Source organism: Narcine bancroftii, chromosome 10, assembly GCF_036971445.1.
Source record: "Narcine bancroftii isolate sNarBan1 chromosome 10, sNarBan1.hap1, whole genome shotgun sequence".
Classification (NCBI taxonomy): domain Eukaryota; kingdom Metazoa; phylum Chordata; class Chondrichthyes; order Torpediniformes; family Narcinidae; genus Narcine; species Narcine bancroftii.
This window is the reverse complement of record NC_091478.1, coordinates 77,363,507-77,429,602: the sequence shown is the minus strand read 5'-3', so window position 1 is coordinate 77,429,602 and position 66,096 is coordinate 77,363,507. Positions and strand designations below refer to the sequence as shown.

General features: G+C 39.2%; 2 protein-coding genes across 9 annotated transcripts; one reads left to right on the top strand and one right to left on the bottom strand.

Moving 5' to 3' along the window:
- Nucleotides 1–11,296: 11,296 nt before the first annotated feature.
- On the top strand, nt 11,297–31,448 carry LOC138744802 (uncharacterized protein C16orf86-like). 5 transcript variants are annotated; one of them, XM_069901492.1, is made up of 5 exons: nt 11,297–11,730; nt 21,577–21,734; nt 26,785–27,002; nt 28,530–28,700; nt 31,080–31,448. In XM_069901492.1, exons 1-5 carry the CDS (start codon nt 11,635–11,637, stop codon nt 31,250–31,252), a joined length of 816 nt encoding a protein of 271 aa, XP_069757593.1. In that variant the 5' UTR covers nt 11,297–11,634; the 3' UTR covers nt 31,253–31,448. The 5 variants fall into 5 exon arrangements, with proteins under 5 accessions (XP_069757593.1, XP_069757591.1, XP_069757590.1 ...); XM_069901490.1 differs by having other exon boundaries at nt 11,297–11,745; XM_069901489.1 differs by having other exon boundaries at nt 11,297–11,817.
- Nucleotides 31,449–35,288: 3,840 nt separating this feature from the next.
- LOC138744801 (glucose-fructose oxidoreductase domain-containing protein 2-like) lies at nt 35,289–63,687 on the bottom strand. Of its 4 annotated transcripts, XM_069901487.1 has the most exons (5): nt 63,499–63,687; nt 62,668–62,836; nt 51,469–51,550; nt 50,774–51,115; nt 35,289–38,002 (listed from the first exon to the last, which is right to left on the bottom strand). In XM_069901487.1, the coding sequence occupies exons 4-5, from the start codon at nt 51,024–51,026 to the stop codon at nt 37,101–37,103; spliced, it is 1,155 nt and encodes a 384-aa protein (XP_069757588.1). In that variant the 5' UTR covers nt 51,027–51,115; nt 51,469–51,550; nt 62,668–62,836; nt 63,499–63,687; the 3' UTR covers nt 35,289–37,100. The 4 variants fall into 4 exon arrangements, with proteins under 4 accessions (XP_069757588.1, XP_069757589.1, XP_069757587.1 ...); XM_069901488.1 differs by lacking the exon at nt 51,469–51,550; XM_069901486.1 differs by lacking the exon at nt 62,668–62,836.
- Between the last annotated feature and the right edge of the window lie 2,409 nt (nt 63,688–66,096).

The window sequence follows — 66,096 nt, the reverse complement described above, 5'->3', positions numbered from 1 at the left end:
GTCTCCTCTCATCCTTCTATGCACAAAGAGAAAAAGTTCCAATTCTATTAACCTTACTTCATAAGACTTATTTTCCAATCCAGGCAACATCCTGGTAAATCTTGTCTGCACCATCTCCATAGCTTCCACATCCTTCCTATAATGAGGAGACCAAAAATGAACACAATATTCTAAGTGTGGTCTCATCAGAGATTTGTAGAGTTGCAACATGACCTCTCTACTCTTGAACTCAATCCCCCTATTAATGAAGCCCTGCATCCCATGGGCCTTCTTAACTATCCGATCAACAAATTACATATGTTTGTGAAAAAATGTAACGGTGATTTAACTAATAGCAACTGATCTATAATTTTACCTTCACAACTAGTGTGCTCCTCCCCCTCCCCTCATCTTTAATTCAGGTATTTGCCTTTCTTTTTCCTTATTCCTGTCAAAAGGCTCAGGCCTGAAACATTGGTTACTCTTTTCTTCCTCAGGATGCTGCATGTCCTGCTGAGTTTCTCCAGTGCATTTGTAACACTTGTAGGTGCGGCATGGTTAGCGTAGCGGTTAACTCAATGCCGTGACAGCACCAGTGATCGGGATGGAGGTTCGAATCTGGTGCTGTCTGTAAGGAGTTTGTAATGTTCTCCCTGTGTCTGCATGGGTTTTCCTGGGGGCTCCGGTTTCCTCCCACCTTTCAAAACGTACCAGGCATGTTTAACAATTGGTTATAATTACGTGGTACGGGCTTGTGGGCCATAAGGGCCTGTTACCAATCTGTATTTCTAAATTTAAATTTTAAAGCAAGACCTGAACACAGATTATCTGAAGTAGTGGGGCATGCTAGAGAAAAAGACGAGATAAATTAACTCAGCTTTGATGAGGCTTTGGCTTTTATCTGCCGCGGACATGTGCATTTGTTTACTTTATTCACCGACCAAGCTAAAGAGTTTCCAGGCTGCAGTTTATTTTGCAGCTCTTTGTTTAAATCCTCTATATATGAAGTGTCACTGACTCCCGGGACCAGCTGCTTCTTTCTCTGCTGGGATCGCAGGTGTACATTTCAAGGCCCTAACAGACTTGCATGGACCGTGACAGATTTAATTTGCCCCATGTTGATACTGTAATCCAAACCCTGCAAAAAAAAAAAAATTTTTTTAAATTCTGCCAAAAATGGAGCAAAAAAATGGAAAAACCTGACGTACCAGCTACAAACATTTTTCCCAAACAAGTAAGGCAATGAATTCGTGCTCACCCAAAATTCTGCACATCCAACACATTCTATTCCAATCACCACCTTTTAAAAAGGGTCAAGTTCCTGAAGTTATATTTTAGGAAACTGGGAGCAAGGGCTGCATGGTTAGCGCATCACCATTACAGCGTCAGCGATTGGGATCAGGGTTGGAATCCTGCACTGTCTGTAAGGAGTTTGTACATTCTCTCCGTGTCTACATGGGTTTTCCCCAGGGGCTCTGGTTTCCTTCCACCCTTCAAAACATACCAGGGTTGTAGATCAATTGGGTGCAACTGGGCAGCACAGGCTCATGGGCCGAAATGGCCGGTTACCGTGCTGCTTGTCTAAATTTAAATTTAAAATTAAAAACCAGGATATAATTAATAGTAGAATCCAACTTACTCATGCAAGTAAAAACAAAAAGCTCAGTTTAGAGGAGTAGGTCAGAAAGTAACAGTGGCGGGGTGGGGGCTTTCAAATCCTCTGATTTTAGGGCCAAAGACATGAATCAGTTGCATCTCAACCATTTCAATATCAATGTGGTTGTGAAAAGGTTTTCCAATGATATTGGGAAAGGCAGAGGAATGGGAACCTGAACATTGAATCAAGTTGGAAATGGAAGTATGGGAATTAATTGATGGGGAGACCAACTCAAAACCTATATAACATGCCTGGCATTTTAATGCTTGTACAGGTACTTCAGTGAGGAAAACATTCTTGCATAAATGAGCTGAAGGTGTTCATGTGGAAAGATGATAACATTTGACAATTAATGAATTATGCCTTTAGGAGTAGGAATGACATCCTACAATCTACCTTATAATCTTTTCCCTACTGCATAGAAATGAGTATAATAAAAGGAAGTGTCGTTGTAATAAAAACAGAAAATACAATACCCATCAAGTCAGGCAGCATCTGTGCAAGTAGAACAAGGCTGAATGATACATGCTGTTAACCAATCATCAGCACTGTAAAACATGAGATAAAATCCAAGACATAGAACCATAGAATACCACTGCACAGAAACAGGCCCTTCAGCCCTTCTAATCTGTGCTGAACCATTTTTCTGCCTAGTCTAATGGTTTTCAACCTTTTTCTTTCCATTCACATACACTTTAAGTATTCCATGCCATAGATATTCTGTGATTAGTAAGGGATTGCTTAAGGTGGTATGTGGGTGGAAGAAAAAGTTTGAAAAGCTACTGTTTTAATCGTACCTAATTGACTCATTATGTGCACAGTTTCATAACTCCACAGGAAATGGGCCAATGACAATTTTTCTCAAGTAAATATTTCAGTAACATTTGGGTCTAGAGCAGTGATTCTCAACCTTCTCTTCCCACTCACATACCACTTTAATCAATCCTTTACTAACCACATGCACCTATGGGATAGGGGTTACTTAAAGTGGTATGTGAGTGGAAAGAAAAAGGTTGAGAACCACTGGCCTAGTCCCACTGACAGGCATACAGTTCATAGCCCTCCATACATCTCCCGTGCATATACCTGTCCAAATTTTTCTTAAATGTTAAAATTGAGCCCACATTCACCACTTCAGCTGGCAGCTCGTTCTGCATTCCCACCACTCTCTGTGCGAAGCAGTTCCCCCTAAACTTTTCCCCTTTCACTCTTAGCCCAAGTCTGGTTTGTATCTCACCTACCATCAGTGGAAAAAGCCTATCTACCTTTACTCTGTCTATCCCCTTCATAATTTTAAATACCTCTATTAAATCTCCCTTCATTCTTGATAGACTTTAACTCCATCAAATAAAACATTCTGATGAAAGGCAATTAATTTGACATTTTAACTTTGTTTCTCTCTCCACAGCTGGCTGAGTACTTCCACCATTCTTTGCTTTTATTTCAGATTTCCAGCATCTGCAACGTTTGGGCTCTGGGCAAAAGGAACAAGTGTGAGGAAAGATGAAATGCAAGAGGAGGCTCAAAAGAAATGATGCCATGTGTGTCACGCAACAACAAAATCAATAAAAACCTGAAGGTGTTCACAAATACAGAAGATCACTGGGGAAGGAATAGAAGGACCACTGAAACCTAAAAAAAATGTAGTTTCTCAAAATACTGCCAGCTTATGTTAAAACCCTGCTATTCACTTTATCTGCTTTTTCATTGCAGTTTGAAGGTGTAGAATCTGTGGCTGTCCTGGTGCAAAACTGTCACCGTGTCAATAATAACAGAGAAGGAAGCGACTTCTCTCAGCCTGTACATGCACAGGAAATCTGGAAAATTATGTCAGTGAAATCCTCCTCCTCCTCAGGATGTGCTGTTATAGTTTTTTGCAGGTGCAACTAGCCAGAGTCTGCCTAATTTAGCGACTTCCATTTTAAAAAAATGCTTTGTTCTTATTTAAATACCAATTTAAAAACTGTAAATCTTGTTGAATTAGATACAACCATTTTATAGCTTACAATGTCTCAAGTTCTGCATCTCTGACCTTGAAAATCTAATTTTTCAAGCAGACTGTTTTTATTCCTTCACATTATTTAAAAACTCCATGGCTTTTGTGATGTTCAATGTACACCCAACATATGAATAATCATTATTCTACTTTCTGAACAATGAATCACAATGCCCTTTTATAATTTCTTTTACTGGTTTTATGGGAACTTTTCAGTCTGATCAGCGACTTGATGGACACTGGAGATCACCTACAATTATGTCAAAAATACAGTGGTGTCAGAATCAAGGAAACGGGACTACGACAGACAGTAAATCTGAGATCTAATCCTTTGCCACACAGGAAAGTCTGGGTCGCTGAGACTACACAAAGAAAGGAAGTGGTTCTGAAAAAAGAGCAGACCATATTGTATTCCCTTAAATATGTGCTGCCCTCCAAAGGTTTAATTTCTCACAGCAGGATTCCTGTTTCTGAGATAGCAACTTCAGTCTAAATTTGAGACCTGTCACTCCCTCATACGAGCATGGTGATACAAGCATGGTGATACAAGCATGGTGATACAAGCATGGTGATACAAGCATGGTGATACAAGCATGGTGATACAAGCATGGTGATACAAGCATGGTGATACAAGCATGGTGATACAAGCATGGTGATACAAGCATGGTGATACAAGCATGGTGATACAAGCATGGTGATACAAGCATGGTGATAGAACAACATTCTATAGAACAAAATTCTATAGAACAAAATTTCAGTAGTTAAAAGAAGATATTCAAAGGATTTTAAGACTGTTCTAGGTAGTTACAATTGATATTCTATTTAGAAACAGAGTCATGCATGCAGCACAGAAACAGGTTACTTGACCTTCCATGTTCACACCAACCGTGTTATCAGCTCTCAAATGCTGAGGCAATTCAAGTGCTCATCTAGACATTGGTCAGCAACTCTCTCTCAGCAATGTATTCCTGGTTTTCACCACTCTCTCTGAGTGCAAAAGTTTACATGCAGCAATCAATGAACACAAAGACTAAATCAACAGCAGAAGTTCAAGTAGATATCATCATTCCTGCTACTTTCATAAATACCCTTGCAGTGGAAAGTTACAGTTCTTTCAATATATTTGATTCCTTTTCAAAGTTTAAGGCCAAGTTTGCAAAATATTGCCAGTACAGAAACAAATCACCCTGCTCATTAGATACGTGGTTGGTGGTTTTGGTTTACATACCTGACTTCAGCCCATTATGGTATTCTTCCATTTCTTATTCCAGTATGTATTTTTCTCTAACTACCATCTTTTATAATCATTTCAGTGTGGGAGTGAGTTCTAAATAGATGTCCCTAGATTCCCTATTGGATGATTCCTTAGTTGCTTTATCATATACACAGAAACAGATTCTTTATGTCTAACTTATGAAACCCTATCAAAATCCTAAATACTTTTATTGGATCACTCCTCTGTGTTATCTTTTCTGGAGAAAAAAACCCCAGATTAATTTTATTTTTCTTAGTAGATATAACTTCTGGTATCATTCCAGTACTTGTTTCCTGCTCGAATGTCTCTATATACTGTATAAAGAATGACAATCAGAACTAATCTCTGTATTCCAAAGTGTGATTCAAGTGTGATGCACAGAGTTAACTTAACCACTTTTTTCTCCCATTTATTTTCCTGCTAGAAAAAAACTCCAGAGCTGTGTTTGCTATTTTTATGGGCATTATTTTAATTCCAATTTGTATTCATATGTGTGCCTAACATACCAGATCCTTTGTTTGCTGTAGCCCATTTAAACAAATTATTTTCCTTGGTCTATTTAGCCTCCTTATTCTTCTTTGCAAAGTATACCACCTTATTTGTATCTATATTGAAAAATATTTTATAAATTATAGACAAAGAAAGAGACACAAGAAAGAATAGTGTGTTCATATCCATCCACTGATTCAAAGCATGCTCTTTGGAAAAATACAAGAGCACAAATCCCTTAACGTTCAGGAACTTTGCAATTATTTTAACCTCGTCCCAGAGTCAAGAGGTTACATCTGTTCAGGAAAGTCAACATCTAAAAGCTGACATCTTACGAGTAGATCCAACCTACCCTCCCATTTCTCAAAGTGACCTTACTAATGGTAAGTGTTTCCAACAGGCCGTAACTATAGTTATCTTGGTGAGATTTCAAAAAGTAGAGAGACTCAGGGAAAGGTTGATTGATTCACCGAATGCAAGATTTATCGTAGAACAGAATTCCTGTGGGATTTTTAAAAAAATACTATAGTGAATGTTGCCAGGTCCTGAATTTTCATGGTGACAAGTTTTTACAGCATTCTGGATTGACATCAATCAAAATAATGAAATAACACTGACAGATTCATCTCCAGGTACAGTCAGAAATATAAGCGAGGAACAAAATAAATTAAATGCAGAAATATCTGCGGCTAAATGTTCCACTGCAACAATACTTCAACAGAAATATTGAAACCTTGATGAAGGGCTTAGACCCAAAATGTTGGTGATATACCTTTACCTCCTATGGATGCTGCAAGACCTGCTGAGTTCCTTCAGCACTTTTGTGTACACATTTCAAAAGAAGGTGTTTCCTTCTACACACTTAGTAAAAATGTTGAAAAATAATTAAAGGTTGACCTAAAATATTAAGCAAGTTAAAATGTAAGGTTTTTATATGAGAGATTGAAACAATATGGACAAATATCAGGTTATAAAATTAATTGGGATAAAAATGAGATTTTGCCATTAACTGTTGGTGATTATACTCAATGTAAGAAAATTTCTCAATTTAAATGGTCAAACCAAACTAAATATTTAGGTGTTAAAATTGATAAATAATTTAGATCATTTATATAAATTAAATTATTTACCTTTATTATATAAAATTAAAGATGACTTAAATATATGGAAAGATTTACCTATAACATTAATAGATGGGGTTAATTGTATTAAGATTAATGTTTTTCCAAGAATTCAGTATTTTTTTCCAATCTATTCCTTGTAAAGTTCCTCAATTTTTAGAAAAGATTTGAATTTTATCATTAGGAAGATTTTGTGGAAAGGTAAAAATGGTTAACTTGGAAATGTGAATTAGGAGGTTTACAACTCCCAAATTTTCAAAATTATTATAAAGCAGCGCAATTGAGGTTTATTAATAGAATGTTTGATCTGGATAATCCATCAATATGGGGTAATATTGAGTTAATTAATATTGATGAGAAGAATATGGCACAATTTATTTTTAAATGAAATACTGTTATTAATTATTAATAATAATCCACCTATTTTGAGACATCTAATTGAATTAGGGAATGATGAGATAGGTACGCAGGGGAAAATTTCAAGTAAGACACCTTTATATCAGAATAAACTTTTTCCTTTTACTCCAAAAATGGAATCAAAAAGCAATTAAAACAATGCAAGATTGTTATGAAGCTGGTTATTTTATTTTTTTTTCAAAGCATAAAAGTATGAAATTCCAAATAATACCTTTTTTGGTTATTATCAAGTGAAAACTTTATTACTGGATAATTTTGGACATACTTCAAAATTACCAAGGCAATCAAATTTTAAAATTTTGCTTACGGAAGGTGGTTAAAAAAATTCATTTCTGAAATGTATAAGTCAAGATGCCTAAATTAGATATTCATAAATAGAGATTAAAATGGGGAAAAGATTTGGGAATAAAAATTGATCAAGATGATTGGAGATCTACATGTAAGGATAGTATGACTAAGATTATTAATGTTTGATATAGGTGAGTTCATAACAATTTTTTTTACATCAATTGTATTTAACTCCCCAGAAATTAAATAAATATAATTTAATTTTTTCATATTTAGATTTTTAAAAAGTAGGTTCTTTTTTACATTTGACCTGGCTATGTGATAAGGTTTAATTTATTTGGACACCACTTAAGGAATTTTTAGAGAGAGTTTTAAAAATTCAAATACCAATGGATCCAACATTATTTTTATTAGGTAATGTTAAAATATTGAGTTTGACTTTGAGGTTGACTAGGTATCAAATTGCATTTTTAAGGTTGGCAATGGCTGTAGCAAGAAAATATATAGCTATTACTTGGAAAAATGAGATTGATTTGGGATTGCAGAGATGGCATTCAGAATTAAGATCATGTATTCAATTGGAAAAAATAACATAACGTTTACGTGTTGATTATCTTTTTTGGAAAGTGTGGAGCCCTTAATTGGACAATTAAAATGTTAAAATGTTAAAAGTACTGGTTAAAATGTGCTCATTGTGGTGGTGTTGCTCTGATCCATGATCATCTCTTTTTTGGAAAGTGTGGAGCCCTTATTTGGAAATATGGGGTTAAAATGTGCTCATTGTGGTGGTGTTGCTCTAACCCATGATCATCTCTTTTTTGGAAAGTGTGGAGCCCTTATTTGGAAATATGGGGTTAAAATGTGCTCATTGTGGTGGTGTTGCTCTAACCCATGATCATCTCTTTTTTGGAAAGTGTGGAGCCCTTATTTGGAAATATGGGGTTAAAATGTGCTCATTGTGGTGGTGTTGCTCTAACCCATGATCATCTCTTTTTTGGAAAGTGTGGAGCCCTTATTTGGAAATATGGGGTTAAAATGTGCTCATTGTGGTGGTGTTGCTCTGATCCATGATCATCTCTTTTTTGGAAAGTGTGGAGCCCTTATTTGGAAATATGGGGTTAAAATGTGCTCATTGTGGTGGTGTTGCTCTAACCCATGATCATCTCTTTTTTGGAAAGTGTGGAGCCCTTATTTGGAAATATGGGGTTAAAATGTGCTCATTGTGGTGGTGTTGCTCTGATCCATGATCATCTCTTTTTTGGAAAGTGTGGAGCCCTTATTTGGAAATATGGGGTTAAAATGTGCTCATTGTGGTGGTGTTGCTCTGATCCATGGCAGTTTATTGTGTTTTTGATGGTTTAAATCTCCTATTTCTTCGGTCTTTCTTTGGGTGTTTTTTTGGAGGTGGGAGGAGGGTGGGTCATGGGGCTTTGGGGGAAGGAGGTTTCATTTGTATATTCAAAAAAAGGAACTCGAAAAAGCAAGCTAAAATGATTTAGATTAAGCCAAGTGTGATCTTGAAAACCATTGAGAATATATGGAACAATTTGATTTCTGCAAGCTCACTGAGATTTGGATAACTGTCTTTTTGTATTTGTTATTTAAGTATATGCTCCATCTCTCATTTATTCAGATACAAGAGCTGGGATTAATTTCATGCACCACCTGGTCTCCAAAGTATTCTTGGTTAATTCTCCAAAAGCAGCAGATTTTAATGTTATACATCAATCTATATTATCATGATTGGATATTCACTACTATTGTAAATATAATTATATTTTTGAACTTGATTGGGAGTCTGGTAAAGATCCACCGCCACTGATGATTAGCCCAAAGATTGGATGAAAGGTCATGCTGATTTCAGGGATTTTTTTGCCTATAAAACATTTAAATTATACTTTATTTTAAAATATCTGTATTGAGTTCAATATAATAATCTCATATACATGTTGCATTGACATCACTGAAGAAGGAAATATCAAAATATATCCATAATATAACTGGTAAAAAAATTATCTAACAGTTTCCTATTTCTGTTATTAATTGTTAATTAATATTATTAAGATTAAAAATGAAAATCACATGAATTACTTGATAAGCAGTCTGCTCATAACTTGGTAAAATATTTATATTATAGTCTAAGACCATCTTATATTTACTCCAGTTAATCAACTTATATTATGAAACAAAGAAAACAATATTTTTAAAAAAAACTAAATAAATCTAATCTAACCCATCCCTCTAATCAAGGTTACTTATACAAAAACAAACAAAGAAAAAAAGAGGACGACGAAACTGGATCAGATCGCCACCTCCAGAAGCCAGATGTGAGCATCACTGAAACATCCCAACAGATTGCCAACCGTGATAATATTCTATGAATGGCCCCCGTATCTTTTCAAACTGGAACTTTTTGTCTTTTGATATTATATCTTTTTTTTTACAAACTTAAATATGTCATCACATCATGTAGCCACTGCCCACGAGTCAGTGGAAGTTCATCTTTCTACCATTAAAACCCCTCATCTGGCTATCAGCCCATTAAAAGCAAAAACCTTCGAGATGCAAACAGAGATACAGTCAGATCATGAATAAAGCCAAACAAGGCAATTAAAGGGCATGGATCTATTTTAGTCTTAAAAATCATTGATAAAGATTGAAAAATGTTTCCCAAAAATCTTCCATATTTAGGACATTCCCAGAACATGTAATTAGTGAGGCCTCTAAAATTTTATACCTTTCACACAATGGATTAAAATTAGATCATTTAAGTTTAGACATTTAAGTCTAAACATTTAAATTGTACAAACACATCACTACCTGTCTATAGATTAGATTTTTTTTGCAGTTGCTGATAATAATATTCAAAATATATTGAGCATGTATATAGATTTAACATATATCACCACCCAGGCCACACCCTCTTTACTCTGCTACCATCAGGGAAAAAAATGCTACAAGAGCCTAATAATTAACTCAATGACACAAGGACAGCTTCTTCCCGGCTGCCATCAGATTCCTGAATAATCAATGAACCAAAGACACTGCCTTACTTTTTTGTGTAGTATTTTTTTTATATAATGTTGTAAGATGGTAATAATGTAAATGTTTGCACTTTGATGCTGCCCCAACTCAGTGTATTTTATGACAATAAATTCTGAATCTGATGTCTAAATATCCTTTGGATATGCAACATGTACCATTTCTGCCTCACAAAGGTAATCTCCAAATACTAATACATTTTTCTTTCGCATGCAGCCACCAAAATCCAAACATTGGGGTTCACCATTCGACAAAAAAAAACTAAACCAGTCACACAATTTAAAAAAAGGTTTGGCATACTGTAATGAGTAACTCACTTTCCAATGTAGTTTTAAATTTACTACTCTCTACCTGCCTGGGAATGTACAAATTCAGTAACATGCGAGAAGATTGACCATCCAAAAGATAATAATGAACTTCAATTGCAGCCTGTCAACCACCTGAAATGTTCTAAAATCCACCATCAATGCACCAAGGCTTCAATGTTTACTCACTACAGACTGCACTGCAATAATTGCAAGGAATTAAACAACAAGAATGTCTGCAGATGCTGGGGTCGAAATGCAACATGCAAATGTGCCAAAAAATCTGCGAATTCTGCCAGCTTCGTTAGAAAGTCCAAGGCAGGTGGTACTCTACTTCACCACTGTTTGGTTCAAACCCTAAAACTTTTAGTAGCATTAAAGTCATACCATGGCCGTCAGTCAAGAGTGGATCCAATCAATACTTCACAAGGGCTACAGGGAGAGGCGAGTAGAATATGCCGTTGTATCCGATGACTCCGGAATTTCCATCTAATACGTTGGTTTGAGCCACACCCTTTGTGTAAGAGAACCCTAAATCCAGCACTTACCGCTGTTAAAAAAAAACAAATCACAGTATTTTATTAACAAATCATCATGTAAAGGTTTCAATTTTATTCGGATATTTTTAAACCACCGTCGGTTCCTGTAACAGGCCGTTTCAACCACGTACGAAGCAATTTACCCGTGACCGGCCTGCTGGACCCTGCGGAAGTGCGGTGAGACTTCGCAAATCCCTAGCGCGCATGCGCAATAGGAATCGGAGCCGGCAGGGAGGTGACATCGCCAGCGTGGAGAATTGTAGGTCCGGGGTATAGGACGAACCCAATCTTAAGGGGAGAGTTTCGTCGCTCGTCCTATACAACGGCCATTGCTGGCCCTGTATCCTTGAAGCAAGGGCAGCCTTGCACATTAGAAAATGAGGTGCACGCCCATGAGCGGTGAAAACAAGCGTGGAAAGGCAAGTGAAAAGGGAGCAGGCTTTGCAAAGGAGAATTGAGCGGCAACTTCCGGCCCTGGCCCGGCTGCTCGCACCCCAACACGGAGCCGGCCAGTCCTGCCGCCGCGTGGTGAACGAAAATAAAGCCATGTCGTCCATCGAAAGCCAATGCGCTTCCAGCCCGTGCAAGGCGCCCGTGCCGAGATTCTGGGCCAACCTGGCGGCGACGATGGAGAAGCCGGAGGTGCGAGGTCTCTGTGTGAGTGAGCGGCGCTGCGTTGCCATGGCGACCGGGCCTACTCCGTTAAAACGGGGGATTGCAGGCGCTGTGGTAACTACTCGGACAGAATATATAGAGGTGTTTGGGAGATCAATTGGGAAGGTTTTGTTGGAGCAGGTCACACACAAACACTTTAAAACACAATTTTTGCAGGAGAGCTCAGACTCATGATGGAGTGTCATTTGCAAAAGGGCAACAAATGTAACAACAGGCAGTAGCAGCTTTGTCTGGAAAAGAGCATTTACTGTCTGGAGGGTCATGTGATCTTTGCAGGGAGAGAGCAGACTCTGCTCTCAGAGAGGAGGAAGGAGAGACACAGACATCGGTTCCAGAGGGACAAGTTCTGGAAGACGACCTGGTCAAAGGAGAGGACTGCCTGTCCAGTGTTTCCCTTGGAATAGGAGAAACAGAAAGGGACTCTGTGGTGCCCTGAAACAAGAAAAACTCTCTCTGAAAACCAACAAGAACCCTTCTGAGTGGTAACCATTTACCTGTTAAGCACCAAAGCCTGGTGAACTTCATTCATGCTAACTTCTGTGCACAGTCCAAGAATTGCCTGCAACCAGTGAGATTGGACCGTGAACCAAAGAACTTTGCTGAACTTGCACACACGTCTGTATTTCCATTCCCTGATCTCTTGGATCCACACCACCAGCAGCAGCACAGCCATTACAGCATAGTCTACGTCTGATTCCACCTGCATTGAATTCGCCCATCGTTATTGAATGAAGATCTACTGGGACCAATGCCTGAAGAGGGTGCACAAAATCAGTGAACCAGTGCGGACTCGAAAGGCCAACATGGCCTGTTTCTGCTCCGTAAATGGTTATATGTGCGCTTAGCATTAGAAGTGGGGGGGGGGGGTTAAGTGAGTCAATAGAGATGTTTTATTCTATTTTCATGTTCAAAGATAATTAAAAGCAACTTTTGTTCAAGTAACCCTTCGTCGTGGTGCATATCTATTGCTGCTGGGTTTTGGGGTCCTCTGGACTCTTAACAGTACAGAGATGCTGGAAGAACTCAGCAGGCCTTTCAGTGTCCATTGCCAATGTTTCAGGCCTGAGCCCTTGTTCAGGGAATATGCAAAATTAGCATAAAGCAGGATATGATAAGGGGAGAGGTGAGAATTCATTATGTCTGCACCGGGAAGAGAGAGACAGAGCTGGGGGAAGGCGGGGTTAATGAAAGCCAGAAAAGTTTATATTAATGCCTTCTGGTTGAAAGGTACCCAGTCGGAAGGTGAGGTGTTGTTCCTCCAATTTGCAATGCCTGCCCTGAGGACTTGGTCATAGTTTTATTTATATATATATATATCTTTCTTTGGCTTGGCTTCGCAGACGAAGATTTATGGAGAGGTATGTCCACGTCTGCTGCAGGCTCGTTGGTGACTGACAAGTCCGATGCGGGACAGGCAGGCACGGTTGCAAGGGAAAATTGGTGGGTTGGGGTTGGGTTTTTCCTCCTTTGTCTTTTGTCAGTAAAGTGGGCTCTGCGGTCTTCTTCAAAGGAGGTTGCTGCCCGCCGAACTGTGAGGCGCCAAGATGCATGGTTGGAGGCGATATCAGCCCACTGGTGGTGGTCAATGTGGCAGGCACCAAGAGATTTATATATACATACACATGCATAAATACTCAACAGTGTGTTTCAAAAAATATATTTTAATAAAATTTAAACTATATTGCAAAAACATGCAAACATATAATCAACTTATTAAATAAAAATTCTAATATGAAACTTTTTTTTGCCTATATAAATCCCGCAAAATCCTAGCTATTTCAACATAAATCAGTGATTTTCTGCTAGAGCCCTATTTTCTATTTAATGATTTATCATTTGGCATATTACATACAATACCTGCATTCATACAGTATAAATAAAGAACTGAAAGAAGTGATTAAGGAGCCTCACTCACCCTCCTTCAAAGCCGCCACTACTCCACTCTATATTGAAATGCTGCCAATCAGGCCAGAACTACTCATTCCACCGTCCGCGGGCCCACCGCGCATGCGCCAATCGACCCCAGTAAATCAACCCACCATGCATGCGCCGGGTGGCCCCAGTACTCCAATCCATTGCGCATGCACCAGCCGGCACTCATGCATGCATGCAAGAAGAAACATGGCGACGCACTGCCTACGAACCCTAGGACACCATATTTAGCAAGGTAAGTGTAATGATAGTGATCATGGTTGCAACTAGCAATGCCTTACTGTTTGATTAGATTTGGCTGCCAGCAGGGGGCTGACTCATAGAATGTACATCTGTAATAGAGACTTGCAGTCTCATGGCATGCCTCGTGTTGTTTACAACGACTTTAAAGAATCTTTTCCTTCATCCATGTATTGTCTAAGAACTTACACATGAAACATGGTGTCAGAAGTAGGATGAAGAAAATTAAAAGGAAATATTTTCAAAGGTAAAATCTAAAGTCAGCAACTGATCAGTGAAGAGAAGCTAACAAAGTGAAAAATGGAAGGATTACATCGACCAGCGAAACTTCAGCTGACAGGTAATGTAGCTGAAAATCGAAACAGATTTAAACAACATTTTGGATTGTATTTTGTGGCAGTCGGAGCAGATGAGAAAAGTGATAAAGTGAAAGCGTCAGTTTTCTTACATGTCGTTGGTGATGAAGCCTGGGTGTATATAATAAATTCACATTTGCTGCTGAAGGAGACAAAATGAAACTCAGAAAAATAATGGAACAGTTTAAGGCATACTGCATACCTAAAAGTAATGTGATGTTTGAAAGGGACAGATTTTTCATGTCTATACTGAAAACAGAAGAAAGTATTGATCAGTATGTGACTGAATTGAGAAACAGAAGCAAAATATGTCCGTTTGGTGGACTGACTAACTTGCTGATAAAAGACAGACATTTATCCAGATAATAGTCTAAGGGATTTCTTACAGGTCTTTTAGTTGGATATGGAAAGAGATGTCCTGAGTTTCCTAATGTGGTAACGACCACCTTTAATTTCTTCACAAAGGGAATTTTCACAATGACCTCCTAGTCACTATCACTAGGTCTGGACCCTCCATTTTTAGGGTTACCAAGTGACCTTCTGTCATACGAGTCTTCTCTAAAACCCTGTCTTGGGTTGTCAAGTGACTTCTGCCACACAAAATCCTCCTCTTGAAAGGGGACTGGAGAAGCACAGGTCAGACACACACATTCTGGGAGTCAGAGTGTCACAAACTGCTGTCAGGACAACAGTGTTGGCACCACGGACAAAGCAGCTCAGTCTCTTCCTCTAACTGAAGCTGCTGGGTGAACACACTGACAGATAGTTCTCACAGCAATACTGCCACCTGCGAACGAAGCAACTCAGCCTCCTGTCTGTTGAAGTTGCCGGGTGAGCACCCACACACAGACCGACCATCTGACTAGCCACTGTCCGACTAACTGTCGCCTGACTAACTGTTCAAACTCAGCATGCTGTGCTCTTCAACAGGCCCAGTATGTGTCTTCAGCTCTCCTGTTTGGCAGAAAGGGGTTGAAAACAGTGGGCACGCTGTCTACAAGCCCACCAGCTTCAGCGCAGGGCTCTCACATTCCTGACAGCTGTCAATTCTCCCAGCGTATTACTCTCGCACTTCAAACAGCTGTTCGCTTTTTCACCACGCTGCTTCAGCATTTCCCACAGCATGCGCTCCTCTCTCGCCCGCTGCATATTCAGTCCTGTCCCTGGTCCAAAAATAAAACTGTCCAGGCCCCATAACACCTATAAAAGCTAGATTTTGTTGTATCTGTCCTGAGTTTTAAAGATTTCTGACAGTGTCTTAACCACAAATGATCTGCTTCTACAACACTGGTTTGTAGTTCTCAATGTGATATTAGAGGTACACCGCTCTAATACAAGCTCCAATATTTCAAATGGCACTCCTCCAACTTCGTGAATAGAATCCACATTATTTTGAAGAACTCGAATGCATGGTTCTTTGGAATGCATCATCTTTGGAAGATAAACAGTTCAGTGTACACTTGCATCTTCAAGTTAAAATAACGACCAGTAAATTTCAGATCTTCCTCAGACTGAATAAACACAGCTTTCCTTTTGGGTTTAATGTGAGGCACGTCTTCAGCCTGTTGTTTGGCTTTCTTCTTTTCTTCAGCATTTTGCTTCTCACAGGAAGAGTTTGAGCTCTTCGAACCAGATTTTGAAGTTGATCTGATCTTCTTGATTCTAATGGACAGATTTGCTCATCTTTTTCTTTCTTTTCTCTGGTTGGTCACTGATAAGGTAAGATTCAAACGACATTGGTTCTTCAAGCTCATCAATAACCACAGTATTTGTAGAATCCTTCTGGAAAGAAGTAGGTTGATTCCACTTATTTTTCCTACAGATCTCTTCAACTAGAACTGCAGTCTTGTCAGCCACTCTGACTTCTATTGCCTTTTCCTGCAATTCCAGATCCAATTTTACAACTTCCAATTCAGTCCCATTTTCTGGACATTTATTTTGAGGCCTTTTATTAGATTTTCACTCAGCATTCAATTTTTTCAATAGGAAAGTAATCTTCTCAGAAGTTAGTAGCTTGACCTGGAATGAGAGGGTCATATGATGTATTGGTACTTCTACTTTCTGCCCTGCTGTAATAAACTCGAAGTGTCTGAATTTCTTCATCTTGTTTCTTACATTATTGAAATGCAATATCTCTTTCTTTCTGCATCATTATTAGCTGAGCCTTCAAGATACATTCTTGATTGTTTTCTGTAGTCAGTTGTCTTGTGTTATTAACCAATGACTTGTTCTCTTTCAAAAGATGAATCTCCTCCTCCAACTGTATTCATCTTGATAAGACTAAATCCCTTTCCTCAATAGCTACATTAATTTCTTCAGCAGTTCTTCTTTTCTTCTGCTCTCTGGCCTTGCGAATTCTATCTATAATTAAATCTCCATTCTTGTCAGCTGCTCTTTTCTCTTGGTCACTTTCAAAACTGAAGAATCATTAAATTCATTCCCATTTTTCTGAAAATCAGTTTTGTTTCCAAGTACAAACAAAATTTTTCTGGTTACTGTTTTCATAATTGTCCAATATTTCCAAGTCCTTTTTCAAAATTTTGTTCTCTGAAGGCAGTTGCACCAGTTTTACAGCCAAATACTCCTTTATTCCATCTGCAATTTGCTCTGTTCCAGTTTTGCGGTATGCTGCAAGATATTTTAATTGACCTTGTTTACTGTAGCCTCTGGGGTACAGAAGCTACTTTCAGATAGATTTTTTCATCTATTTCTGATGAAAATTTCTTCAGTGTTGGTTTTAAATGCTTCTGATTTATTTTCGTCAGCATGATTTTAATTATTTTCACATTGATCTGTTTTATTTTCTTCAGAAATGGCTTTCTTATTTAAGTCCTGAACTGCTGTTCTCACAGTTCACGTTTCACAACTGAAATCCTGTTGACACTGGTTACTGACCTGCTCCTGAACAATATCATTATTTCCTCCTAAAGGTCAATTGATCATCCAACCAAACATGATTTTGACAGTGTAAAGTCTGTCTCCCACACTCCATATTACATCTAGTGGATCAAGAGCCTTTGGTACATCTGAGCCAATCAGCATCTCTATCTCAGCTAATTTCAGGTAGATAAATATTTCTCAGATCAGACCACCATTTGATATAGTTTTGATGTGGGATGTTTCCTTTGTGCACAGGCATAGTCTTCTGAGTGTATATGCCTGGGAGATCACAAGATTTGCTGCTGTCCAACCCAGCTACATCTGTCTGAAACAATCCTGGTTTCAATGACCTGCTCTTGACTCACAGTTCTCAATAGAATATGTGACCTTTTTCCCTTAAAATTATTCATTAGCCCTATTGTACAAAATGATACAGAGCCTCCTGGGTCAAGAAATGCGTAAGTATTGTTGCATTTTGATTCTTGGCCTTGACTTGTACGGGCACTATTGAGAGTTTGGTTATCCTCACCGGCCCCAGTAAGACCACTTATCTGAACCAAGGCTATTTTTCAGCTGCTTCCTTTTTTCTGCTTGCTCATTTTCTATTTCCTCCTTTCCTTGGTGAATATGCAGCATTCTCGGATGCTTTGATCCACATATGTTGCAGCTAATTCGCTTCTTGCAGTTTTTTGCTGATGTGACCTTTACACATACAGCCAAAACATACTCCATTTCCCTTTAAGAAACCAATGTTCTCACGATGCGTCTTCTTTTCCAACTGTGAATACATCTCCAAAGCATGTCCAACTTCAGAGAACAAACAGCTCTTCACAGCAGGCAAACTCTCATTTTTCTCATCTGCTACTGTCACCAAAGATACTTTTTTTTCCAATTTCGATCAAGGCTGTGACTTGGACCTCTTCACATCTTTGCTCACTGTTGGGAGAGTTTTTGATGTTATTTGACTTTTTACACTGCCCTTTCATTCTGGGACATTTGCTCCTTTATCCCGGAACATTTGCTGTGTAAAAAGCACAGAGACAGAATGGGGGTGTGGGGTGGGGGGTCATTCCAATCCTGGCTTTTTTCCGGCATCAGACCTAGTAAAATACACAGAACAATGGCAGTGTAAAAGGCATTTCTGGCATTCTGGGACCAATTCAGGTAAGGATGTGTAGGTGTACTGTATTTTTAAGTGTATTTACAAGTAATCATTTAAAACTTGGAAAAACATGCAAGTAGGACCACAGGAATAGTATTTTCAATAATAATACCGTTGTTCCGCTCTCTGTTGCTGTGGGCTGCTAACCCTAACCCTAGATTTGATGCTAGGTCTGCTAGATTGTGACTAAGCTCGTCTGTGGGTTTGTCCTCAGTTTGAACAATCTGAAGCCCACCGCCCCACCATCCCTGACAGCCCACCACCAGCCCCAAACAATAGATAATGGTGTTTAGTGAGGGATTACTTAAGGTGGTATGTGAGTGGAAAGAAAAAGTTTGAAATCCACTGCTGTAGATTAATCCTTGCAGTAGATTTCCCCCCCACTCTTTTATAATATGGCCACTATATTGAATTCAGTATCACTCCAAACCAAAAAGGGATAATTTTCTATCTTCTATTTTTCTAGTTTCTATTCCAACAATATTTTTGTTGATTAAAATGTAGTGACTATTATCCACAAAGCTGCTTGGAGGCTGGATGGGGGGGGGGGGGGGGGGTGGGGGCGCTCTTGTTTGTGATGCATTTCAATTGATTCATGACAAAGTCCAGATGAGTTTTAAATGGTTTATTTATTAAGACTTGTAGCGATCTATAATTACGTAATGTTCCAATAATAATAATGACTGTGGTAACGATCTTCTTTAATGATTTCTAAATAATTTACCATCTGTAGTAACCAAATATCTGTGATAACAGTCAACAAAAATATGCAATCCTCACTCACCCTCTTCATCTATACTGCCATATTGTTCAACGTGCACTAACAATCAAGAATTTGCGCTCCAAACACGATACACAAAACCACCATGCATGCAACCGAAGCAACATGGCCACGTGCAGCCTACAGATCCCAGGATGCTGCCAAACAAAGGTAAGCACGCACTTTTTGTCTCCCATTGTGGTCTACTCTACATCGGCAAGACTGGACGCAGACTAAGTGATCACTTTGTTCAGCCCCTCGGATCTGTCCACCACAATAGCATGGATCACTCAGTGGCCACTTATTTCAATTCCCTATCCCATTCCCTTACACCTTTTGTTGGTCTGGACTCCTCCCCCGGCCAGCATTGTCTGTATTCTGAGATTTCCAACTTTCTACTCATTCCTTGAACAAAGGCTCAGACCCAAAACATCAGCAATATATCTTTGTCTCCCATGGATGCTGAAAGACTGGCTGAGTTCCTATAGCATTTAGTGGGCCTACTCCTCCACCCTGGAGCCTAGACATTGACAATAAATCTGAAAGCAGCTGTCCATCAGCAGCTTACCTAACCCTAACCCTTCATCACCTACAACCCTGATATTCTTTGTCCTGAAGGCCAGACAGAATTTCAACTATTACAAGTTCACGTTTCCTTTAGTTTGAGTATCACTTTAAGGGCTAGTACTGACTGCAAACATTTACGGCTGTGGAGAGAATGGATGGCAACTAGTACAGACTATACCCAAAGTTGATGCTCTGGATGAAGAGAAAGAACATTTGTTGCTTTATCCAGGGACACAGGTGGTGAGAGAGTTATGTGAGTGGAACATTGGAAGGAACAGGATTCTTTATTGACCACCAGCTATCTCATGGAACACTGAGGTGGAGTGACTCTGTGTGAAATGGACAATTCGGCTGATTCTCCCTGTTATTTCGATTGACCCGTACCTGGGTTTTAGAGACAGAGGAAGTTACATATTTCATTACCCCTACACAAGGAAAAGGGGAGTTGTGACAACCGTTCACCCGATATTTCTCAGCAAGAAACTCGACAAGGATTCATGAGTTTTCAGCAGTCCGATCACTCAGTCTCCCCTACCTCCTTCATAATTACTTCTGGGCATCAGTTTAAAAGTCTCCGTTTCAACACAGGATTTCTAAGACTGAACTTTGGAATGACTTTCCAGAATTGTGCCTAATGTTGGGGTATCTGACATATACACAATTATATTAGCACATTGTTGGGTTTGATTTAACCAGTATGATTAGTAGTTATTAATAAATGTGATTTAAAATAAAAACAATAACACTGTCTTTGTGAATTTCTATTGCTGCTGGTCTATGACATAACACCATTTGTGGGGCGGCACAATTGGCATATTGATCAGGACTGGGTTTTGAATCCCACACTGTCTATAAGGAGTTTGTACATTCTCCTGGGGGCTCCAGTTTCCACCCACCATTCAAAATGTACCAGGGGTTATAGGTCAAATGGGTGTAATTGGGCACCACGGGTTTGTGGGCTGAAATGGCCTGTTACTGTGCTGTATGTCTAAATTAAATAAATTGGTAGTGCAAAAACAGTACACGTTGTACACATGTAAACAAAGAAATGTAAACAACTGATTGTGCAATATAAAGAGGAAAATAATAAAGTGCAAGAGTCCTTAAATCAGTCCCTGTGAAGTTTGTTGTTGAGGAGTCTGATGGTGGAAGGGTAGCAGCTTTTCCTGAACCTGGTAGTGCGAGTCCTGTGGCACCTAGACTTCTTACCTGATGGTAGGAGCGAGAACAGAGCATGTGCTGCTGGGTGGTGTGGATCCTTGATGATTGCTGCTGCTCTCCAATGGCAGCATTCCCTGTAGATGTTCTCAATAGTGGTGAGAGTTCTGCCTGTGATGTCTGGGTTTTTTCCAGTACCTTTTACAGGGCTTTACACTCACGGCCCATACCTGACTGTGATGCAACTGGTTAGCACACTTTCCACCACACATCTGTAGAAATTTGCCAGGGTTTCTGATGTCATACCAAACTCCTGAGGAAATAGAGGTGCTGACGTGCTTTCCTCATGATGGCATTAGTGCGTTGGGCACAGGAAAGATCCTCTGAGATAGTGATTCCCAAGAACTTAAATTTTTTCCCAATTCTTTTCACAAAATCTTGGTACATGTGACAATAAGCAAATTCAATTCAAAATCATCTGTATTCAACTCCTATTGGCCTCAGAACACAAGCTAGAGTGGAAGCAAGCTAATGTGAATTCTGAGAGATTACCTCAGAGAATAAGGTGGTGGAAATAACTGTCTCATTTCAAGTTGATGTCATTAACATAAGCCAGTGGAAGTTAAAAATGCATCTAGAAAAGCCAAGTGAATTTTTAAAAATTTTGTATGTCAGTAAAGCTATATTTCACATGGAATTTATCCTTAATTTAAGATAAACAATATGAACATTGCTTTGCTGTTAACATTCTGTTTCAGTGGGATGAGAAAGGAAAATCACTTCTGGTGAATGAAAAAGTTTATGAAGAAGAAATTAACATGTATGGGGAGCTGCTACCTGAGCTAAGGAACAATTCGAGTATGTCCATGCTGCACAGTTTACTGTGTACCTATGGATTTAAAAAAAAGGTGGCAAAGTAAGTCATTGAATTGACAAACTGATTGTCAAGATAAGTGTAGTTTTAATAACAAAAAAACTGACAATATTGCACAAATTGAGACAGCTTGCTTTTCATATCATTTCTCAATAGTCCTTAATTTTATCTACAAATTTTCTACACAATAATTGCAATAGTCAAAACATCTGCTTCAGTAATTATTCCAAATTTTATGAAGTAAATTTAAATGATTGCTTAATTAATTAGCTCATCTGAACATATTCTTTCCTTTGAATATTGTTTTTCCATAACAATATTTGCATACGGCTGATTTTTACAAAATACAAATATGCTGCTATACAGAATTGTAACAGTGGAGAAAACACCTCCAAGCACAGAGTGATCTGAATAACATCTTGGAATCTATATTTAAACTAAATGGAGTATGTGCTAATTAAAAAAGATTAGTAATTATGAACAAATGATGTTACAAAATGGCAGTTTTAAACATGCCCATTTTTTTCTCTAGCTCACCTGATTGCATAGACATTAACATATTCATTCTAAATGATTTAATGTTGTCATTAATTAAAAAAAAACAAGAATGGGACTAGCATTTAAATTAACCTAGAAGATAGCTCCAAGCACCAACTTGCATAATGGCATCTATAATGGAAAATATCTCAAGCGATTCACAGTCATGTGAGAAATACAGCTTAACCAAAAAAAAAGAGAAAATGTTGAGCCTGTATTGGGAACTTGGAGGAGAGGGTGGAATGCATAGAGTGGAAATCATAAAGATGAAAAGACCTGCAGTGGTAAGATGAAGGGTGGCTAAGACAGATACAAGGGATATGTCCTGGTTGAGGAAAGACAGGTTTGTGAAGCTCAGGGAAGTTACAGAGATGGGGAGAGGCAAGGTTGTGAATAGATGGAAAAGAATACTGTCAAGAAAATGACATTATGAAAATATCAAAATTACTGTATTGTGATATGCAATTATCTTTATTCAGTTTCATATTAATATAAATAACAAAAAATGATTACATGACTACCTTCAAAAATGTATTTTTGAGAAAGCACAAACAATGACATTACAAAAAGCATTAGTGCTTTGAGGCTATAATTGAGCATTCTCCAGGGCTTCCTTATCTATAACATAACCAATAATGTAGCATATTTTTGGATACATCTTGCACAGTAAACATATTTAAATTAATTTGGACATGTCCCCAGCTACAATATCACTGTTATCTGGCTCTTTTAGTGAATGCTCAGATTGGATATAATTAGATATTTTTTCTAACTTAATTAGGATTACATTTTAAAGAAAATTACAGCCTGAGTATTGACACAAAGCTTCATAATCATTTAGAATATATTTTTTCTCCATTATTTGCATTAAAACTTGATTTCTGTGCACAATTGATCAGATCCTTTGCAGCATATCTGTTTGAATTTTGATGTTGTAATTATTATAATATGAAGATTGTATTTATAGTATGAACCCCAAATTTTCTAATGTAAAACAAGTTAAAGAACTACTGTAAAATTATGTTGGAGTAAAACATTTTTAAAATTTAATTTTGTTCCTGAAATGTGGAAGATTCTATTGAATACTATAGTTTTACTATAATATTTGCCAATGAAATGCTTTTTTAGACAAATTATTATTCTAATTTGTTTTTTAATTCTCAAGATAGTTTTATCTTAAGTTCTATCTTGCAATATAAGTAGTATATTGCAAGTCTTGTATCTGGGTAAATGGGCCATAAGATTAATGACACATGGTTCATATCAAATTTTTCCTAGCAGCGTTAACATGAGCTTAAATTCATTGAGAATTTACTTTAGTCTTGATCAGTGATTCTCAACCTTTTTCTTTCCACTCACATATTACTTTAAGTAATCCCTATGCCATTGGTGCTGCGATTAGTAAGGGATTGCTTAAGGTGGTATGTAAGTGGGAAGAGAAGGTTGAAAACCACTGTTCTAGATCAAATTGTTACTGAAATATTTTGCTTGAGAAAAATTGACATTGGCCCATTTCCTTTGGAGTTATGAAACCATGCACATAACGAGTCAATTAGGTACGATTAAAACAGCGGTTTTCAAACTTTTTCTTTCCACCCACATACCATTTTAAATAATCCCTTACTAATCACAGACCACCTATTGCATAGGGAATACTTAAATTGGTATGCGAGTGGAAAGAAAAAGGTTGAGAACCACTGGTCTAGATTAATGGGGAAAGGTGCCCTTAGAGGCTAAAAAACTGACCATTTCCTGTTTCTAGGGTAGGGATACTCAACCACTGTGACTGTTCCAGATGACAATCCTACCACCTTTACAGTAAATATTTGCTTTGGTTTTATTTATCTGCCCTAAATTTGAAGTCTATGTATACAGCACATGCTGTATCATGGAACGTGGAGGCTAGGCAAATTTTCAGACGTCTCCATGACAGATCTAAATATAATATAAATATCTAAGCCTAATCCATGGTTTCATCCTATCAGGTAGAATGTATGCTATATAATAACTTGAAGCTCATTCCACTGAATATATTTTAGCCTACATAATAAGGCTATTAATGGATTTCAAAGGAATATCCTGTATCCACAAGATTGAATACATACTAATCTTAGAGCAAAGGCTAAATTCTTAAATGTAAACAGAAAATAAATATTGACCCAAAAAGTTCTGATCAAAGGTAATCAACGGGAAGTGTAAATATTTCTCTACCAGCAATGTCTTTGTTTGCAGGATGATTCCAGCATTTTGCTTTTTATTCTAAATTCCAACATCAGCTATATTTTAGTTTTATTAAAACAAAAAAAGATTTCAAGTTTCTTCAGAAAACATTTAACCCCAGTATCTTTTGAATTTCCTCCTACCTGCTTGTCAGTGTGCCTGAGTGAGACGACCACAAGGTGGAGTTGCTTGCTTTAATGCGAGAATCAGAGTAGAATACTGTGAATATTGAAAGTCTAAAATGAAAATGTCAGAAACATTCAGCTGGCTCAGTAGCACTTAGAACCATAGAGCATTACAGCACAGAGACACACCCCTTCTGGTCTGTGCCAAACCATTTTTTTTTGCCTGGTCCCACTGAGTGCACCCAGTCCATAGCCCTCCATACCTCTCCCTCCCATGTGCCTGTCCAAATTCTTCTTAAATGTTATAATTGACCCTGCACTCACCAATGGCAGAGAAAACTGCAGTACCCAGTATCGGGGGTTACACCCATGAAGCACTGAAAACAGCATGCAGTAATCGGAAAGGCCAAGTATATTGAAGTATAAAAACAGTGAAATCATACCATGATGGTACATGTAATTTTGTTCTCCTTAAACATTATCATTAGGAATTATGATCTTGAATGAGGAAAGCTTAAACAGATTGTTGTCAAGTTTAAAGACACAATCTTATTGAAACATGTCATATTCTTAGGTGGCTGGACAGGGTAAACAGTCAGCAGAGGGCAGAATAAGGGGCATTCATTTAAAAATTAATTTAAAGGAAGAATTTCTTCTTTGAAAGAGTTGAGAACCTTTGCACCAGAAAGCCCTAGAGGCAGAATCCTCATACAAAGCTGAAAGATTTTTTTTTTAATTGATAAAGAAATCAAGGGTGCTGTGAGCAGGCTAAGAAAGTGGAGGAAAGGTGACTCAGGCATGATCTTGATAAATAGCAAGAGCAGTTGTGGGGGCTGGATGGCCAATAACCTTTTTGTAAATGCTGTTTGACCTGCTGAGTATTTTCAACATATTTCATGGTTCCTGCTGAGAAATTTTGCCCAAATTGCAAAGAGTGAATTTAAAGCCATTGTGTTGTCTTCTGAAATTGATCCTAAATTATCCAGCACTAAGGATATTTAGCATTGATCAAAATCCTTTCCTTTTAAGTGCAGTCCCATTTCATTGACTCAAATTCCATTGAATCTTATCCAATCTGTCTAATCAGCCACAACGTTACATTGGTTTTAGATATAATATGTGCATCTTTATACTTTACATTTTTGCACATTTTCCAAAATTATTTTAGTTTATTATCCAACCATCAGTTTCTACTTAAAAGCATCTCCAGTGAGTGATTTAACGTTTCAGGTCAATGATCTTCAAACTTTGACAGGGCAGAGGAGATTTACAAGGATGTTGCCTGGATCAGAGAGCATGCCTTGTGAGGATAGGTTGTTTGAACTTGATTTGTTCTTCTCGGAGTGATAGAGTATGAGGGGTAACCTGTTGGAGGTATACAAGATGATGCAAGGCTTTATCCTAGGGCTGACATGAGAGGGCATCGTTTTAAAGGTTCTTAGGAGTAAGTACAGGGGGATGCAAATTTTTCACACAGTTGTGGGTGCATGGAATTTCCTGCTGGCAATGGTGGACAAGGCAGGTACAATAGGATCTTTTATTAAATAGGTATGTGGAACTGAGAAAAATGGAGGGTTATTAGGTGGGAAAAACACTATACTTTCTAACTGATTTGGAAAACATTTTTAGATAGAAGCCAATTCTGACCATTTAAACCTGTGCCAGTCAATGACACCCAAATTAACCAAGAACCCTATACTTTTTTTTGAGGATGGGAGGAAGCCACAACTGTTTTATCCCAGTATGTACTGTATTTTTGCACTAATTATCTAAGACCCACAAAGGTACACTTTCCTTACATTTCTCACTTTGTAATTCATTGTAAATATTTAACTCTTCTCCTCACAAAATAAATGTGTAGTCCATATCTGATCCAGGATCATGAGTGAGATTGCATGCCAGAATTGCTACCATTTTGTTTTGGTATTTAGATTTTTTTTAAAAATCAAAGCCATTAATTAATATTTTTCACAGAAATGTTATTAAAAACAAGATTATCCGAGCCCTGCATGAAATGTTACTTGTTGGATTTCCTAGATATGTGATGACATTTCTGGGGAAATAAAGCAAAATGGATGCCAAAATTATAACAATATAAATTTTATTTGCATTTAACATTAATCATAGCATGTATTTAATAATTTTCTGTTAGATACATTGAAGTTAATAGTAGTTATGTTAATGAGATGCATTTTTGCTTACACTTTCAGGGCCACTGCAGAAGTACACATTTTTCAACATCCAGATTTTACAAAGGAACACTTGCACAAAGATACTGAGGGTGAAAGCAATAAACCTGATTTTTCAGCAACTGCTTTACAACAGAAGAGAGTCCATAAGAAAAAGAGACGCAATGACGGGATTGTGCTGCTTAATACAGCAACTCCTCCAAAAATGCCTACAGTAACTCCAGAAAACAGCAAAATATGTAAGACCAATACACAAATATTTGCATGATTTAGCAACATTAATCTAGACACAAATCTATTATTTTAGAGATTTGGAGAATACAATTAACATTGGAATCCAATCCAAATTGTTTATGTAAATCTTCTATCCCTGCCAGATTGAAGCAAGATTGTCCACTCTGCCCATTCCCTGCTGAGCAAAGGTCAACAAGAAACTTGTTTATGTGCAGTTCAGGACAAATGAACACCAAATTCGTTATCATACTTGAAAAGAGTACAATAAAGAAGGGTGGTGTGGAAGTGATCTTCAAAAAAAAAAAAGTATTTTATGTTGTGGTGGTACATTTACCACCAACTTTACCATGGCTATAAAGTCAAGTTAAACTGTTCGCAAGGTAACAGGAGAAAACAGATTCTCAAACTACTGTCATTCTTTTCAGTAAAACAAAGGTATGGAATCCAAAGTATTAATGCATATATTGTTCCCATTTGGTCAATTGAATCTCCTATTCTCCATATCTCCAGATTTAATGTAATAAGGTGTATTATGTTAATTCAACTACCTATATCTGAGGGCATTGATTTATCAAGGTATATTTTTCTTTGGCTTGGCTTCGCGGATGAAGATTTATGGAGGGGTAATGTCCACGTCAGCTGCAGACTCATTTGTGGCTGACAAGTTCGATGCGGGACAGGCAGACACGGTTGCAGCGGTTGCAAGGGAAAATTGGTTGGTTGGGTGTTGGGTTTTCCTCCTTTGTCTTTTGTCAGTGAGGTGGGCTCTGTGGTCTTCTTCAAAGGAGGTTGCTGCCCGCTGAACTGTGAGGCGCAAAATGCACGGTTTGAGGCGATATCAGCCCACTGGCGGTGGACAATGTGGCAGGCACCAAGAGCTTTCTTTAGGCAGTCCTTGTACCTCTTCTTTGGTGCACCTCTGTCACGGTGGCCAGTGGAGAGCTCGCCATAGAACACGATCTTGGGAAGGCGATGGTCCTCCATTCTGGAGACGTGACCTACCCAGCGCAGTTGGATCTTCAGCAGCGTGGACTCAATGCTGTCGGCCTCTGCCATCTCGAGTACTTCGATGTTGGAGATGAAGTCGCTCCAATGAACGTTGAGGATGGAGCGGAGACAACGCTGGTGGAAGCGTTCTAGGAGCCGTAGGTGATGCCGGTAGAGGACCCGTGATTCGGAGCCGAACAGGAGTGTGGGTATGACAACGGCTCTGTATACGCTAATCTTTGTGAGGTTTTTCAGTTGGTTGTTTTTCCAGACTCTTCCAAAGGCGCTATTTGCCTTGGCGAGTCTGTTGTCTATCTCGTTGTCGATCCTTGCATCCGATGAAATGGTGCAGCCGAGATAGGTATATCAAGGTATATAAGGTTTTGCTATTGACATACTTGCTACAACTCAAACTTTTTAATGAATTTAACTGGCTCAAGGATCAATATAAATTGGTAGCTCTAAAGATCATATTTTACTTTATATTGCTAATTTTAAATGTGATATTTAGTTTGCTTTGTTAGTCAGCTCCCTTTGTTTTATAGCATCTGCTGGAAAACAACGGAGAATATTGTACCAATACATCAATTTTGATAACCCAGAATTTAACGTACTTAATGCCACCGAGCATGAAAAAGAACAGGCAACACAGGAAAATGTTAATGAAAGCAAAATAAAACCACCTACTCCAAGCCATCGAACAGTTCAATTAGGAGGTAATTCAGCATTTGCATTATCTAATTTAATACATTCACACTTTAAAAAAAAACATTTTCTCTGCCATCCACATGCAAATATTAACTAGCCAGATGATGGGATAATTGAACCGAGACACAAACATTTGGTTCTCTGATACAGAATCTCAGATTCTGTAAAGTGCTATTTTTGGAGTTTGTGGCAAGTGAAACAAGAACAGAGGTAAAAGAAGCCTCTCAACTTTAGTGGTGCAAGGAATCAATCAAAATGATTGTGTGTTAGATATAACATTGCATTGCTGTAACCCAACAATGCTGTAAATTATTTAAAAGATCCTGATGCATTGTGCAGATGTGGCTTCTAGGTCCAAAAGAGCAGAACCCTTTTACTCTTTCTGGGCACAATATTGTGATGGTTCAGCCATTCTCAACTTTTTTTTGGCTCTGCTCAAAGTTTATGGGCCCCCTTTCCTATGAAGCAGTCAAATTTCTTCCGTACTTCTCCCCTTCTGCTGACTTTCGCTTTCTAGCAAGATAGATTTTTCATAATTTGCATCTATTGTCAATTCAAAACAATTAATTTCTGCAGACTTCAAGTACAACATAATTGAATAGTTAAAATTTTCCAATGCCATTCATTGTTCAGGTATCAAAATCCAAATTAACTGATAAAAATTTCTGCTACATGTGTTTTCAAAGCCTTATTGAAACCACAGATTTAACATGAATTTCAGGATATACAAGTTCATGCAAAAAGATGATCACCAGTTTTGGAATCTGGTGAGGGGGGGGGGGGGGGGGAGGGAGGATCTAACAGGGACAAGTTAAAGAGGTCAGGTCTCTGGTGCAGAGTCTGGCCTTTCAGCTAAGAAGGGAAGGGGAGGAGAGCGATAGTGATCGGGGGTTTGTTAGCTAGGCCAACAGATAGGAGGTCCTGTGAACAAGATAGAAACTCCCAGATGGTATGTTGCCTCCCAGGTGCCAGCATCAGAGACATTTCCAATCGAGTCCACAGGATTCTGAAGCAGGAGGTGGTCTATGGTGTAGATAAGCTATAGATAAGAGTAAGGATCATGTCCTGAAGAGGGAATACAGGGAGTTAGGAAGGAAGCTGAAAGCAGGACCTCAAGGGTGGTAATCTCAGGATTGCTACCTGTGCCTTGTGCCAGCAAGGGTAGGAATAGGAAGTTGTGGCAGATGAAGAGCTAGTGCAGAGGTTCATATTTGTGGATCATTGGGATCTATTCTGGGGAAGGTCAGACCTGTATAAAAAGGACAGGATGCACCTGAACTGGAAAGGCAACAATATCCTGGCGAGCAAGTTTGCTAGAGCTGTTGGGGAAGAGTTTAGTTTGATGGGGGATGGGAATCAATGTGCAAGTCCAGAGAAAAGGGCAAAAGGTAGAAAGGAAAATACAGTGTACTGTGAGTTTGTAAGGAAGGATAGGCAAGGGAGGAAGCATAAATGTAATCTATTGGGAGAATTTGAAATGCATCTATTTCAATACAAGGAGAATTAAAAATTAATAAGATAAACAGAGCATAGATTAGGACGTAGAATTGCAATGTTGTGACCATTACAGAGACTTGGCTGATGCAGGTACGTGGACTTAGGAGGTCGGATACTTAAATGTCGGGGAACCTTAGGGTCCAAATATATATATACACCTCAGGTTGAAAATAGTTAATCAAGCCTATGGGATACTGAGCTTCATTAGTCATGGGATTGAGTTCAAGAGTCAAAAGGTCATGGTTGCAACTCTATAAATCTCTGGTGAGACCACACTTAAGAGTATTGTATTCAATTCTGGTCACCTCATTATGGGAAGGATGTGGAAGCTATGGAGAAGGCGCAGAGGAGATTTACCAGGATGTTGACTGGATTGAAAAATAAGACGTGAGACAAGATTAGCAGAGCTGAGACTTTGCTCTTTTGGAGCAAAGAAGGATGAGAGGAGCCTTAATAGAAGTCTGCAAAATTCTGAGAGGCAGAGATTGGGTGGACAGCCAGCACCTTTTTCCCAGGGCAGGAATAGCAAACACCAGAGGGCATCTGCACAAAATGAAGGGAGGAATGTTTTGGGGAGACATCAGAGTTAATTTTTTTTTAGACTCCTAAACAGGCACATGGATGAAAGAAAAATCAAGGGCTGTAAGGAAGAAAGGGTTTTGTTTTTTTTTGAAGGAATGTATAGGTCAGCACAACTTTGAGAGCTGAAGGGCATGTACTGTGTTATGGTATTCTATATTCTATTCTGGATGCATGTACACTTAGGAAGTTTCCTTTCTGTTCCACTGGGAAAGGAATTAATGTTTTTAGTAACAACACTGTCACATTTAGTAAAATCTACCAAAGTACTTACATTTTTAAGCCTATTATTCAATATATTCTATTCACAGGTCATGAAAGCAAAGAGGATTCTCTTTTACGAACTTCACCAAGTTTGTCTTTGGGTACACCAGAAAAGTCAGAACCCAACAAATCATCACAAGTCTCTCTAGATATAAATAAAATGCTGAGTATCTGTGCAGCTCCTTTGGTACCTCCACTTTCTCCACAGCCAAAATGTTAATTTGTGAGAAAAATGAAAATCACCTGCAAGTTCCACTTCTCAAACTCTTAATTTGTTAAATCATCCTGATAATTAATTATGCAGTGGATTTGTAGCAATAACAGAAAGAGAATTAGAGAGATGCACAAACAAGTTTTTGAGGCATTATAAAATGAAAAGGAAAGTTTTAAATCAAAATAAATTGAATATTCTGTCAAGAAAATGTGTTTTTGTGTTACTGGAAAATGAATATTGCACAATAATGATTTGACAATTTCTCACTTCAAGTATCAGTTTTCATAGGAATAAACCCAACCACATGGCACTCAACCCCTTGATCCTATTCTGCCATTCAATTACATTTCGGTTAATTTCTGCCTCATCTCGACTTAAGACTCATTTGATAAACTTTAAAACACTTCAGAAACATTTTAACAAGGTACTGCTTTAAAGAGTACCACTGTACTCTGGTATCCCTCGTATCCATGTAGGTTAATAAATTTGATAATGTCCAGAATTTTTTAGATATGTATATTTATGTATTGGATAATTTTTAAAAATTGATCAAGATGAATGTTGCTAGCAACACCAATCTTTGTTGTTCATTGTTGACTACGCCCAAACTGAACCACGTTGGAAGGTCAGTCTAGATAAAGACAACTTTTCCAGGAGGAATAATACCTTTTTTTAAATAATGAAAATTCATCAACTTTGTGGTTTCCATCGTGGAGGTTTTCTTCATTTAAATTTTCCAGCAATCATGGTGTTATTTGCATTTGTCTCGTGATCATTTCCCAGGGCATCGGATGCAATTGCTACAACTTAACCATTATACAATGAATTTATAGAATTCAAATGTTAAAATTAAAACTCCACTTGAAAAAATGAACACTTTTCAGAAACATGTTAAATTATTAAATGTAGACATTTAGCACCTGTAACAGACCCGTCGAGCCAGCGAGACCAATTACACCCATTTCTCCTACAACCCCGCAAGTTTTTGGAAGGTGGGAGGAAACTGGACCACCCGGAGGAAACCCACGCAGACACAGGGAGAACATACAAACTCCTTACAGACAGCGCAGGAACCGAACTCGGGTCACTGGCGCTGTAACAGCATTGCACTAACTACTATACTCTCTGTGCTGCCTGATGAACAGAGTTCCATAATCAAGGCACAGGCAAAAGCCAGAAACAAAAAGATTTGCAAAATAAAGAGTAGATATCACAGTAAAATTTTGTCCAAAGTAAAATTATGCAAATTTTTGCAATTTAAGTGGATCACTTGCTTTAAAAGGTTAAGCTAACATCACTGGAAAAATGTTAATTGTAAAATATTATTTGATATATTGATGACTCCAGTTGCAAATTCAATTTTAAATACATTTTTTTCCTCATTGAAAATTGCTTACATTTGCTGAAGCTATTTTGTTTTTGAGTATTAAGCTGTTGGTTGAACTCAGAGGGTGTAACAAGTATTGGCTCACACCCAGTGACTTTTAAGCTGACCACAAAGGCAATAAAGAAACTCCACCCTAGTCATTTACAGGCTGATTGTATCACCAGATTTTTACTTTGACAAGTTACTTTGCAGACTACATTAATCTACCAGCATCTCAATTTTTGTTCCTGAATATACACTAAAGAATCCTTCAGGACACATCAGAAATGTAAGTTCTTGGGAATCACCATTTCAGAGGATCTTTCCAGGATCCAACACATGAACAAGGTCGTCAGCGTCTCTAATTCCTCAGGAGTTTATGGAGGTTTGAAATGACATTAGAAACCCTGGGAAATTTCTACAGATGTCTGGTGGCAAGTATGCTGACTGGCTGCATCACCAATTCCCCTGAGTGTAAAGCCTTGCTAAAGGTAGTGGACACAGCCTATTACATCTGGCAAAACCCTCCCCACCATCAAAAATGTTGCCGTCGGAGAGCAGCAGCAATTATCAAGGATCTACACCACCCAGCACATGCTCTGTTCTCGCTGCTGCCATCAGGAAAGAGGAGTAGGTGCCACAAAACTCGCATAACTAGGTTCAGTAACAGCATCTAGCATTTCACCATCAGACTCCTCAACAATAAACTAAAATCAGGAACTTATTTAAGGACTCATGCTTTTGCACTTTATTGTTCCTGTGTAGCACAGTTTGTTTACATTTCATTATTTGTTTACAGGTGTTCATTGGGTACAGGTTTTTATTTGCCCCACAAATAAGTGATAATTCTGCCTTGCCCGCAGAAAAAGAATCTCGGGGTTGTATGTGATGTCATGTATGTACTCTGATAACAAATCTGAATGTAGAAAACATTACAACAGATTGGCAAGAAATTTTGTCAGGGAGGGAGGTGGAAAATTAGAAAGAGAACTCCAAGGAGCAATTACATTCCAGTAATGATTCAGTAGCTAGATTGAAACAGGTCAGACATCTCAAGCATTTCAAAACAAGAATTTTAATATAAAGGCATTGCTCAACTAGAAATCAAATGATTCAACATGCCTGAGATAAATATGCAAGTCTTAGAGTGCAGATTTGTAATGATGAAAATGGAGGTTGAAAGCAAACCAATTCAAGCCCCTTTCATACTTGCAAATGATCCCATGAATTAGCCTCCAATCAGCCTTTAAACTGTCTAGGGTGAAAGCAAAATCAGCTCAACACCGGAATCAGATGATGTAATCTCACACCGGGAATTGATAGCCTTGACCCCTGGTACAATCCGCAGCATCTGCAGATGCTGGCATTGCGATCAGGCAAGTGTGAAACCGGTAAATGCTTTGTGGGATTGAAATAACCCAAGTTTTTGTGTGTGCAGGAATGTGAAGGAAGATTAAAATGAAGGTATAAACTTTGCCATGGGAAAGCCGCAGCGGGAGAGAGAGAGGAAATAAATAGCAATCAATAGCAAACAATTTTTAAACAGCATGGGAAAATTGATAGCTATAGCTCACAATTTATAAAGACCGTGGGATAAAGCAATGGTGGACCTGGCTTCCCAGAATGCCGTGCAGCAGAGAAACCCCTCCATAAATGCTCCGTGACAGCTCATTCTCTGCTGCATGGCATTCTGGGAGGGCAGGTCTGCCATCGTTTTTTCCCATGGTATTTATAAATTGTACGTGATTGTGGTACCAACTTTCCCCACACTGTATGAATTGTGCACTATATCACTATAAACTTTCCCACGCTGTTTAAAAATTGTCCGCTATTGCTATTTATTGCTAGCACTTTCCCACTGTCACAACAGCAATAGGGGCTGAAAGGCTCATACTGTGTTGTACGTAAACATGTTAATTATAATTAGGCATGATTAATTTTGTTCAAATATAAGATCAAAATACATTGATTAGGATTTAGGACACCTCTACCATTGCTCGATGAGTCATGACGTCACCAGTAGAAGGTAGAACAGTCCTAACCCCAGGGGTGGCTCCTTGCAAGTGTAAAAGCATTCAGTGTCCCAGTTAGGAGTGGTCAAGTGTGAAAAGCCAAACCCCCATTCCTATCCCAGGACATTGAACAGCCAATTTAGTGCGACGTGTGTGAAAGGGGCTTCAAATTGCAAAGAGGGGGATGGAGTTGGTGATCAGGGGAGTTAAAAGTGGGCCAAACATAAAGGGACATTTCAAGGAAATGTCTGCAAAACCATCAGTGATGTCACAATAGTCCATGGCTGAAGCAGAACTGGACATCATAGTAACCAAATTATATCTTTACAAATGAATGAAAATGAATGGCTACAATGTTGCAAATATATAAATTAGCGATAGGACAGAAAATGTACACAAAAAGCATAAGTTTTGATCAAGATTCTTAATGCAGTGATTTCAACTATGTAGCACCCTTGAACAGTTTATGTAATTTTCAAAAAAAACATGATCAACTTATCAGTTTAAAATTATTTCTTTTTAATTTTTCACAAGGTTGACTACTGGCTCAGAAGTTTTCAACATTTAATCATAGTAGAACTAGAGACAGAACATGTAAGATTTCCCAAATACAGCAATATAGTCATCCCTAAATGCAGAACGGTTTCAAACAAAAGACTCATAGTTGTCAATTTTATTTTATGCTTTATTTGCTCTGCTTTAAACGCACCATCTAAAGAATCCCAACGAAGTTTTGTGTCCATAGCCATATTATTCATTAAAATACAAATTAATCTTTTAATACAAATTCATACAAGCCAAACATGAATGACATGGACACAAATCTATTTCCCCAAACCCATATTACAAAGTTACTACAAATACATTCACAAAATTGTTAAATAAACTCAAGCATTTCACATAGGAAATCAAGTTTAATCTTTTAGCCTCTATGAATTGACAAAAAAATATTGCAATATAAATAACCCATATCTGAATTTTTAAACCAAAAATAAATATCTATAAGGTAACCTATTCTCTGCAGTTCAACTATTCAAAGAAACACCAAATAACTCCCCATCTTGAACAGATCTGCAAAGCAAACACGTTTTAATAAAATCACTTAATACCATAATAAATATCTATGAAATCATCATATACAAAGTCTGAAAAACTAAATTAAATTTTTTTAAAACTATGACAAAAATATTGTACAACTTGAATTTAAAAGCCAAGACCTACAGGTCCATAGAACAAATCAAACTCATTAATTTTCCATATTACAAAGAGGAAACTAAAAGCACATTGCAAAAACATTCCAGCCATTTTTGCAATACTATTTTGAATGCAGGATACACATTCTGAAAAACAAATTAGAATGCCACACCCTACAGCTCCTAATTCAAATAAGCCTTACATGAACCAATTTGTTTCAAATTTGGAAATCTTTTTTTACGTGATATGCTGATCACTATTTACTTAATACCAATCCTATCAATAACCAGCTTCACAAAATGAAATATGAACAGAAACATCAGTGTGTAAACATTGTATCAAGCAACTAAAATTATTTTCATAATTGCTTAAATACAAAAGAATGTTCCGTCATGAAATGCACACAAGAGTTGAAGAGAAAAACGGCCATCAACTGGACAGATTAGTGTTTGGATATCTCAAGATTAGCTTCCCCAGTATTCCACCTTCATTCACCTTTCACCTCTGTGCATCTTTAAAGTTCCATTTTGCTTACCAAATTTTAGTGCAAACATTGTGAATGTAAATATTTTTTGCCAAAAGAACCTTAAAAGCTGAACATGCCTACCAAATAAAAGTATTTGGAGAACGCAACATCTCCAAACGCACATCCTTACAGGAAAATATACACCGGAGGTATCATCCACTTATGCTAAGGTCGGAATCTATTTTGTCTATGAACCACAGACAATTATTCAATGTCAGCAAATTTTCACTTGTAATTTGGAGAAATATCCATCACTAATTATGCATGTAATTTAAACAGTGAGAAAATGGTGAAAAAAATCTTTAGATAGGTGCCAAGTTTCTTCTGGAATACCGAACTAAATGCACAGTCAAGCAACAATGGTAAACCAGGAAATACATAATTCACAACCAGCCACAATTTTCACCTTCCCGCTGAAATCTTCATTTGAATTTTATTTTATCCAAATAAATGTTGATTTTGTCGTATTGAATTTATTCATTTAGGTATCAAACGCACAATTTTGTCTGAATATTTTCATTCTTTGCTTAATCAACCACTGTTAAATGACAGCATATCGAAACAATCAGTTGAAAGGAAGTAAAGATTTAGTATGTTTTTAAAAATACAGTATATGGTGGTTTCACCTAGTTCTGACTTGTACAACACTACAGTAAGAGCACAATACTCTTCTCATACTTGAAAGAACTAATTTTGGTACCTTAAAACATATTAGTTTGAAATCATCTTTGTAGAATGATACCTTATTGCTATTTATTATAAATTGTTACATTGTAAAACATCACATAGATTCTGATTGGAATCAGGTTCTTCTGCTATCACAGCAATGACTTCCCATTCTCCAGATCTGCTCGATCTCTTAATAGCATCCACAACACTTTGCATATAAAGGCCATCCTCAAATGAAGCTGCCATTGAAACCGGCTTGTGAGCCCAAGTGCGCCGATCTTCTTGATCTTTGAAAGACTTACTCAAGGCCTGAACCATGTAGACAATGCCCTTTAAATACAAGAGGGGAATATCTCCAAATGCTTTCTCCATCACTCCAACTGCATTTACCAACATGGTGTCAGCAAACAGCAGCTCCTCTTTGAAAGTGGTGTTTTTCTGGCCGTACAAGTCTGTTCCCCGAGCAACCAAACGTCCTGCAGACCCTACAACCATGACTTCGTGAATAAATGGGCCAGGCATATTAAAATTGAGTGTAACAGTGCTACACACACCACCATTCATTAACATCTGGAAGAAGCAGAAATCATCACTAGTGACATGCCGGATACCGTGGATGTTGTCGTTCTGCTTGACAAAGGTTTTCAGCAGGCCATGAACCTTCTCAGCTCTCTTGTTGGTCAAGTGAGTCAAAAGGTCTACAATGTAGGTGCCCATTGTGTGAAGCCCACCTCCACCCATCAGTTCATCACAAATCCAGTTGTACTTGCTGCTGAGAAGACTGCCCCAATAAACACGAACATCACATATCATCACATTACCGATGTAGCCTTCTTCAATGAGCTGCTTCATTTTGATGAATGCTGGCAGGAACCGAAGGACATTATCTACAATACTCATGAGCTTCGGATAATAACGAGCTGCTTTCACCATTTTGATGGCATCCGCTGAAGTAGCAGCTTTTTCACAGATTACATTCTTTCCAATACCTTTTACAAGCACAAAAAGAAAAAAAGGAAAAAGGTAAACTATGTAAAAGTAATGAAACCTGCAGATTGCACACATTACTAATAATATTCAAAAATAATAATTGGAAGCTTCAATTCATGCATAGCACGTCACACAATTTACAATTAATCATATAAACCATCTATGTGGAATTTGGTAAGAAATCACACAAATCCAATTAATGAGGCACAGAGATGCCTTGTGTTATAGCAGTGGTACCACTTTAAGTATTCCTCATGCCATAAGTGTTCTGTGATTAGTAAGGGTTTGCTTAAGGTGGTATGTGAGTAGGAAGGGAAGGTTGAGAATCACTGCTCTAGACCCATTACTGAAATATTTTGCTTGAGAAAAATTGTCATTGGCCCATTTCCTTTGGAGTTATGAAACCATACACATAATGAGTCAATGAGGGACAATTAAAACAGTGGTTTTCAAACTTTTTCTTTCCACCCACATACCACCTTAAGCAATCCCTTATTAATCACAGAAGACATGGCATAGGGAATACTTAAAGTGGTATGTGAGTGGAAAGTAAAAGGTTGGGAACCACTGTATTATAGGATTGTTAATGAATTCAAATTGAATTTGTGGTCATAAAAAGATTCAAATTGTTCATTAGATGGTGGAAATAGATGATAGAAAATAGTGGATGGGAAATTATGGGAAGGGAGGATTTTAAAATGGACATGAGGTTTAAAAACAAATCGTGATGACAAGCACACAAAAGGCTATAAAGACAGAAATTTGCACCATGGGAGAGAGCAGAGGAATAGAAATGGATGTTCATACAATAATATTATAAGGGATGAACACATATGACACAGGGATTTTGTGTTGACTCAGCAGAGTCTAGAAAAAGCAAATAATGAACAAAGAGACTGTAGGTTAGGAAGTGAGATGTAGTTTTCAGAATTTGTTCTAAAGAATGGTTACAGGCTACTTCAAAATATAATGGAAATAAAAGTACATCAGACAAGTCCTTTTAACAAAATTACAGATGCAAAAATAAATTAGCTTCCCCAGTATTCCTCTCATCTTTTTCCAAAGTAGCAGTATCAATTCTTACAGAAATTTAAAATTATGCAATGTGTCAGTAAATTTCATACACTGACAAACATCCAGAAAAGAACATTCATGTGCTCTGCACAGCATTACAAATCAGAGACATATCAGTTAAAATTCAATTTTCTCTGCTCTGCCCTCCTCCATAGCTTCCTGCTTTGTCCTACTAATATCTGTATAGGTTTCAACATTTTGTGTATTTGGGATTGTTTATTAGGGTGAAAGGAGCTACACAAATGCAATTTCTGTTGTTGCATGGAATCAACGTTTTATTACGACCATTTGATTAGAGGTGAAGGTCTAAAATCTTGATTCTCTATGGTCACCAGGCAATGTTTAAGGGGAATAAGAAAAGTAATTTTAGAGAAACCACTTAAATTTTATACATGTTTCCCCAAACTAAACTGAAGGGTTTGTCTCCTAAATAATCCTTTATGTGAAAATCAGGGAACACAGGAGGCACTTTACCATTGATATCATGGATGACAAGAAAAATCAGAAGCTAATTAATTTTCAAAGTGAAAAGTACAAGATGAAATTTGCTTGCCATTCATCCAGTGGTAATTGTTTCATACAGAATCCTGAAGAGAGTCTCTCCCCCTCCAACCCCTTCATTTTAAATAGACTCCTTCCCACTCATGATCAAAGAGGCTTTAGTATTATTGGTTTTCATTAAAAACTTTCAAATACAGGAGCTATATATCCTTTAGTATAGTTAGCCATAGAAACAGAGGAGCTCAGTGAACCAAAAGCTGGAAAAGTTTTAAGCAAGATTGGAAGAAATGGGGGCTGGAGCAAACATAATATCCGTACCTTGGGATTAAATGCATAGAGAAAGGGCAGACACCTGTAAAACTTTTCACCAAGCTACTCACCGAGGTGTTGGGAAAAACAGTTTCTGAGTGTAGACCTTTCACTCAATCGAGTTCATCATGCTCCATTTCCAAATGTGCCATATACTCTTTGTTGTTGCAAAACATAATTAAAATTAAACTCTTCCTTCATGAAAAATTTGTTCTGTGAATGCTCACGAACTAGGAGAGACGTGTATTTGAAACCAAAAATTCAAATGGGGCACTTGTAACCCATATTAGAGTGATCCTTGTTTCAAGAGGAATTAATTCAAACACCCTAAAGCACACATGTCAAAATTTGGCCCGCGATATAATTATATTTGGCCCGCAAGATCATTTCAAAAATGTATTAGAGGTGGCCCGCCCTGCAGCGAGAGCCGATGCTGTTTTCTGGTAATGTCACCCCCAACATCCTCCCCCTTCATTTCACATCCTTCCCCATTGTAACACGAGAAATTGTAACACGAGAAGTCTGTCGATGTCATCAGCCGGCAAGCCAGTTGGAAGGCTCCCCGCACAACCAGTCACTTCTCCCACCTGTCGAGCGGTGCGGCGGATGGGCTAGCGCCTGTAATTTCCTGTCGGCGCGACGGACGTGGCAGGATGCGCACAGCCCCCGGGCAGCACGAGCCCCGCGCGACTGGCACCAGACGGCCCTTCCACAGCGCGAGCACACTTCTCCCGGTCGCCACGGCCTTCAGCGCTTGCACCCGCGCGGACCCCAGGGACGGCTGGTTCGGCCCTGCACGTGAAGAGAGAGATGGTGGCTGTCCTCAAAGGCTGATCGGCAGCGCGCTGGGCCTGAGTGGGTGGGTAAGCAGGGGTGGGCAGAGGGTGTAGGTGAGGAGTAATGGGCAGGGGAAGTTATGGTGGTGTGAGGGGCAGTTAGAGGGAGTGATGAGTAGAAGGAGGGGTGGATAGAGAAGAGGTAAAAGGGGAGGGGCAGGGCGAGTAGGGGAGGGGTGATTAGAGGGTGAGAGACGGGTAGAGGGAGGAACAGGTTGAGGGGAGAGGCAGTAGAGGGGCGTGTATAGGTTGGGGTGGGTAGAGGCAGAGCGAGTGGAGTGAGGGGTGAGTAGAGGTTGGGTAAAGGACTGGTCAGGTAGAGGGATGGTGGGTTGAGGGTGAATAGAGGCCTAGAGCCTGAGGAGTGAGCAGGAAATGCTGAGTCCTGATGCAGGCCAAAATGGACACAGCCTGTGAATGCTGACTACATCTCCACAGGGACCAAATAGGTTTCCCTCAGGTCAAGCAAAGGGTGAACTTGAGCTACCTACTCCTGACCTGTAACATTATCCTCCTAAAATTATATCCTAAAGTTTAACATTACATATGTAGAAAGAAGAGAAAACATGCAGATGTTGTTGAAAATTTTCAATAAATATTTAGTTCGGCCCTCGACTTAGTCCAAGTTTTTAATTTTGGCCCTCCATGAATTTGAGTTTGACACCCCTGCCCTAAAGTATGATCTGATGGGAATTAAGCAACAAATTATACATGCTTTGTAATTTCCTATTAAGAATACCACTTACTAGTTCTCTTCAACACAGCAACAGGATGTTTTTGCTGGCAACTAGACATCTAAAATTTCCTGGGCTGCCTAACTCAGGTTCTTACAACACAATTGTTAGAGAAGCAATGATTTCAGACAAGTCAAAGAAACCTATTTAGAGCCATTATATCAGATTTCAGGTTTAGTCATCTTACTGAAAACTCTCAGCCACATCATAACACTGCAAAGGAGAGATGAGTCACAGCACATAATAAGCCCAAACTATGGACTGGAGAATTGGAAATAATATCACTGTAATCTTTATATACAGGAATTGAAGCTAGCAGGAAACAAGAGCTAAAGGTCATAAGAAACTGGTCAGAATCTCACATTCCTTCTCTTTCCTCAAATACATCTCCAACAATAGCTGGCATTGGAAAAGGCATTCATTGTATCTCAATGTTGAAGGATGTACAATACAACTTAACAGCTCCATGCCAGTTGTCAAAATAAATCTACAATTAACGCAAGCAACTCATGCATTTAGTCTTAGAATGAAAAGGATTGGGTTTAGAAAAAACTTTATCCAAAGATATGGGTGACAAGCCTGATCAAAAGATACATTAAAATATGCAGCTGAAGCTTTTCCCTTTCTGAAAAGGCTTAGGAAGGAAACTCTCACAGAAGACTATGACTGGTCATAAGTAGGCAATTAGGTTTTTCTTGGTCCACTTGATGGAAAGTGGCAATTAAGTGAGAGAGACACAGGACACTGTGTTTAGCTTCAGATTCCAGCATCTGCAATCTGCTGGAGGGACTCAGTGGGTCGAACAGCATCAGTGGGAGAAAAAGAACGGCTGCCATTTCAGGCCTTGGTGTAGATTTTGGCCCAAAACAGCAACCATTCTTTTTCTTCTGCTGATGCTGCTTGACCACCCCCTCCCCGAGTTCCTCCAGCAGACTGCATTGAGCAGAACTGAAGTGGCCTACCACTTCACTGGAATTTTACAAGGCAAATATATTTGGGGAAGTAATTTACATTTTAACGTGATTAAATGCTTCAAAAATAGGAAAAATATTTGACAGATTGAAAGAAACTGTTACACTGTTCAGTTTGCTATCAACTTCTCACAGCAGGAATAATCTAGAAAGTTAGTTTGAACAAATGACCAAACTTGCCTCAATTCTGAGAAGCTCCATTATCCTCCAGTAACTAATCTACATTCCATTTTGCAATTTTTCTCCGTGCTTCCCACAACTTTCACACATCATTCAATGAGTTGCTAACGTGAAAAACAATTCCATTTTCAATCAGGATTTAAAATTTAAAAAGACCAAGCCTGAAGCCAAAATCTGAAGGTTTAAATTGTTCAAAGGCACCTCTGTATTACACAAAACAGACTTCCCCTAACTCTGCAGGAAGACAAGTCGAACTGGAATCTTTTAGCACTAATTTTGAGGGGCAAGTTTAAAAAAGACAGTATTGTAGGTGCCCGGAAAGGGCTGCCAAGGGTAGTGATGAAGCAGATACAATGGTAGCATTAAAGAGACTTCCAGATAGACACATGAATAGGCAGAGAATGGAGGAATAAGTACATGCAAGTAGAGCTTCAGCTCAATCTGGCCATCATTTTTGGCAGAGTGGGCTGAAGGTCCTGTCCCTGTGCTGTATTGTTTTACATTTTAATATAAGCCAAAGAGTATAGAACAGTTATGAGGAAAAAAACATGCATTTTTCTGTTACTGACTGCAATACGTAATAATAGCCTTCCACAACATAAACCAAAGGCATTATATTGTCTCTCCCAAACTTCTAACATTGTAACAGCTGGTCAATAATTTCAAAAATAGCTGAAAAACCTGTGAAACAAGCACACAGTCAAATTTGGCTTCACTCCTCCAAAGGAAATAAAATGACTTGTGTTCAAGAACATCAAATGAGTCAAGGTTAATTAGAGCAAAAGCTCACTGTAACCCAACTGGTGTTTATTCCAAGTATTCATTATATATTCACGATACTAAATCTACTAATAATTAATTTCTCTACAAATTAGTTATTTTAGGGACTGGTTTAATTTTAAAAAAATTTAAACATACAGCACTATTACAGGCCATTTAGGCCCACAAGCCCATACTGTTCAATCACACCCAATTGGCCTACCACTTCCAGTACATTTCAAATGGTAGGAGGAAACCAGAGACCCCAGGGAAAACCCATGCACACATGGAGAGAATGTACCAACTCCTTACAGACTGTGCGGGATTCGAACCCCGGGCCACTGACGCTGTAACAGCATTGCGTTAACACTATGCTAACCGTGCCACCCAACTGACCATTGTCAATTTGCATTCCCAAACCAACCAAATGCTAAATGACAAGACCTTGGGTACTGTGTTGTAGAATGCTGTTACATGGTTGGGGAAAAGAGAGTGGGTTGAAGGAAAATGGGGGAAGCACAAAATTAAGGCATATCTATTAAACATCTGAAAAGCAACTGATAGGTGAACAAACCATGCTCTAACGTGGCCAATTGTCAAATCTAAAAAACTTAACATTCTCAAATCTTTCAAAATTCAATCATATTTTGGCACAGATTATTATGAATATTTCAGAGAAGTAACAAAAGCACTCAGGTAAATAATTAAACCTCAATTACAAAAACACAAATCATCCAATATTTGGCCTCCTCCCTTAAAACCATCCCATTCCACTCCAATGAATTTATTAGGTGTTCCTCTGCCAGGTTGAGCTTGGCATGGATTCAGTGGCAATCCCCCAGTACTTGAGAGTTAGAGATTCAATGGGGTACCATATTTATGACAGATGGGAAATTGTAGAAGGGTAGTCAAAATTAAGAATTTGAAAGCTTGCCGGTCATCTCTGAATCTGGGGCTTACATAGCAAAATATTGGCATTCCCCAGAAATGATTTAGCAGACTTATTTTGGTAGTCTTATTTGGTACCTCTCTCAAGTCCTCTTCATTACTCACTTTCTACTTCTAATTCTTAAACTAGCTTAAATCTATGAATCCAAGATTGTTTAAAACTGCAAGTTTACTAAAGCACTCAGGCTTACCAATATCCAAATACTTCAAAATAAATCAAGTAACATAACTTCATACTGTTTTTGTGGTTACTTCTCCAAAATATTCAAAATTATCTGTGTCAAAATATGCTTGAATTTTGAAAACTTCAGAAATATTTTGATAATCTTAGAACAATACTTGGACTGGTAAGGGAAATCTGGTCATTTTTCTTTGTCATTTCTTGACTTTCTCACCCATTAATTTGCTAGCCCCAGTTACACAATGAGATATTCAGTCATAAACACATCTCTAATCTCGCAAATCTTACCCCAGAAATACAGCTGTCCACGGAATCACTGGTGGCTACTTTACATTGCCACAAATTGACAATTGCAAGCTCAGCAAAGAAAATCCAATATTTTTGAACAAATTATATTATATAAATTATGAACTTAAATTATGTAAATCACTTACTGGGATAGGTTATTTTTTGTGATGTGCTATGAACTAATGTGAACTGATAAGCTAATCTCTCAGAATCTGGCACAGAGCTTCATAACCCAAGTAATATGCAGGCACAGAAGTGCAGAGATTGGGAAACTCAAAGACAGGCTGGTCTGCATTGATATAGCACCATTCACACCACAAGATAACATTAGGTCCATTTGAAATGTTACTGATTTAATGTGGGAAATCTGGAAGTTAGTTTTTGCATTGGAAGCTCCCATACAATAAAGATGATGAGCAAATAATCCCATTTTAATTACATTCAGTGATAATTATTGGCTACACTATTGAGATTTCTTTGATTTTGTTCAAATAGCACATTGGAATAACAAGTATAATTACTTAGCTACAAAGCACAGGAGACTTGAAAAGACTCTAGCGCAATTTTGAAAGAGATTCTGTATCAGTGTAGATCATGTGGAAAAATGGTGGCACTGCCGGAACAGATGGGAGGGCAGTGCTTCCGCTGGCACAGATCTGGGGAGGGGGTGGGGTGGCGTGAGGGGGTTGGGATGGAAGAGACAGCACTGCTCTGTGCAGTCCTACTGCCTGGTTGTGATGCCAACAGCCTTGCACAGGCTTTAAACAACCTTTTTAAAAAAAGGGCCAGAGATTTTTTTTAGCAGATGAATATTCCCCCTCCCCCCATTTGACATGGAGAAGTCTACAGGGAAGGTGATCAATGCAGCGAAGGGCTGCATGCTGCTGGAGGCTGGCTAGTAGGAACTAGGTATCAATACCAGAATTCAAGGAGGTGCTGAGGGCAAGAATTGCTACAGAAGGGGCCTCGGGAGCTGAAAGCACAGAACTGGGAGCTCGGGATTGCCAGTGGATCAGAGAGGAAGCTGTGAAGCTACGGGAAGTTTGGAGGAGAACCCAAAAACATTGTTTTTCTGAAGGGACTCTCATTTGCTTCTCTTATTGTTGCAGACGCTTGGCTATAATAGTGGCATCACTTTGTGTGCCTTTACAGTGGGCAAAAAAATAACTAATTTTTGTATTGTTGCATGACAATAAAGGGATCTTAATCTCAGATCTGTAAACCCAAGTCTCTGCAGTTGAACATCAATGCACAATTTTCAACTTCAATGGATATGTGCCAGTCTAGTAAAAAAAGTGTGCATGAAACAGCGGAAGCTTTTCAAATTAGTAACACAGAAGGGAAAAATACGAAATTCATGGAAGAAAATAGTTATTTTTATATTAAAATCAATGTTAACTAAAACCAATGGGAATGAAACTCCACATTGAATTGATTAATGCTCGAGCACAACTTAGATTTCCATGACCGACAGGGGGACGACCTGCGGCAGGCGACCCGGCAGCAAGGTCAACCTGCAACGGGAGGCCCAACAACAGGTCGACCTGCAGCAGGAGGTCCAACAACAGGAGACACAGCATCTGGAGGCCCAACAAGAATACAGAAGCAGCTCACCAGAGAAAGATGAAGATACAAAGAGAAGAAGATGACACAAACATAGATACAGACACAGAAGAGGAGGAAGAAGACCAAGAATTTCAAAGGAAAGAAGGTAAAATAGAAGGACAAAGTTTAGATAAAACTTTTTTCGAAGAACAAATGAGGTCATTAAAAGAATGGCTATCATTAAAATTTAGTTCAATCAAAAGAAAAATGAAAAGAGCTGGAGACAGAATCCAAAGCTTAGAGTTGGTCATGACTGAAATAGGGAAAAGAGTAGAAAATGTGGAGGAATGAGAAGCTGCTGTAGGAATGGAGATAAATGATTTAAGAGGGAGGTTGGAAGAGAACGAAAAAAAAATTAAAGAGACACAAGATTTATTGTCACAAAAAATTGACGTATTGGAAAACTACAGTAGGCAAAACAACATAAAAATAGTGGGCCTGAAAGAAGGCAAAGAAGGGTCAGATATAAAGGAATTTATAAAAGGATCGATGCTGGGAATATTCACATGAAGAAATAGAAATCAAAAGAGCGCATAGAGTGCTAGAACCGAAACCGCCACCACATCAAAAACCGAGATCCACAATGGTAAAATTTCTAAGATATATGACAAGAGAAAACATACTGGAGCAGGCAAGAAAGAAGGTTAGAGAAGACAATAAGCCATTGAAATATAAGGGACAAAAAATATTTTTTAACCCGGACATAAGCTTCGAACTTTTAAAGAAGAGGAAGGAATTCATTAATTAATGTAATTAATATAACTTTATATTAAGACATCCAGCAGTACTCAAAAGTATTTATTTCTGAGGGACAGAATAGACTGTTCTCAGACCCAAAGAAAGTCCATGAATTTGCCGAATATTTGCAGGACAGGAAAAGAGGAGTGACAAGAAGGATGACCAGCAAGAAAATATGTAAAAATATAAAGTAAAGATAATGTATATATAAAGATTTAAAGATGGATAAGAGAAAGGGAAGAAGAAGAAAAAAAGAGAGCTTTGTTATAAGTATAGGAAAATAGTGCTCTCTGGGGTGGCTGGGGGTGGGAGAATAATGGTCATTGCGGAATCGGTTGACTCTTGCGAGTAAATTCGCAAACCGAATGGAAAGGGGAGTTGTGGTTGCCGTCAGGGGACAGGAGGCAATCCAAGAAGGGGAGGTTCATTTGGGGTTAAAGGGTTATTGCTTGCGGGAATTGTTGGGGTATTTCATGTCTTAAATGCGTTGTCATATATTGAGATTAAAAAGGAAAACTTAATAAAACAGTAATGGAAAAAAGGGATGGAGGTGGTGGAGGCAGAAAAGATGTGATGATAAAGATATAAGATGGCCACGTTGGACCATATGACTATAAAGATTAAACCAAGTTTAAGTGTATCCCATTGGGAAAAAAAATCACATATAATTTAAAAGACAAAGTTAGAATGTTTGAAAAAACCTGGGAACCATATATGGAACATAAAGAGCAGGCCGAGGACCACCACCACCTAAAATGATGAGAAGATAAACATGATTAGATTTTATGTGAATAAGTAGATGATACGTCTTTTTTGTTTGTATTCCTTTTGTATAAAGATATTGTTTTATTGTATTTTATATGTCCAATATTTACTGTTTTTGGAGGGAGGTGGGAAGGGGGAAGGGAGGGATAAGGGGAAAAAAGAGAAAATGTCACTGTGAATATTTAAAGAGATGCATCTGTAAATTTATTGGTTGATATGGTTCATAGTGCGATAAATAAAAAATTACAAAAAAATATAGTATAAGGGTGCTTTTATGTTCATAGTGCCCCGCCATGAGTTATGTGTCCCGCTGTTCCACCAGTTTAGCATTCTATTTATTGCAACAGGTTACCAGGGCACATGGTTAGCAGAGCGGAGTAGCGCAAAGCAGTTACAGCCCCAGTGATCAGGACCAGGGCTTGAATCCTGCGCTGTAAGGAGTTTGTATGTTCTCCCAGTGTCTGAGTGGGTTTCCTCCAGGGGCTCCAGTTTCCTCCCACCATTCAAAGTGTAGCAGGGATGTAGGTTAATTGGATGTAATTGGGCAGCATGGGCTTATAGGTCAAAATGACTTGTTAGTGTGCTGTATGTCTAATTTAAATTAAATTTTAAAGTTATAAACAAAGTGCTTTATTTTTGCCAATGGACAGAACTCAGTCAAGAATTAACATTCTGTAACAAAACTGTAGAGAATCCATAAGCCCTGGACCAGTGAACACCCCTCCACATTAGATAGGGTCCACACAAAAATAGCACCCATTTAAAGTAAATTATGGATAAGCTAGTGGAACAGGAAGTTGTTCAATAACTTGCTTATTCCAGAAGTGAAAGTGACTGCACTACTCAAGTACAAATAATACATATTTTCAGAAGTAGGACCATATTCAACAACTTCCTTTGTTTATATAATGTTCACATTTTAGCTTATTGTTATTAATGCAAACTTTTGGAGTTTTGATAATAGATTATAATACACTGCAGTATCGCACAACACATAAAACAGCTGTTTTCTTCCTCATCTTTTCAACTTCAAATAGCAATTTACACTGGGTGTTCATAATTCTTGGCAGACTACGAAAACTGTTGCATTCTTACTAACATAACATCTGTCATTTGACAGACACTAATAATGTCTTTGGTAAAGTTTCAGAAGTCAGATATAATGGTCAAACATTTACTCCTTCCTAAAACAGTATCCAGGAAAAGGGTACAATGTAAAGGTACAACTTTCTTTCAAAATACAAAGTTGCATGGAACTAGAGGCATGCCCAGTACTACAACTTAAGATACCAATAAGGCAAAGCATCAGATGTAAAACTTAACCCAACTGCGCTGGATGGGTCACATCTCCAGAATGGAGGACCATCGCCTTCCCAAGATCGTGTTACATGGCAAGCTCTCCACTGGCCACCAAGACAGAGATGCACCAAAGAAGAGGTACAAGGACTACTTAAAGAAATCTCTTGGTGCCTGCCACATTGACCACCGCCAGTGGGCTGATCTCGCCTCCAACCGTGCATCTTGGCGCCTCGCAGTTCGGCGGGCAGCAACCTCCTTCGAAGAAGACCGCAGAGCCCACCTCACTGACAAAAGACAAAGGAGGAAAAACCCAACCCCCAACCCCAACCAACCAATTTTCCCTTGCAACCGTGCCTGCCTGTCCCGCATCGGACTTGTCAGTCACCAACGAGCCTGCAGCAGACATGGACATACCCCTCCATAAATCTTCGTCCGCGAAGCCAAGCCAAAGAAAAAGAAGAAGAATTTTTACAAAGTATTTCCCATACCACTGTCAGTAAAAATTTGTGGGAATATCTTTGCGTTAGTTGCATTCTCATCACAAGGTCCATATCATAATCTCATGAAAGAGGGAAAACTGAACAAGAGTGGGAACTGCAGCACATTTGAAGTCTAAATGACTACATACAATTAACATCCTATGATGAATCATAAAAATTAGCCTTTTATCTTCTAAAATTTATTCCAATCAATTTTTCTATTGGCTCAATGTCCAATTGTAGCTTAATTTCAAAATAAACCCAAGGAGGAATTGGTTCACATTTTGGCCACGATTGCCAAGAATTTCATAACAAGTGAATTAAACAGGCATAGAACACTACAGCACGGAAAACAAGCCTTCTAGCCTGTGCCAAAACATTATTCCACTAGTCCCATTGACCTGCACACAGTCCATAAACCTCCAGACCTTTCCCATCCATGTATCTATCCAATTTATTCTTAAAAGTTTCTCCAGTGCATTATAAGCTAATGAACTGCCAACAACCCAGTGATCTTACAGCAGTGCTGAACTCTAAAGAAAATGCTTACTAAGATGCTCCAGTTATACAGATCTCATGCAAGCTTCTATGCACAATTACAGACAAATGAGGTTTTTGAGTTTTTAAACTAGTGAAATTCGTATAAACATATATTTCAATAAACACAGTGCATTTATTCATTGTCAATGTCCCAACAACATATGCTATACCTATTAAATTAATAAAGGTTACCAAAAATAGTGTGAGAATCATCTGAATCACATACTTTATTTTCCCTGGAGCACAAGAACAGTACCAATAAGATGGCAGAGCACCTTACACTGATCTCCTGTGCTACAGTGTCTTGCCAGACAAGAGGTAATGAAGGGGCCAACAAGATGATCGACAGCAACAGTGCCATAAAAAGGAACAGGTAAATGTAGCCTGCCAGGAATATTTAAGATGAGTTTTTAAAATATAGCACATGTAACATTTCAACTCATTATATTTCACTGACATAACACACACTGAAGAACGTTGCAGAAACAATTTTTAATATCCCAGAATGGAAACTTAAATCTCAGGATTTTGCCTACACAGATTAGAAGAAGGAAATACCATACCTAATGCCTTGGCAGCAATCTGGCAAGTAAGAGGTGGAGGAATATTAATGCAGATTAGATCCACATCCTGATGGAGCAAAACGTCATCAGTCCGGCTTGTGTAGAAGGAAATGTTCATTTCCTCTGCCAGCTGCTTAGCTTCTTCCTCTGTTCTTCCCCAGAGTGCCTCGATGGTGAAGCCTTCAGCACGCAACAATGGGACCAAAACCCGTGCAGTGCTCCCTGTTCCAAACACACCAACTCCTGGAAGCATTTTCTACTCGGTCTGTTCTATCGGCAAACAGCTTCCATAGGAAAAGGGAAGCAGGTTTACCTCTCCTAATTCACACGATAATGGAATTGCTGCAAACAAAAAAAAAACAAGACTTTAAAAAGTGCAGGTCATTTCCTAAAACAGATCAAAATGACTTCAAACCTAAACTAAAGAATTAGGTTCATTAAATAGCTAATTAAAGATTCAGTTTATTTGCTATAAAATACTTTTTATTCAATAAAGCAAAAAATGCTATGCATAAATTACAGACAAGAGCCTTCAAAGTCAAAGTTCAGATTTATTGTCAAAGTACATGCATGATATGCCAAACTTTTTTTTGCCTCATCCCATACCCCTCCACATTTCTCCCATCCATGTACCTGTCCAAATTCTTCTTAAACGTTAAAATTGAGCCTCAGCTGGCAGCTCATTCCACACTTACTTTGTGAAGTTCCCCCTAAACTTTTTCCCTTTCACTCTTATCCCATGTTCTCTGATTTGCATATTTTGAGATTCTTTTTTTCCTGCAGGCAAAGAAGAATTTCTATTTACCAGAAGTGCAAAAAAAAACTATACTCAAGATAAGTTGTGACCAGAACCAGGAGTCACAATTTAAGGATAAAGGGGAAATTTTTTTAGGGAAAATTTCTTCTCCCAGAGGGTGATGGACCTGTGGAATTTTTTGCCACACGAAGTAGTTGAGGCCAGTTGCTTGTCAATATTTAAGAATAGGTTAGATTTGGCCCTTGTAGCTAAGGGGATCAAGGGGTATGGGGAGAAGGCAGGAACTGGGTACTGATCAGCCATGCTCATATTGAATGGCGGCGTAGGCTTGAAGGGCCAAATAGCCTACTCCTGCATCTATTTTTCTATGTTTCTGTGACAGAATGTAGATATGTTTTTGGGAGATAAATTGGGAAAGGTTTTTAGTGTAGATCACATACAAACACTTTAAAACAGATCTTATTTAAAATACTGGAGTTCTGCTCATGCTCGACATGTTGGGGCCAACAGTCTTTGCAAAAGCTCTGGAGAATGCCCAAGAAGCTTCACTAATGGATTGTTGTTTACAAAAAGGCAAAGGAAACAGATGAAAGAACTTGTCGGAGCCGCGTTCTGTCTGGAGTGAAATTTGCTGTTCTTGGTGGGGGGGTCAAGTGGTTTTGCAAGCAAAGAGAGTCAAACAGGCTTTCTCTCAGACAGAGGGAGAGAGAGATATCAGTTCTATAGCTTTACAGTCAGCAGCAGCAGCTGAGACTGGAACAGGACAAGCTGGCAAGCTTGTGGAAAACCCTATTTGAAGATGGGTTATGAGTGCTTAGTTCAGCCTGGTCAAAGCCCTTGTGGTTCATGCAAGAAGAGAGGACTGGCTGTATAATGTTTCACTTGAAATAAGAGAAGCAAAAAGGCACTCTGTGGTGACCTAAAAGAAAGAGGTTAACATCTGGAGAATCCTGAGGGGATAAGTTTCTTCAGCAAGACACTGAAGTGGCTGATTTTTAAAAAAAAGGAATCAGTTGTGGGTGTCAATGTACAATGAATCTCTCTCTGAAAACAGACAAGAACCTTCCTGAGTGGTAACAAGCACCAAAGTTTGGTAAACTTTATAAATGTTAAATTCTGTGCACAGTATAAGAATTACCTGCAACCAGTGAACTTGGAGGAATGAGAAGTGAGATTGGACTGTGAATCAAAGAACTTTTCTGAACTTACACACACATGCACTTAGAATTAGAAGGGGGTTAAGTTAGGTTAATTAAGTCAATGGTGATATGTCAAAGTGTGATTCTGTTTTCATGTTTAAAGATAATTAAAAGCAATTTTTGTTTAAGTAACTATTTGTCTTAGTGAATATCTAATGCTGCTGGGTTTTGGGGTCCTCTGGGCTCATAACAAAGTATACAAAAGAGAGAAATGTAAACAAAAATATAATCAAATAATGTGAAAAGTAAGAGTCCTTTCGTCTCTGATTGAGTTTATTCTTTAGGAGCCTGATAGTGGAGTCGTAGCAACTGTTTATTGACCTGGTTGGTGTGAATCTGTACAATTGACTTTTAAAACTATACGTTTCCCCCAACAAAAGTACTATACAAGATGTACCAAAAGGCTGTAGGAGTGAAGTTAGGTGCAGAGAATAAGTTGCATATTTTTAGTCATTCTTTGTACTTCTCACTCCTCTTTCCTGATGGTAGAAGTGAGAACAGAACTCGTGCTAGATGATGTGGATCCTTGATTGCTGCTGCTCTCTGATAGCAGTATTCCCTATAGATTTTCTCAGTGGTGGGGAGAGTTTTACCTATGATGTACGGGGCTGTGTCCACTATCTTTTGCAGAGCTTTCCACTCAGGAATTAGAACCCTCATACCAGACCATGACGCAGCCAGTCAGCACACTTTCCACAACACATCTGTGGAAGTTTACCAAGGTTTTCAATGTCATTACCGAACTCCTGAGGAAGTAGAGGTGTTGATATGTTTTCTTCACAATGATATTCATGATTTGGGTCCAGGAATGGTCCTCCAAAATAGATACTCCAAGGAATTTAAATTTGCTCCCACTCCCCACCCCCAATGATCACTGGATTATACACCTCTGGTTTTCCTTCCTAAAATCCACAATCAGCTCCTTATTTCTGATGACATCCAGTGCAAGGTTATAATATATCAATCAGCCAAGTTTTCAATCTCCCTCACATATGCTGACTCATTGCCACTTTTTATACAACCCCCTACAGTATGTTTCCGATTATCTGAAAACCACTTTACTGAAATTCTCCTTTATCCAAAAAAATTTCAGCTACGACCTAACAAGTTGAAAAAAATTCTTTCACCCACCATGCTCAAGTGAGACTCTGAAACACTATTAGAACCATTTTGAATCCAACGGAGCTCTTCTGTACTCAAGAAGGACTCTTAACGCACTGTTAGAGCCATTTTGAATCCAATAGAGCTCTCGTATACTGGTCAGTGCCTTAATGAATTCTAGTGTTTGATGCTGCATTGATCTTATTTTTGTAAGCAGAGATCACATTGTCCTTTTGTAAGAATTAAATTATTTCATGCTTGGAAAACCTTTCTTTGTTTTTTGTTGTTGCTTTAACCGCTGATACAAGTATTATGCTGATGCTACTGGGGTAGGATCAGAGCGGGGTCCTCAGGTGCCAGGACAGGTTTGTAAACAGCAGTGGGGAGGGGACAGGGATCAGCGATGGTGACATGAGCGAAAGCTTTGGGCTCCTGGGCAGGATCTGCGACAGCGGTGGGGAGATGTCTGGGATTGGAGCGGGGACCTCGGGTTCCTGGGCAGGTTCAACTTTGGCAGTGGGAAGATGCCAAGGATTGGCATAAGAATGGACCTAGGGCTCCTAGGCAGGATTGGCAATGGCAGTGAGGTGTCAGGGATCGGCTATAACTGTGGGGAGGTGTCAGCGATCAACAACAGCTGATTGAAATATTATGCTGATGCTACTGGGCTCCTTAAAGCCATTTCTCAGTTATACAAAAAATGCAGTTAACAAATACATGTCCAGTCCCAAGCGTTTTGGATAATCGGAAACATACTGTGCATGGTATCTTCAGCAAATTTATAGATGGTGATCCAACTTGCTAAAATATATTTTGAGAATAAACAGTCAGCTTTCCTTATCTTGGTGTAGCAGTGATCAAGTGTGCTGGGTCCTCTGGTGCAGCAGGTTGTGTGCCGGTGGTAATCGGGGAGGGTTTTCTTGAGACAGGCCTGGTTAAAGTTACTATGATTTGTAGGGAGTGGGGGTGGGTCTCTCATTTCCTGACCACATCATGCAGCTCCACAAGTGCCTGTTTGTAATTGAGATATAGAGGGATATAAACTCCAGTGAGAATCACTGATGAGAACTCTCAGGGTAGATAGAAGGGTCTTTATTTAATCAAGGTTTGCTCCAAGACAGTAGAGCAACATGACCCCAACATCTGTGCATCAGCCATCATTAACTAAAATCCTGTCCAGTATGAGAATGCTGAAATCCACTGGTGGGATTATGGCATGCAGTGTGTTCTTAGTTAGCCACTAAATTGGCACAATTCTAATCTCTACAACACAAAAAATGGGAGCAAGTGAAGTTCTTCAAGTCCATCATGCCTGTTCCACCCTTCAATAAGATCATGGCTGATCTGGCCGTAGACTCGGCTCCATACCCACCTGTTCTATAAAGAATTATAAGGCTTCTGCTGTAGTAAGTAGGCTAAGAGCCAAGGGTTTAGTATAGTTTGCAGCTAAGTAGTTCTCAGTTGCAGAAACATTGCTGCCTTTCGACAGGTTGGGAATATAAGGTAATGACATTCCAGGATGTCTCTGGTAAAGAGAAAAGATGATTCATCACAGAAACTGTGAAGGACAGGAGTGGCAAAACAATATATTGTCAATTGTTGAAAAATATGTAAAACTGCACATAGGCATCGGTCCAAAGGACTATGTAAGTTCTATGTAAAAATGTTAAACAAGGATGTTAGACATTACAGGAAAAGGGCCTCTTCTGTAGATAAAGAATTCAATTAAGCAATAGACTTGACAAAGGTTGCATCTGAATATGTTTGATAACAAAACCATAAGGCAGGGCTCAATTAATATAAAATAAACTAAGATTAACCTAAAGTTAATTAAGTTGTATATCTGTAAAAAAAACCACAAGGACGGAAGTTAATGAAAAACCGGAACAATCAGCTGCAATTAATCTGTACAATTGACTTTTGAAACTATATGTTTCCCCCAACAAAAGTACTATACAAGATGTACCAAAAGTGTGAAGTTAGGTGCAGAGAATAAGTTGCTTATTTTTAATCATTCTTTGTACTTCTCACTCCTGCTAGCATAATACAATAAAGTTGGATGAAAGTTCATTGGTTTTGCTGTGTTCCGTTTGTTTTATTGCAGTGCAGGCAGACTATCATTTCCCCATAACCTTTAAAATCATTATTATTCAAACATTTATCCATGTCTTAAATTCATAAGACAGCCTATACTGCTTCAAAGAGCAAAAAAATTCCAGAGATTCATCATTCTCCGGGAGAAGCAGTTTTTCTTCGAACTGTATTCCTGAATATTGAGGTTATGTTGCCTAGTTCTAGGTGTAACCTCTTCATTACTCTGTATAATTATAGAACTTCCCTGATCTTAAATTTAATCCCTCTATCAAGGAAGGACAACATACAATATGCCTTCTTGATTACCTGTTGCACCTGCAAACTAATTCTTTGCAAATGGTCTGAAACATTCTCAGGTCTCTGAACAGAAACCCACAAATGGCCCAGAGATCTTGATAAAACAAAGCATTGATCTCCATCTGGTCTCCCCTCATAAAGGCCTGGACAAGGGGGACCACTTCCTTGTTCTGGCCAGGGTGAGAGAAAGGGTACAGGAAATCCAGCAGATGCAGTGAGATCTTTGCCAACCAAATTCAAGGAGAAACCGTAAAATTCAGAAAAAACAAAAACAAATAAGAATGGAAGAAATTCTTATGGAAAACAGAAGGAAGCAATTATGGCAAAATAGCTATTGGTGACTTAGGGTTTGAATCCCTTAAGATGGAAAGGAAAGGGGCATTCGGCTGGGGGAAGTAAGCAAGAAAGGTGGTGAGAAAGAGAATGAAGGGCTGGAAGAGGGTGAGCGGCAACGGGGCGACCTGCGGGCAGGAGGCCCGGCAACGGGGCGACCTGCGGGCAGGAGGCCCGGCAACGGGGCGACCTGCGGGCAGGAGGCCCGGCAACGGGGCGACCTGCGGGCAGGAGGCCCGGCAACGGGTTTGAATCCCTTAAAATGGAAAGGAAAGGTCAAAAAAGGAACATGTGAAAGCAAGAGAAGGGTATAAAATGGCAACTAGAGTGACAAGTCCGAGAAGCAACAACAGTAGTCATCAATGGATTAGAAAATTATGCCTGCGACGAGGGCCGAGAAGACAGAAACTAGGTTTCACACACCCCAGATGAATAGACTGGGACCATGCAAGTTCCTACAACTAATTCAAGGAGAAATATTGGAAGAATTCAGCAGGTCTCACAGCATTTATAGAAGGTAATGATATATTACTGAAATTTCATGCCTGAGCCCTTTCTCAGGATAATTTTTTTTACTACAATCACAGGCTTTCACGTTTTACCCCAAGTTCCTACAGCCACAAGTCTGGAAAAAAAAGAGTAGTTTTTTTTTGTAATTCTTTATTTATCGCACTATGAACTTTATCAATCAATATATTTACAGATGCATCTCTTTAAATATTCAGTGACATTCTCTTTTTTTCCCTATCCCTCCCTTCCCCCTTCCCACCCCCCTCCAAAAACAGTAAATATTGGACATATAAAATACAATAAAACAATATCTTGATACAAAAGGAATACAAACAAAAAAGACGTATCATCTGCTTATTCACATTAAATCTGATCATGTTTATCTTCTTATCATTTTAGGTGGTGGTGGTCCTCGGCCTGCTCTTTGTTATGTTCCATATATGGGTTCCAGGTTTTTTCAAACATTCTAACTTTGTATTTTAAATTATATGTGATTTTTTTTCCAATGGGATACACTTAAACTTGGTTATATATTCTGTTAGTCCCACATGGCCATCTTGTATCTTTATTTTCACTTCTTTTCTGCCTCTTCACCACCTCCATCCCTTTTTTTCCATTGCTGTTTTATTAAGTTTTCCTTTTTAATCTCAATATATGACAACACATTTAAGACATGAAATACCCCAACAATCCCCGCAAGCAATAACCCTTTAACCCCAAATGAACCTCCCCTCCTTGGATTGCCTCCTGTCCCTTGACGGCAACCACAACTCCCCTTTCCATTCAGTTTGCAAACTTACTCGCAAGCGTCAACCAATTCCGCAGTGACCATTATTCTCCCACCCCCAGAAAACACTATTTTCCTATACATATAACAAAGCCCTCTTTTTTTTCCTTCTTCCCTTTCTCTTAAGCATCTTTAAATCTTTATATATACATTATCTTTATTTTATATTTTTACATATTTTTGTATATTTTCTTGCCAGTCTTCCTTCTTGTCACTCCTCCTCCTCTCTTCTCCTGTCCTGCAAATGTTCAGCAAATTCTTGGGCTTTCTTTGGGTCCGAGAACAGTCTATTCCGTTCCCCAGGAATAAATTCTTTGAGTTGCGCTGGATGTCTTGATATAAAGTTAAACCCTTTCTTCCATAAGATTGTTTTGGCCGTATTGAATTCCTTCCTCTTCTTTAAAAGTTCAAAGCTTATGTCCAGGTAAAAAAATATATTTTTTTTGTCACTTATATTTCAATGGCTTATTGTCTTCTCTAACCTTCTTTCTTGCCTGCTCCAGTAGGTTTTCTCTTGTCGTATATCTTAGAAATTTTACCAATATGGATCTCAGTTTTTGATATGTCTGCGGTTTCAGTACTAGCGCTCTATGCGCCCTTTTGATTTATATTTCTTCATGTGAATCTGTCGTTCCCAGCACCTTTGGGATCCATCCTTTTATAAATTCCTCCATATCTGACCCTTCTTTGCCTTCTTTCAGGCCCACTATTTTTATGTTGTTCTCCTACTGTAGTTTTCCAATACGTCAATTTTTTGTGACAATAAATCTTGTTTCTTTAATTTTTTTCGCTCTTCCATCTTCCCTCTCAAATCATTTATCTCCATTTCAGCTTCTCGTTCCTCCACATTTTCTACTCTTTTCCCTATTTCAGTCATGACCAACTCTAATGCTTTGCATTCTGTCTTCAGCTCTTCATTTTTCTTTTGATTGAACTAAATTCTAATGATAGCCATTCTTTTAATGACCTCATTTGTTCTTCGAAAAAGGTTTCATCTAAACTTTGTCCTTCTATTTTACCTTCTTTCCTTTGAAATTCTTGGTCTTCCTCCTCTTCTTCTGTCTCTGTGTCTATGTCATCTTTTTCTCTTCTCTGTATATCTTCATCCTTCTCTGTGAGCTGCTTCTGTATCCTTGCTGGGCCTCCAGCTGCTGTGTCTCCTGTTGTTGGGGCTCCTGCTGCAGGTCGCCCCATTGCCGCTCACCCTCTTCCAGCCCTTCATTCTCTTTCTCACCACTCTTCTTTTCTTATTTCTTGCTTACTTCCCCCAGCTGAACGCCCCGATAATGGGCGTCTCTCAGCTGGCCGCTCCTCAGCTGAGTCCCCCTCCCGCCAGCATTAACCTTTTCTTTTACTTGCGTACTGCGCATTCGCAACTCTTCGCGCTTGCGCACCTCTTCTTGGCTCTGAGAGCCATTATTTAAGTCCACCGGTCGGGAGGACACCGCTCCTCTGGGGACTCACCAACACTGGAGATCGGCCGCTCCTCTCCACTGTTGCTCTCTGCTCCGACATGCAGATAAGGCCTTCTTTCTTCTCCAGTGATTTTCCTTCTTCCCTTTTCACTGTTATTCTTACTCATTTCTCTTTTGGGTGCCATCTTCTGTCTCTTCTCTGTAACTTTATCTTTTTCTTCCTGTATTTTATGTTTATTGAGCTCTGCTTTTTCACACTTTTTTTCCCCTTTTCTCTGGAGAGGGCTGGTTCCACCCAACCAGCCACTACTCCATCACGTGACTCCCCTTCGAGAAAAAGAGTCGAGTTGAAGGAAAGATTGTTCAATTCAAAGTCCTAAATTAATACTCAGCATTGGTGTTCACCAAAGACATGGGGAGTTCAGGGAGGGCATGTTGATATTCTAAAGAATAGTTCAGGGCATCTTGAAAAATAAGGTGGAAAAATAAAACCCCAGGGCCTAACAGGAGCCATCCCAGAAACCAAGGAAGGCAGGGGAGGATATTGTTTCATACAGATCAATATATCACCTAACCACATGCAAGGTCTCAGAAGAGTGGAGAATACCCAATGTTGCCACCTGAACTGAAGGAATAACTAGGATATTCCAGGACATTCTACAAAAGAGCTTACATCAGTGGTAAGGAAATTATTGATAGTGACTGAATTTACCTGCATTTGGAATAGCAAGGACTTGGTAGGAAAAGTCAGTCTGACTTTGTGGGGAAGGTCTGGCCTTAAAAAATAGATTTTGGTTTGAAAAGGTGATGAAGGTGATTGACGACGTTAGGGATGTTGTCTACATCCTATGAACCCCCTGAGAGCCAAGCACATTTAAGTAAAAGCCTCATTTTTTTAACCTCCCATAACAATTTTTTAAAATCTAATTGGTAGGAGAGAAGTACAGAATAAAACAAAGCTTGACTGCCTTACAAGGAAGGGGGCCCATAAACTTTTAACAGAATTCAAAGGGGGCCACAGCCAAAAAAACATTGAGAACGGCTGGTCTACATGTACTTTATTAAACATTTGACAAAACCCCTCAATGTAGCCTGGTCTAGAACACTAAGTCACATGGGATCCACAGTTGGCATTGGATACAAAATTGGCTTTATCATAGAAAATAGGAGTCGCTGTGGGATGCTGTTCTGACTGGTGGTCAGTGCATAATTACGTTTCACAGGGATCAGGGGTGGATGAAAATTGAAGGTGGTCTGATCAGCAAATTTGCAGAATTGTGGAATTGGAGGAGTTTGTAGAGTTGGGAGGTGTTGTGGAATAGTGAGAAAGGTTATCAAAGGATACAGAAGAATATAGATCAGTTAGAAATTTGAGCAGAGAAATGGCAAATGGAATTTAATCATACAAATGTGAAGAGTTGCATTTTGGTAGGTAAAATACAAGAGGAAAGTATACAGCAGTGGTTCTCAACCTTTTTCTTTCCACCACATACCACTAAGTCTTCGCTATGTCATCGGTGCTCTGTGATTAGTAAGGGATTGCTTAAGGTGGTATGTGAGTAGGAAGGGAAGGTTGAAAATCATTGCTCTAGACCCAATTGTTACTGAAATATTTTGCTTGAGAAAAATTGTCATTGGCCCATTTCCTTTGGAATTATGAAATGTGCACATAATGAGTCAATTACATACAATAAACAGTGGTTTTCAAACCTTTTCTTTCCACCCACATACCACCCTAAGTAATCCCTTACTAATCACAGACCATCTATGGTAAGGGAGAACTTAAACTGGTTGAGAATGGAAAGAAAAAGGTTGAGAATCATTGGTATACAGTGCATGGCAGGATGCTTAGGAACATGATGTACAGTGGGATCTCAGGGTGCAAATCCAGAGCTCCCTGAAAGGGGCAACACAAGTGTACAGGTTTGTTAATAATGCATTCGCATTCAGAGTACCAAGTACGAAAGTTGGGGATTATTTTGCAGTTGCATAAAACTTTAGTTAGGCCATAATTGGAATAATGCATGCAATTCTGGTCACCATGCAAATGATGTGGAAGCTTTGAAAAGAATGCAGGATTTCACGTGGAGAGCACAGGCCTTAGGATAGCTTGGTCAAACTTTTATCATTGATGGGGTAAATAGTCTTTGTCAGAGTGTAGAAATATCAAATACAAGAGGGCATAGGTTTAAGATGAGAAGGGGAAAGTGCTGGGTTTTTTTTAAAATTAAACGAAGAGTGGTTCATTATTGGAACACACTCCTCACAGAGGTGGTAAAAAGCAGATACAATAGCAACTTTTAAAAGACATGTGAAACAGTAGGGAATAGAGATACAGACCACATGAAGACAGATACAATTAGACTGGCAACATGTTTGGCCCCTACATGGTAGGCTGAAATGGCCTGTTACCATGCTATATGTCTAAATTTTTAAAAAATATATTTTGAACCCTCTCCAACATCAGCATATCCTTTCTTAAATGAGGTGCCCAAAACTGCTCTTAATACTCCAAATGAGGTCTAGTGCCTTATAAAGCTTCAACATCATAGCACTGCTCTGAGAAGGCATTAGATGAGTCATTGATACAAGCTGGAAAGGATTAGGCAAGAGTGAAGGCTGGAGTCTGGATGGAAGATATTTTGAATGTGGAGGGTAATGGCTGAATCGGCCAACATTAGCTTATCACAGATAACACCGCTATTGAGTGTTGAACCTTACCAAGGCACATGATAGGAATGCTATCAAAGAAAATTCAACAGTAATACAAGGAGATTAGGAAAGACAGCAACTTTCAAACAGAAGGGATGGAGGTTTATTTACAGGGCCAAAAGGTTCAAGTTATCTGATATTCCAGAATGAACCTGGAACAGTGTGAAATTTGGGAACTCAACTGCAAAGTCAGAGTAGTCAAGTGGTTCAGCAGACTCTAGCCTTGTTCCCAGACCCCTTGCATCTCTGTGTTTCCTTCCCATGATTGACAAGCAGAACTGCTCAAGCAGACTCATTATTTCTGAGAATTTGTTTCCTCCTTGTCTTGTTGTTTCACCCTTGCCCAATCCTTTCCAGCTTGTATCAATGAGTCATCTAATGCCTTCTAAGACACCCTTTGGCATTAAGAGTACAAGTGATGACACCAAGGTTTAGCAAGAGTCCATGTTTTCCTACAATTTCCATACAATTAGCTGAACTGACTGCTTTAAAAGATGATATCAAGTTTATTTGTCATGGATTGTACTACTACAACCAGATGAAACAGTGTTCTCTGGTCCATGGTGCAGAACAGTGAAAAACAGACATAACACAAAGGATACATTTACACGTGGAAATATATTTTTTAAAATATTCTTAATAAATAGTACTCTTTCAAAATAAATCAAATCACAAAACATGTTCCTTACCACAAAGTTCTTTTATCTCCAACTCTCTACAAAAAAAATCTCCATTAATCCAGCCGCATCAGAAGGTTGCAATAAAGCCACCAATGCATCTAGGATTACGGACTACAGGAACTCGTTGGAATAGAAACACCGCAACGTTGTTCTTTCCTTATTTTGTATGAACGCTGAGCTGTGAAAATATCTAAAGGTTGTCATCGTATAACGTGACTAGTCTACTTGCGAGAAAGAACCGTTACTGAGCATAGTAAAAACAGAAGGCTGGAGAAATTCAGCTTGTCACACCGTGGAATTGATATAGCAAAGGTCAAGATACAGAACCGACGTTTCGGGCTTGAACCCTTCTCATCAGGTGCGGGCGCTTTCCTACATTTTACTCAGACTCCTTGTGGAAGGGCTCAAGCCTGAAACGGCAGTTCTGTATCTTTACTACATTAATTCCACGATGTGACCTGCTGAGTTTCTCCAGCGTTGTGCTTTCGCCTGCAGACGATAGTCTGAATACTGCCTATATCATGCCTTCCCCATGAGACAGGCCTGAAGAACCTCCCCACAGAAGCACAACAGAGCAGCTGGGTTGGAGTGGTCCCTGCCAACCATCCCGAGTGCCAGCTCCATCCCCACCCCGAGCCCCGGTACTCGCTGCTCGCCCTGCCGCCGGATCCGAGGAAGCTGGCGGCCGCAAAGGACGGACAGGGCTGGGTCAGTGATAACGGCGGCGAGGCCTCGCCATGCCCCCTCACCTCACACCCACCACCCCGCCGGCCACCAACCCAGCCTCAACCCGCCCGCAGACGAGCGGGGGCAGCCGGCGGTGATACGCGGCCACCGTACCCGCTGACGCGGCCTCATGTCCCGCCAACAGCTCCGTTTGCTCTGCGACGGCCTCCTCTCAGTCAGCAGCTCGATCGGTCGGTCAGCCGGTCCTCGCTGTTACCCCCATGGAGATATTTCCCCCACCGTCTCCGGGCGCTTCACCGCTCCTGGTACTGCGCATGCGTCACCTCCCATTCCCCCCCCATGGAGACGCTTCACTGTTGCCGGTATTGCGCATGCGTCACCTCGCTGTGACACACCATCCGCCCTGAGATGCTCCCTCGCTGTCTCCGGTCGGTCTCACCGCTGCCGGCTCTGCTCATCAGTCACCACCCTCTTGACTTACTCCCCCTCCCCCGGACATAATTTTCCGCCAGTCACTTCACCGCTGCCGGCATTGCGCAAGTCCGCGCCCATCACGCATGCGTCACCTGCTCCTCCGGCGTCAGTCTCCAAACGCGCCCATTCAGCCAAGTATTAGCATACCTGACACGCCCATTCAGTTCTGTATTAGCCTACTAGACCCACCCATTCAGCCAATTATTAGCATACCAGGCCCGCCCATTCAGCCAATTATTAGCATACTAGACCCACCCATTCAGCCAGGTATTAGCATACCTGACCTGCCCATTGAACATTATATTAGCCTGCTAGACCCACCCATTCAGCCCTGTATTAGCATGCCAGACCCGCCCAGAATCAGCATGCCCATGATAAGTAATTGATATTGCCCTATAACATGCCTCAACCTCTTTTACAGGCAGTCCTTCGGACTCAGATTTCAGATGTATTATCAGAGTATATCCATGACATCACACACAACCTTGAGATTCCTTTTCCTGTGGGCCTATCTTTTGCAGGGCTTTATGCTTGGGGTATTGATGTCCCCATACCAGACCATGATCCAGCCGGTCAGCACACTTTCCACCACACATCTGTAGAAATTTGCCAGGGTTTCCTGGTGTCATACCAAACCTCCGCAAACTCCTGAGGAAGTAGAGGCACTGACGTGCTTTCTCCACAGTGCCATTAATGTGATGGGTCCAGGGAAGATCCTCCAAGATAGTGACTCCCAAGAACTTAAATTTGCTCACTCTTCACCTCCGATGCCCAATGATCACTGGATCATATACGTCTGACTTTCCCTTCCTGAAATCAACAATCAGCTCCTTAGTTTTGGTGACATTGAGTGCACCATTCAGCCAAATTTTCAATCTCCCTCCTGATCGTCATCTTTCTTTATAAAACCCACTACCATGGGATCATCAGCAAATTTGTAGATGGTGGTGTTGCTGTTCCGAGTCACACACCCATAGGTATATAGTTAGAGCAGGGGGCTAAGAACGCAGCCCTGTGGTGCTCCAGTACCGATGGAGATTGTGGAGGAGATGTTCTTAATAATCCTCATTGATTGTGCTCTGGAGGTGAGGAAATCCATGATCTAAATAATTATTGTAAATAATTATTGTAAATTAATGTAAATTATTCCTTAGTGTAGGTAAACTTCAAAGGGGTGTTACTGGACGCGTGAAAGAGAATAGGTTCCAGGGCTATTGGGAAGTAAGAAGGGGAATAAAACTGATAGGAGTGCTCAGCTGGAGCCATCATGAAGCTGATGGTTAAATATAAAATACATAAATGAATTGTGGGTAATTGTCTATGAGGTCTGTTTTGCATGAATTAGCTGTCATTTTCTATTTTACAACACTGATATTACGTAATTGACTTAAGTTCTTTGGGGAAAAAACACACAAATGCTGGAGAAACTCAGCAGGTCAAACAGTGTCTTAATGTAGCAAAGGTAAAGATACATCACTAACACTTTGGGCCTTCATCACCTTTGCTACATAAAGGCACTGTTTGACCTGCTGAGTTTCTCCAGCATTTGTAGGTTTTTTCACTTCACCACGGTGTCAACAGAATCCTGTGTTTCACCAAAATTATTTGGAATGCTATATAAATGTAACTCTTTCTCACCCCGTGCATCTTCCTCCTGTCTATGTGCTGATCCCAACACAACCTGTCACCCTTGTTGAGAAAAGAGATGGTCCACCTCTTAAATTACACCCACTGGAAACATCCAAGCCACCTACCAGATTGGGTACATTTGAACGATCTCTGAAATCTGTGGAAAGCACTTTGCTAAATATGATGATCAGCAGAACTGTGTGCCCTTGGACTTCAGTCATATTGCACACATGTCAGAGATACTCAGGGAGCAGAAATTAGCCACTCCACTGGATTTATGACCATCTTTTATCTGACTTTATCTCTTCTCATAATGTGTGTGCATTCAGGGGGAAGCAAGAAGGTAGATAAAGCAACACAATCAAAGCAAATGGAGAAAAGGTGAAAGTTTGAGGCAATGACAATTGTGAGTACGCTTTCTAGCAAAAACTTGTATAATTAATTACTGGAAATATTAAACTGTTCTGTCCTCTATTCAAGCTCAGCAAAAACTTGTATAATTAATTACTGGAAATATTAAACTGTTCTGTCCTCTATTCAAGCTCAAAATCAGATGACTTGCTCATTCAAGGCAACTCCTCTGTGACACCTTTAATCATGATTGACAGTTAAATATAATACCGAAGAGCACAGTGCAATTGGAAGTTC

What these genes read in the sequence shown, in the direction of transcription:
- LOC138744802 (XM_069901489.1), top strand. Translation starts at nt 11,635, where the DNA reads ATGTCGTCCATCGAAAGCCAATGCGCTTCCAGCCCGTGCAAGGCGCCC. An exon ending in GGGGGATTGCAGGCGCTGTG is followed by an intron (nt 11,818 to 21,576) that starts GTAACTACTCGG and finishes ATTCTGTTTCAG; the next exon opens with TGGGATGAGAAAGGAAAATC. An exon ending in TTTAAAAAAAAGGTGGCAAA is followed by an intron (nt 21,735 to 26,784) that starts GTAAGTCATTGA and finishes TTACACTTTCAG; the next exon opens with GGCCACTGCAGAAGTACACA.
- LOC138744801 (XM_069901487.1), bottom strand. Translation starts at nt 51,026, where the DNA reads ATGCTTCCAGGAGTTGGTGTGTTTGGAACAGGGAGCACTGCACGGGTT. An exon ending in GATTGCTGCCAAGGCATTAG is followed by an intron (nt 38,003 to 50,773) that starts GTATGGTATTTC and finishes TGCTTGTAAAAG; the next exon opens with GTATTGGAAAGAATGTAATC.